The sequence below is a fragment of the Barbatula barbatula genome, assembly GCF_947034865.1.
Source record: "Barbatula barbatula genome assembly, chromosome: 4".
NCBI lineage: Eukaryota > Metazoa > Chordata > Actinopteri > Cypriniformes > Nemacheilidae > Barbatula > Barbatula barbatula.
Genome location: NC_136768.1, coordinates 7,102,073 through 7,173,395, shown reverse-complemented (window position 1 = coordinate 7,173,395; position 71,323 = coordinate 7,102,073). Strand labels below are relative to the sequence as shown.

The 71,323-nt window shown below is 39.0% G+C and overlaps 6 protein-coding genes and 1 long non-coding RNA gene across 8 annotated transcripts in view; 6 read left to right on the top strand and 1 right to left on the bottom strand.

Annotated features, from left to right (window-relative positions):
* The window catches only part of LOC306892963 (podocan), a gene marked incomplete at both ends in the record, with an annotated part of 2,528 nt that extends 1,287 nt beyond the window's left edge, over positions 1-1,241 (top strand). Inside the window, 2 exons of the mRNA XM_079454387.1 lie at positions 1-57; positions 140-1,241. The exon at positions 1-57 is cut by the window's left edge and continues 889 nt beyond it. Coding sequence (XP_079310513.1) covers positions 1-57; positions 140-1,241 — 1,159 coding nt within the window. The remainder of the gene's footprint in view (positions 58-139) is intronic.
* A 16,653-nt stretch (positions 1,242-17,894) lies between these two features.
* dcn (decorin) lies at positions 17,895-31,733 on the top strand. The gene is made up of 8 exons (XM_079453924.1): positions 17,895-18,414; positions 24,001-24,274; positions 28,054-28,166; positions 28,963-29,176; positions 29,401-29,514; positions 29,638-29,731; positions 30,199-30,337; positions 30,454-31,733. Exons 1-8 carry the CDS (start codon positions 17,965-17,967, stop codon positions 30,652-30,654), a joined length of 1,599 nt encoding a protein of 532 aa, XP_079310050.1. The 5' UTR covers positions 17,895-17,964; the 3' UTR covers positions 30,655-31,733.
* Positions 31,734-38,096: 6,363 nt separating this feature from the next.
* lum (lumican) lies at positions 38,097-41,566 on the top strand. Its single transcript, XM_079454149.1, has 3 exons — positions 38,097-38,411; positions 39,228-40,118; positions 40,195-41,566. Exons 2-3 carry the CDS (start codon positions 39,239-39,241, stop codon positions 40,347-40,349), a joined length of 1,035 nt encoding a protein of 344 aa, XP_079310275.1. The 5' UTR covers positions 38,097-38,411; positions 39,228-39,238; the 3' UTR covers positions 40,350-41,566.
* Positions 41,567-47,060: 5,494 nt separating this feature from the next.
* On the top strand, positions 47,061-54,329 carry kera (keratocan). 2 transcript variants are annotated; one of them, XM_079455219.1, is made up of 4 exons: positions 47,311-47,398; positions 48,339-49,207; positions 49,752-49,917; positions 54,173-54,329. In XM_079455219.1, the coding sequence occupies exons 2-3, from the start codon at positions 48,352-48,354 to the stop codon at positions 49,913-49,915; spliced, it is 1,020 nt and encodes a 339-aa protein (XP_079311345.1). In that variant the 5' UTR covers positions 47,311-47,398; positions 48,339-48,351; the 3' UTR covers positions 49,916-49,917; positions 54,173-54,329. The 2 variants fall into 2 exon arrangements, with proteins under 2 accessions (XP_079311344.1, XP_079311345.1); XM_079455218.1 differs by lacking the exon at positions 54,173-54,329 and having other exon boundaries at positions 47,061-47,398; positions 49,752-53,600.
* epyc (epiphycan) lies at positions 54,179-61,711 on the top strand. Its single transcript, XM_079455216.1, has 9 exons — positions 54,179-54,329; positions 57,006-57,198; positions 57,452-57,697; positions 57,962-58,738; positions 59,086-59,181; positions 59,452-59,610; positions 59,830-60,032; positions 60,262-60,357; positions 60,686-61,711. The coding sequence occupies exons 1-9, from the start codon at positions 54,180-54,182 to the stop codon at positions 60,854-60,856; spliced, it is 2,091 nt and encodes a 696-aa protein (XP_079311342.1). The 5' UTR covers position 54,179; the 3' UTR covers positions 60,857-61,711.
* LOC306893427 (uncharacterized protein) lies at positions 60,611-65,146 on the bottom strand. Its single transcript, XM_079455217.1, has 6 exons — positions 64,829-65,146; positions 64,120-64,241; positions 63,656-63,804; positions 63,363-63,456; positions 63,107-63,194; positions 60,611-62,705 (listed from the first exon to the last, which is right to left on the bottom strand). Exons 3-6 carry the CDS (start codon positions 63,777-63,779, stop codon positions 61,983-61,985), a joined length of 1,029 nt encoding a protein of 342 aa, XP_079311343.1. The 5' UTR covers positions 63,780-63,804; positions 64,120-64,241; positions 64,829-65,146; the 3' UTR covers positions 60,611-61,982.
* Positions 65,147-65,199: 53 nt separating this feature from the next.
* LOC306893425 lies at positions 65,200-66,637 on the top strand. The gene is made up of 3 exons (XR_013786567.1): positions 65,200-65,769; positions 65,850-65,991; positions 66,151-66,637. It is a non-coding gene; the product is annotated as an uncharacterized lncRNA (long non-coding RNA).
* Positions 66,638-71,323: the final 4,686 nt, after the last annotated feature.

Below are 71,323 nucleotides of genomic sequence, written 5' to 3'. Positions count from 1 at the left end.
AAAATATACGTATTTTGAAGATCACTACTGTCCTCCAGAATGTTCCTGTTATGGGAGGTATGTGACAGTGTCCGATATTCTAACGCTTGCGCTGATGTTGTGGACTATTGTACTGAAGAAATGTTCATTTTCTTTACAGGGTGGTCCAGTGTTCAGACAAACATCTGGACAAAATACCTCACGGAATTCCGTACAACTCCCGGTACATTCTTTTGATGAACAACCGCATTGATACCGTTCAGTCGGACCTGCTATCTCTCTACGACTCCATGGAGTTCCTGGTGCTCAGCAACAACCATTTAATGGATGCTGCGATCGAGGGGGCATTTGAAGGCATTCAGAGCTTAAAGAGGCTATTCATGGAGCGTAACCTTCTCCAGAGCGTCCCCACCGACCTGCCCGCTTCACTGGAGGAGCTACGGATGGACGGGAACCAGCTGAGCAGGATATCTGAAGCAGCCATGAGCCGCTGCCCAAACCTGCTGATCCTCAGTCTAAGTAACAACAGTCTGGGTAACAACTCATCCGTCGTCCCACCAGGAGTTCTTCTTCCGCTGAGCAAACTGCGTACGATCACTCTTTCCAATAACCGCCTTACATCCGCACCTCTTCAGTTGCCACTCAGTCTCCGAGAACTCTATCTCCGTGGCAACCTCATCCAGTGTCTCCAAGGTGATATTTTCTGGGGTGAGGCGGAGCTACAGGTGCTGGATCTAAGTGCAAATAGACTGACCGATAAAGGACTTGGGAAGGCATCGCTACTGAATGCCAGTCGCCTAGAAAGTTTAAATTTAGAAGGTAACTTATTGAAACAGGTTCCACGGCATCTGCCTCGCACCATCAAAACCCTCAATTTAGAAGGAAACTTCATCTCGAGCATTAGCAAGGATGCGTTTATCTCAATGCCACAGTTGGAGCACCTGGGCCTGGCACGAAATAAGATCACCAAGGTGGCCGTTGGTGCCTTCAGGGTTATACCGCTTCTGCATCAGCTGGATGTGAGTCACAACGCCTTGCGCCAGGTACCGCGGCAACTACCGCTGTGGCTTCACTCCATCACGTTTGCGCACAACAAGATCCGCACGGTTCCGCGTGATGCATTCTGTTGGGGTCGAGGCGACGGGTCACCACTTAGCCGTCTGGTCAGGGTGCAGCTTGAACATAACATGATAGATTTGGGCCACCTGGACACGCAGGCCTTCCGATGCCTGAGGGGCTTTCAGGTGGTGCAGTTTTACTGACCTTATGGGTAGAAATGGAATTTGCAGGGTCAAGTGAAAAAACTTATTGGGTTTTATTTTGTGTCTTATTTGAAGTTTCATTCAACCGAGTCAGCCGCGCATGGGACATAGTGTAATATCGCTTCTTTAGATTTGGAGAAGCATGGTCAGTGCTTAATTTGTAAATTCCGAGGTCCTAGGGGCGTGGCAGATCCGGCAAATTTTGGGGTGGAGAGAAGTAACGGAATTTGCACTCTCTGAGGGGTTTTCTATCTAACTATTTAGATGTTATATGCCAATATTGAAACGGACATGCGCAGATAATCTCAGAATTATCAAAGAAATTGAACGAGCTAGACGCAGATTTTATCTCGAGTTAGCCTTAGTTCAAATATGCGTTAAAGTTACTGTGAACCAGAAGATGCGATCGTTTTTACTTCTGTATTCTGACACATTTCAGAGCGAAAAGTAATTTCAAAGTAGACAATTTGTGGGCGTTGCTTGCGTTTTTCACTGCCAATTGATTGAATGTGTGAAAACAGCTGTTGCAATGATTTGAAATAAAACGGGCAGCAGACTGACAGTTGGAGGGGAGGAGTTAACGGATGCTCCGACCATGCAGCCTAATTTACATTTGATGATTTGCATCATTTGAGATGGATAGTCATTTCAGGGCGGAGGTGCATTTTCAGATTTTATCTGAAGATTATGAGGGTACATGAATTTTAAATAGAAAATGACCCACATTGATAAGATATTTACTAAAATCGCTGTAATATTTTATGAAAAAATAAGAATTGTCATTTTTAATTTCACTGGGACTTTAAGGGGATGGAAACAGTTTATTGTCATAATGATGATGTTGTGAATGTTTGTGCATGTAAACAAATAAGACAGCCCTCAACATTTGTGTAGAATTCAGAAGTGTAACGTTAAACCTAAATTCTGTAGCCTAAGTTTTCTTTACTTTGCAAAAGCACAATGTTCTGTTTTTAAGTGCAAGTGTGTAATGAATGTCCTGTTTTCCCCTACGAAGGTTAGGATTAGGTGTGGGGTCGGGCTTTGCAGATGCGACCAATCACAAAGCTGCATCCTGAGTGAATGAACCGATCAGAAGTAGGGGAGTCAAAATCCGGCACAAATTAAAGCCTTTGTCATAGTACAAAAGAATAAAACTGGTGTTTGGCCACTTATACTTAACAGTTTTAAATCATGATTTAGAGCTGCTGTTTATTCAATACAGCTAGGCACGTTTGCTATCTTTGAAATGTGACTAGTGATGGTGAATTTTTTGCTTATTACAATAAAATTGGTTCTTAATTGTCTTCAACGTTGAGCCAGTGTTATGTATATCTCAGTATGTTTACCAAAACAAAGTTTCTCATGTTTTTATGATTTAAACAAAGAAATTCATCTTGACAACCAAGTATAATATAGTCAATGTTTATTATCCAAACTGAAAGTATGTATTTCTCAAAACCGCTCATTTTATTTTGAATATGTCTTTTTGATGATTCCAATAAAAAAAATAATAGGGATTTATTTTTCTTGACACTTGTACTTAGCTTTATTCACCAATAGATGGCAGAATAGTATATCTTTAATAAAAGCTGCATTTAAAGCACATTTTCTGTTGTCATGTTGAACAATAGTGGAGCAGTTTAATAAGCTGGCACATATAACTAAACTTTTTAAACCACAATAGACGCTTTAAAATATGTGGTGATTTGTTGTAGATCCCTGTTGAAGACATAGCTCTTTAGCAATGGTAAGTGACAGTTTTTACAAAATTTCACCTGACCTAAGACACACACGGGTTTGATTTAAAACATAGTGGGGACTTTCCATAGACAGATTTACAAACTGTATTTAAACTGTATATAATCTATCCCCTAGCCATCACCCATACCCTAAACCCAACCCTCTTGCATTTTTACATTTTCAAATAAGCATAATTTATCATGTTAAATCGTTTTTAAAAACCATTATTATCACGTTTAATAATAGATTTAAGCCACTGACTGGTCCTCACATTGTAGAATGACATGAACTATAACTGTGTTGATATTCCCCTACGAAAATGAACCATGCTTTTTTAGTAAACATGTTTTTTGGTGTATTAATTACCATTGGCAAAACAATTGGTTTACTACAGTAACAATGTATTAACTATAATAAAACCATAAATAATTTTAGCAAGCCTTTTGTATAGAATGTATAGAAACCTGTACACACACAGAGAATCCTTATGTACCTGTTGTGAGATATTCTTATACTTCAGTAGTGTCAAAGACTTGAGGTCCTCACTTTCAACCTAAGAAAACCATACGAATGTGTGCTTGAGTCAGGCAATATATGGGGGAAAGGTATGAGAGAAAAGTCAAGTGGAAAGAAGCAAATAGCAACTTCATGTGTAAAGTTGGTGAATTCCATCCGTCTAATAATGCAGGAAAGCTACGTGGCACTAGGAGACAGCTGCAGAGAGAGGGAGAGGGAAAAGGAGAGAAGGAGACAGGAAAAAAAGGACTTTAGGAAGGTGAAGGACTCTTCCAGAACCTCCCTACAGTCCGGCAGGACCCTGACCCTTGATTTCTGTGTCTTTTTACTCATTTTCTGTCTGTAGTAAAACCAATGTCTTTATATTTGCACTTGTAAGTCATTGGCTAGTTAAACCCCTCTCTGGGTTTGAAAAAATATATCCTACAATTTGTGATCCATGATGCATGTAGGCGTGTGCATTTGTGCCAGTCTTGGCATAGTGCGAGGAACAGGTGGAGCAGGATTACTTAAAATTGGAGGTATAGAACAGAGAGAGATCAAACTTATTGAGTTCTAGTCTCAGCTTGTAGACATCTTACCATCTAATGAACCTGATAAAGATTAGGTTCACATTATGACTGCTGCATAACCTGAGGTCACAAAACGTCAGCATTTCGGTAAACGGTTCAGCAATGTAAGACGTGATGCTAACATTCCACTTGGATGCATTAGGATTCAGTCTGGCCTGTGGCTTTTGATGAAACACCATTGAAGCATGAATACAATAAGATGGTCAGGAAATTAAACTCCACCCTGGAAAAGGAAGATGAATAAATCCGTAGAGAATGCATCTGACTAGGTCAGTAAAAAAGAAACCGGTCAGGGCTTGTCTTAAAAAGAGATTTGGGTCATGGAAATTAAGTAGCCTATGGGGTGATGCCTGTATATTTGCAAAACCCAGCGACAAACATAAAAGGGAACTAATAATAATGATTTAAGGCAAAAGAAAATGTATCACGAAATATGGAGATACAAGGTCTCAGAAGGACAGCAGCGATATTCTACAACGTCTTGTTTTTATGTGATTGTTTTATGATCTCTTTTAAACATTCACTAGAATCTTCTCTCTCTTTTCAATGTTTTTTTCTTTGCCACATTTACACTTGCTTTACTGTCTACTACAAGCACGTCACCAGTGCAGAACTTCTAATATCATCGTCCCTTGTGGTTATACTGTAAATTGCTTGTAATGTCCTTTTGCATTAAAGCGTCTTACTGAATAACTAAATGTAAAAGTATTAAATATAGCCCAAAAGTTTTAAGATAGCAAAGTGATGTTACGTAAACCAACCTGACTGCAATTGAGATTATAACACACAGTTGTGCTTTTATAACTTTTGACTTCTTAGTTTATTGGTATCAGACTGGGTTTGAACTGCCATAAATCTGAATGCTTTAGCTGCTATACCCCAACGCAAAGTGAATGGAGACTGCACCTGATCCTAGTCCCCGTCCACTTTCATTGTCGGGGGAAAGAACTGCTTGGAAATTCTGCTAAACAATTTCTATTGTGTTTCACGTCAAATATGTTTGGGATGACTTTATATACAGATTAATGGAATATTTGAACTCAATGGCATAACCACGAGAAGAGTGTGATCAGATTATAATACACTGCTATAACTGCAACCGCAGTGAGGTGGCGCTTGAGTCGGTGATGTGGAAAGGGGAAGAGAGAGAGAGCGAGAGAAAGAAAAGAGAGAGAGAGAGAGGAAAAAGGGAGGTGGCAGCAGAGCAAGGGAGTTAAAGAATTGGAGACAGGACCATGGGAGCCAGACGGACCTCCATACAGTCCCTTGCTCCTATTAATGCACACATACAGCATAACACACGTGTCTGCCCAAAGCTCACGTTGCATCTCCATCTGTTTATCACCTTTACTCCCTTCCTTTTCATTTAATCTTAGAAGTGGACACATGTGCAGTTGTTCAAACCATGTGTCTGTGGACAGCACTCAGCAAACAGACAAATAGGAGCGCTTACACATACACTCTTGCAGGATCCACAAGAGGGCCACTGTGTTTACTTTTTACAAGAGCCGTTCTGAGGCTGAATGCATGTTTATTTCTATAATCTCATTCTGTTATTGCATGAAAATGCCAATGCATGCAAATATATAAATATGCATACATATGAAGAAGTCAAATGGAGAAAAAAACTTTTCTTTGGAAAGGTCTGTGTGTGCTTACGTGGTCAGGCCACGCCTCCTCTCTTCTGCACAGCATATGTAGGTTCATAAGTGTGTTTCAGTCAGTGGGTGTATATTGGTTCATTTCAGGTTCATCTCATTCATAGTCATTTATAGATGAATAAATGCTGTATAGAGATTTATACACTTCTGGAACATACACATTAGATGATCTTAACTGTATAATTTAAGACAGCTCAACGTCTTGTTTAAGAAATAAACAATGGCTTGATTTTAATACTCTGCTATTCGCAGAATACAATATATAATCATTCACGTAATGTCCTATTGTGTATTCTTAGATGCAGCTCTGGATCTCTGGCCATTTATTGAGTGACGTGTGCTTTAAACTTTACCCTGCCCATTTCTCATAGAGCCATATGATAGGCTAAAAGGTCAAAGGTCAGTATTCTCCTTTTACACCCTGCCTGCTCTTATCCCTAAAATATATGTGTGAAGCAGTACTATGAGAGCCCTGAGCTTTCAGGTGTCCTATTTACGGTGAAATGGGTTCTTTACGAGAATTCCATGTTTTTTCCAAAGCTTTATTAGGTTGTTTTTTCAAGGAATGCCACCTTACGATGGGAAAACGGTGTTAAAAACAAAGATGATAGATCTAGAGACTCAAAAGCAGCAAAGCGAAGGTACATTTAAAATCAAGTGTTCAAGACTATCAGTTTTAAACTTCCCATAAATGTATACAATGGACATTTATGATTCCTCATATTGTTACTTCATTCAATCTTATAATCTCAATTACAGAAGAAAAAACTAACAATGAAAAAAATCTCTCTTATGCTATTTGTATATATTAACAATTATTAACATGATTTTTTGAATTTCAGTACAGTATATTTGTCAACTACCCATTTATAGAATCCATGGCATTGTAGAATTGAAAGAAAATCATAAGACGTACATTAGCTATGAATAGATGTACAGTAACGGAAAAATTATTGTCTGGAGGACTGTAATCGGACTGTTATTCTCATTGGAATATTGACCAGAGACAAATTTAAGGACCAAAATATCATAGAGACAATTTTGTCTTTGCCGGTACTATAAGCAACCAACTAAAACACCATAGCAACCTTACAGCAACGCATTATCAACCATTCTGAATCCGAACACCTTGGTAACCTCACACAACACCTTAGAAATGAGTGTCCCGTCACACATTTTCTTCACTGAATGTAGTTAAGAACGTCTTGCGCAATTCTTTTCTTTTCTTCCCTTCCACTCTTAACTTTTTCCCTCTTCCTGACTGGACAAAAATGATCTAGAACACAATGTTTCCCACTGAGCAGACATTACCTAAGCACTACAAAGTCTCCGCTTGTCCTCCCATTTTCTGTGATTTCTTTTCCCCGTACCGTCGACTCCGGTACATGTCGATGAGAATAAGGAGAGCAGCTTCATCAGGTGACGGGGAAATGCGGGTGTGCGCTTGTGAAAACACCGCGCTGGTTTATCGCTGGTCATTACCGCTCGCTCCTGCATTTTCATGACACAGCGTTTCTAGGCCTGGAGACTCTTAGTGATGGGATCTCCAGCTTTACCAGACCAGTTTGTAAACTTTACTGTGCTGTTTAGTTGTGATGAGGCTTTTTGCACATCACATAGTGAATTATATCCCTACTACCACACAACTCCCAACTCGCATTCGGTCATGAAGCACCATTAAAAAGACGAAAATCAGAAGCGTCATGAGCCATAATGAGATTAAAGTCGTTTTTAATGGTAGGCTATTTCTGAAAATGCATTATAACCTCTAATGAAGTTTGTGTGTGTTTGGGCAAGTATTCCTTCAGAAGAAGATATGTTCCAGGAGATAATTATCCTTTAACACGTTTCCTCTATCACACCAAGGCAGCCTCGAGGGCTCCTCTGTGTGTCTGGAGTCATCTGGTGTTAAGCATTGAACCTTTGATATACTATCTAACGTTTAGATTGAATTTGACTCACCTGGCCTTTAAACTTCTTATCTTGATCTTTGTCAATCTCTTGTTTTTTCAGCTTTTCCACATTGTCTTTAACAAACTTGTATCCTGCTTTATCTGCTCCTACTGTGGTATCCATTTTTAATCTGGATTTGGTTGAGAATATTAACCTGAAACTATCATTTGTTTGGCCAAGTGATGTTCCAATAATGCTGATATTTAGTATAACAGCACCGGAACATTTCATATTTGGATCTGTTTCTTACATTATGGTATCTAATAGCTCAAAAGAGGTGTTTGGGGGATATTTTTGAGGTCTTTTCGCGTTCTACTGAAAAGATGGGTTTGAAATAACACAAGGTGAAATGTGACAGATTTGTTTTGATTTTGGTATAAATGAATCCTTCAAAAAATGAATAAATAAACAAAGTTGTTTCATATAGTCACATATTTATAGTGAAATGATAAAATAAAGGTTTTTAGGGTATGACGTAACTTATGATGTAATTGTATGTATCGTATAAGAAATAGGTTCTTTAAATATTATTAAGCACACTAAAATTAATTCTTTCTAAATAAAAGACTATTAGAACAATCATTCTTTTCCAGGTTGTGATCATACAGTGCACTGCAAAAAAAATGTCTTGCTCTTAAATCAATCAATTAATGAACTTGAATTGAGTTTAACTTTTTATAACCTCTTTTCTCACCCCAAACTTCCCTAATTCTTATATTTTCTTTCATAAAACAAGACTTATCGTGGTTCAAGAAACTGTATCTTGATTTAAGTACGCTTAGATATTTGTTCTATAAAACAAGACAAGAATGCTCGGTAAAAATGTGATAAAAATGTTCGCAGTGTGAACGGTTCTGTTGTGTCGAGAAGCCACAAAATATAAAACATAAAAAAAGCTGAAATTGTTGCGATCTTGAATCTGGTGTTTAACGTAAGTGTTTTACAACATGTTGAACTCAACTGTGTTCAATTATTTTGCTCTCTATTACTTTTTATCTGTGTTGGACACTTTGAACACACTTTTGGACACTGTAAATCTAATATCACGCGCTGAATCCATCCCTAATTTGGCTGCGACCCGAATCATTGGAAACACCAGAACAGCGGCTCATTGCAGATGGAGAAATGAACTGAAGCAGATGTTTGGTGTGTCAATATGAGATCAGCCTCAGGAAACACAGCCAAGCGGTGATGAGAGGAGAGTGCTTGGGTACGCAGGTATTCTGTTATCGTGGGTAAATCAGGGAGTTCACATGCTGATTGATGCTGGTTACAGCGACAGCATGAGAATTGAAATGAATGAGCTGGAACACACACATGCATGCATGCACGGACTGAAGTTTGTAAATGATAATACAGAACAGAAGGCATAAATCTAGGACCCATCAGTCAGCACTTTTGTGTTTTACCAGAGCCAATTGTTATGATCCAAAGTCTTGGGAACATATGCATGTAAAGTGTTATTGGACGGTACCGTAAACTGTAAGTATTGTGTATGAAGTGTGTTTTACAGGCCTTTTCTGTTTCTGGAAACAGTTTTTTGGCAATCGATTTATCAGAGTGTTTTGTGCTGTTAATTTGATTCTCTTAATGAGTATCAATGATAATAAAGATGTTTGATAATATCAAACACGTTTGAAAATATCGTAGCGTCTGAGATAGCTCGAGACGGGTCCGGAGCTTCGGCGACCGAAACAAGCACCGATTTAGAGATCTAGCCAAAAATCACATAGTGTAAGCTTGCCATTAACTTCCAAAAGTGGATTCGGACACGCCCTGAGTCCACCTGCGCCATGCGCTTTAGACCATGCGCTTAGATAGTTAAAATAAGGCCCTAGACCAGGTTTGAGTTGGACTATGGTGCAGTCTATTTTCAGTTCTTCAAAATAGCAATGCGACAACAATGCACCTGAAACACCTCTTTTTTATACCAGCACGCCCATGGGCGCACAAATTAGTGCAAATGCATTTGCGATTTAAAGAATGTGGTGCAGGACGGGAAAATGAGAACTGCGTCGGGCGAAAACTAGCAAAAACACTTGTGGCGAGTGTACGATAGGGCCCTAAATGTTAAATGCTTCCTCATTTTAGAAGTTACTTTGGTTAAATGTGTCTGCTAAATGAACATACATGTAAAGGTGTGAATATCACTTTACATTGACGCATAGCAGATGCCTTTACCCAAAGAAACTGAATACATTCATATTATTAATTAATTTAATAATGAATACATTTACATTTACTTTGTGTGTTTCATGGCAATTTATTATATTTGTTCTACTGTATGAGGCAAGCATAAATATAACCGTTTCTTTCTAACCTAATGCTTAGTTAATGACTATTGAATGTTGTTGTATGCTACTTTTAAAGGAATATTATATTCTTTCGAACTCTCTCTCTCGCTCTCTCTCTCTCTCTCTCTCTCAGCTGGGCTACGTGTACAAATAGTGCAAGTATGTATACAAACAAAAAAGAAAGATAAAATGGTCTGATGTATGTAGTAACCTAAAGTGGTTTATAATAAAGGCAAATATGTCAAAACAGAAATAAAGTATAGTCTAAACAATTATTTGCAAAAGCAAAATATACATTTAAGTAGCAGAATAAAGTTATATAATTGTATGTACACATGTTGGAAACGTCAGGTCATGGGCAGATTGATTGTTTTCTCACAGCTAATACACAGCAGTCCTTGTGTTCAACTAACAAATACGTCAGTTTCTCATCGTTTGACAGACTTTCAAACGTGTGGTGTATGGACTTCATTTTTCCATAAAACATTGTCTGTATATCTCCCTTTTGTCTCTTTCCCTTTGTATAGTGAGTAGCAAATTTTTCCTCCTTTTGTGTTAGCAAAGCAGGCAACTAACTGTTATGGAAATGTGCAGTATTCGGCAAAGAACTATAGAGCAAACACACACGTCCAAGAAAAACAGATCGAGCTGCCACACCAGTATTATATGCCCTAGAGGATTATGGGAAATCAGCCCCACTGGACATGAAAGGAGAGCCACAAAAGAGGATTCACTTTGACATTAGGATCTAATTTTTCTCAGACAGAATGTGATGCACAGAATGCAGATGTATGGGTGACGATAATGTGAAAGCCGTTGGTTTTATTGTTGAGTCATTCTGGGCATACTGTATTGCGGTAAAATGCCCCGTGTCGGTTTTCCTCCTAAACCAATTGGTCACGTTAGTTACTTAATATTAATGAGTTACTTTTGCACATTAAATTGATTATCCTGTGCATTTGATTTAGACAACCTTTCATTCCAGGAACAATATATTTTTTGGTTTACGATAGTACGGTCCAGCCTCTATTTGTTTTATATAATGTGTGTTTTGGATTCGGTTGCCCCTGCATGCAATGATTCAAAGAAAAAGGTAGAGACTGACTCTTTTCTTTCCTTCCCACAAACACACAGCTAGATAAAAACAGACGCAGCGATGGCCAGGCGCCGAGGGCTGACATATACAAAGGAAGTGTTTCGTCTGGCAGTCAGTGTTACCAGGCATTCCCGGCGGCGAAGCCTGAAAGCTCCGAACGGCTCCATTCTGTACAGAATGGAAGAAAGATGGCTGACCTTCTATTCAGCCACTCACTCGGCTGGATATTTCCAAGAAGCGTGACAGCCGCCATTCCGTGTGAAGAAACGCTTTCATTATCTCGTCCAGCAAGTTAGAGTTATTTGTAACTTTCGCATCTCTTCGTATTCGTTTAGTGAAATCTTGATCGTGTAGATGCGGCAAGCTTCAAAGCTGTGCGATAAGGAATGACTTGAATAATGGTTCAAGATGTTTAGGACGGAGTGGGTTGCGTTGGGTTGTGTTGTGGTAGATTTCACCGTTTATTCCAGCTTTGGCCAGGAGAGCAGAGCCAAGGCCTTAACATAATCAACAGGATCGTAGAAGTCTGGGAGCAATAAACAGATGGGAATGTTCTTTCGTGGCAGTCAGTGAGAAAGAAAACGAGAAAGGAAAAAACAAGCACAAGACAAGCACTTGCCGTTTTTTGCAAGAGTTATGTAGTTATACTGTAATATCGGCTTAACAGCATACAGCACATTGTAGTTTTGCATTCTGCCCTTTTCAGACGGTTGCCACAATCATTTGCCTCTGAGCAAAACAATTAACCCCTACTTTTGTCTGACTGACTTTACGATTGGTTTAAAAGAACAGGATGAGCGCCTTGTTTTTTTCCTGGATCATGGTCTGAATCTTTTTCCCCTCCGCTGGCCCTTTCCTGACCAGCCAGACTCCAGATCTTGATTTGTGCATTCCTCCTGTATTGCCTAATACATTTTCTTGTCAGGGTGTGTGTATAGTATTGTAGAATAGAATAGAGTGTGTTGTTGGTGGTGGTCCGTATTATCGGTTAATTGTGTGTATGAGAATGATGAGAGTTTAGAGTAAAGTATCTGTTTATATTATATTCACGGACATTTCTTAGAAATACACTGACATTTGGCTCTCTGCGGTTTACTAAAAAATGATATTTTGGCTTAAGGAGAGGGAATTTGTCCTGCTTTGTAAAAGTTCAAATGGTCGGATGGATGGACTTTATTGAACCCAAATATGAATGTCTTAGCTGTTCTTGATCTGTTTTGCTTTTGCCTTTTTTCAATTTAGTACGACTTCTGACCTTAGTACGACACGATTTATGTGCTACACAAAGTCACACAATACTACAGACATGCCACGATATGCTTGAAAGCTTGAAGGGACTGGTAAAGACATCAGATATTTGACTAGATATTCCATAGTACATTGAGCTCAAATGCAGAGATGTCAACATGTACACATGTCCACACTTATAAATCAGTTTTCTAGGGGTCAAATAAAATAGTTGGTCTTCTCAATTGGCCTTTTGGTTTTCTCCAACCTGATCTCACAGGAATTTATAGCTATTTTACGAGGTAGCTATTTTACCAATGAATTCATGCAAAAAACATACTATGAATAAAAAAAGCAATCTTGAAGCCCCACCCCTAAACTAGTTCAAATTAGCCACCTCGTAAAATAGCTACCATTTTTGGCAATGAGATAAGATTGTGTTGCTTTTCTCACACATTCAAATCTTGTGTAATAGCAGATGTTTCATTTTTAGTTACACATTCAATGGAAAAGAAAACCACCCCGAAAATTTAGTGTTTTCGCCTGCTTTTGTGCTTCAGAGTTCCAGCCCTCTTCTGGCACTTGACTTTGTTTGTGTAACATGAAATGTTAGTTTAATTTCCTGTCCGCTTTAGTTGATCCAGCTGAGCCAAGGGTATATTCATTTACATTCCCATCAGCATACAATAAAACACATCTTATATTTTGCACATGTGGGTTCCATACATTGCAAAGACATTTCAGTCTACCTATTGTGGTCCAGATTTCAGATCCATCTAGAACTTTCTCTTTCAGCCCGTGCCAGAGTCCTGCATGCGGACGGGCACCTGCGGGTACCAGTCGGGTGAACTGCTATGTGATGTAACGGTTGTAGTAATATTCATGTGTCATTTTAGGTTCGGGTCGGGAAATAATATGCAGGAGGGGAGCGCGGATCCAGAAGCCAAGACTATTTTGACTCGCCTCGGCTGATACGAAGCTGCTTTTACACGGTCCTGCGCTTATTTGTGTTCAAGCTCTGCCCGAAGAGTATAGCAGCATTTTAGTGGATTCACTCTTTCACCCATTAAAAACATTTCTTCACATATTCTCACAAACTTTCTGTTGCCTATTTTTGAATTTGGAGACTGGATTTATAAGCAGATTTGTGGTGGGTTGCTTAGATTGCTTAGTTGCTTAGAAGTTCTGCTTGGTTCTTCAGGGTTTTGGCAGGTTTGACATTCTTTTTATGGTCGTGTTGGGCTTTGGTGGTCTCGCTACTCAGTTGGCAGCAGTAAAAGCTGGTTATGCAACTGCATAAATCAAATCCAGACTAAACCAGAGAAACAGACACCAGATTTGATCACTTCCTCTTAGATCTTCTTTGACTACCAATATTTTTAAACAATTACAGTCTTAGAGTCTTATGGCGTATAGTGGTTAGATGAATTAGATTTAAAAATTATTTAAAAAGCTTTCAAAAACAAGCTGGTCTATCAGTTCTTCAGAACACATCTGATCCTCACAAGATTGTCCCCCTGAATTTCAGCACAACAGTCACACAACTGCCAAAAGATTACGCACGTCCTGGAACACAGCGAAACTTTAGTGATACTTCAACAGAGCTTGGAAAATCTTGCTAATACAAAATAAACCTTAGCCAAATGTTTCTGATATATGCGCATGCTGTGACAGCAAATCTGTAATAACCATATTAATAAAAACAACACAAATCTAAAATTGTGTAGAAAGGAGGTTAGAGAGAGCATTCCACACCCACCCACATACTTCCACAGCTGTATTTTCTCCGCGGTTTTGATTTCAGATGTAAAGTTGTGTGTGGTTCTCTGTGGTGATTGTGGTTGGCGATACTGGGATTAGATCAGAGCGGCTTTTGGAAGCGGCCGTCATCAGTCATCTAACATCATCTCAATATAAACATGTTAAAAAATGACATATCTAAACCAAACACCAAAATTTATGTTTGTCTTCACTTTTTGACTTTTGACTCAAATCTGTCTGTCTAAACACTGTTTGTACATACATCTCATAATCCTAAAGATTTTTTAAATCTAAAACTGAGTTGTTTAAGCAGTTAAAACACTCTTTAGGACTATTTGAGAATTGCATGCAGATGTGTTTGATTATGGTTGAGCCTAAACTTAGCACACACCTCCGTTTTAAAGACTTTGGTTTGAAATTAGTTTAGTTTACGTGTAGTCAATTGTCAATGTATGAAGTTCTTCACAAGCCTACAATTTTAATTTATTTTTCAATAAAATGTGAATAAATTAACCAGATTAGAAAGAGAGAGAAAACAGCCAACAGATATGCAGCCACATATTCTACATGTGTGTTTTTCTCTCTCGTGATATACAAGGTTGCCATCAATGACTTATGTTTTACTTGCATTTTAATCGTTTTTTGTCATAAAACTGTTGTATGCCAGTAAAACACTGCTGTGAATCCCTCATTAATCTTTTGGAATGTCCACACACAATACAGAGGATAGGAGCCTTCCTCTTGGCATTTTGGTTGATTTCTCAATAAAAAGTGTAGTTGACTCACCATGTAAATACTTTTCACTTCTCTAAATCTATTGTGCGTCTGTTTACGTTAGACTTAGATGACCCTATTATACTCTCAAATTGTTTTTGCGACTTTCTTTATCCTTATCATTTTCCCTTTATTCCTTTTAAGTGGCGCAGCTGTTCTGCAATAACAGAGATAGTGGTTTGGGATTCATCGTGCTACACCACAGCGGTTTGGTCAGCTCTCTGCTTGCAGGTTCTAATGATTCTAACATATTTTGGTCTCCCTTACCGTACGCCACATCTCACGTCTGGAGACTGGTCTGTAGATACGCCAAGCATAAGGCAGACAGAGCAGCTTGCCACTCTGTACTTGAACCAGTTCAGAGATTGAATCCAGATTGCTCACAAAAGTTGAGTCATCGAACTTGCTGCGTTGTGTAACTTACTGTTGAAATGCTGTGAGATTTTACAAAGTTTACTTCAATAGCAATGATTCAAAGTGTTTGTCTGATCAGGTTTACAGGAAACTGAACGTGGGTGGACACGTTCTTTGTGACACTTTGTGAATTTCGAACTGATTCATACTCGTATGATTTTTTACTGTGGGTTTAAAGCTTTGGATGAGTATACTCTTCTGTTTCTCTTGACATTTAGTGTAATAGTTTCCACATTAGAGTTTACAGCTTAAATGCAAGGACACAGCCAAAAGCCACTGACAGCAGAAAGGACCTATTATCAACTATTCTAGGGAGTGCACGTGGTGTCGAAAACAGCTGTAACTTGCTTTGATCTCATTAGTCCAGTATGAATTACAGGAAAAGAGATCAGATTCAAGGGAAGGGAATGAAAATGCAGCAGAGTGCCCATATGGAAGAGAAATTCATAGTCATTTATTCTTTCTCTTGCAAAACCCAGAGAAACTAGGGTCTCCGGAGCTGGGTCTGTCCTAAACAAACAATTCTAAAAGGTAAAAAAACAAAGCATATAATATTGTTAAATTAAAATTAGGTTACGTTCAAGAGTGTATGGCCATTTGATTCAATTGATCTAGATCCAGTAAATTTAGGCAGATGCCAACATGAACAGATTGCATGACATCCTCTCATCCTCAAAAAACATGAAAAGCACAACCCACTCTGCAGTATATTAAATACGGGTTCACTTTTCACAAGGATAAACATGGTTTGTGCCGACCACAATATGGTTCGTACAATGGTTTTTTGGCTGCTAAGAGCATAAAACCATTCAAATTTAAGATGTTTAGAAACCAAAATTTCGTATTTTGGCCCATGCCATGTTAATTAATTGGCTTTATAGCTTGTGTTGGGTCACTTTTTGATGTCCAGTGTTTCTGAAGCAAAGCTTGTTGATAATCGACACTTATCGACTTAAAAGGGTGCATACATTTATTTTGTATTTACTGGTCTTAGAAAGCAAGTAAGTTACAGTGAGGCAAAGGAAGAGAGTAAGAAGGATATAATGTGTAAATAGAAGGGTGTGGGTCACACAACTGTTTTTGGGTTTTAATGTGGACAATTGGCTGTGGTCTCAGGTTCACTGGCCAGGCCCCTTGACTCTGAGCTCAGCCCAGGGCAGCTGGCCGGCCAGGAAGATGAACAGGCCATCATCCATATCCTGTACTGATATCCTGCCATTTTGCAGTCTCAAACTTTCAAACTTTCCACTAAGTAATCACACAGGGTCTCCATGGCTCAACGTGTCCTTGTAGCTAACACGTAGCACAGGGATTGGTGTGAACAAACTAAACATCTCTTGATTCGTTGAAAAAAGTGTGATCCAAACACATAGGCGATTGTAGACACTACACTCTTCCAGACTTTAATCGGAACATTGGTAATGAAGCCAACCATTGGGTTAATTTATGACCAAACGGTGGTGTTCATCCCCTTTGACCCAACGCTGGGTTGAAAATAACTTTCACATACACAGCTTAGCTTAAACCACGACTATGCCTTAGCTGAATTAAGATATTTATCTCACTTTTATAAAAATGCCTTCGAATAATACATTTCTGGTGTGCATTCTGAGACAAAACAATGGCACTGCTATATTTTAAGATATTTCTGTGCAAGTTATATTGTGTTAAGACCCACACATTCATTTTAGTCTGGGACTAGCCTTAAGCCTTGTCTGTGAAACCGGGCCTAAATCTTTTGATAGATTTGTGATGTGGTGCTAGAAAGCAAGTGACCTTGATCAAGGTCTACCTTAACCCACCAGCTTTTCCATCATCATAAATCTTAATGCTTTTCTGTATAGGTAACCATGAGCAAGCTCATGTTGGTGCAACAGCTCGGCTATGATGTGGCAGGACATTTGTAGACTTAAACTGCTTGTATGGTTCATTTTAGCCAATAATAGAAATCATCAGAACATGGGTTTGGGGAAATTATACATTATTTACAAGTATTCGTGAAACTTTACTTCAGGAAACAACTTTACCACCATGTGGCGTATCCATTTTGCATCATTGTTTTTTACTATTATAAACTGGATTAATTTCTGGCTGAACATACATGGCACATAACCAACAGCCTCTTATTTCGAACAAAGCATACCTATATACCGACATATCTCATAGCCTAATAACGGACTAAGCCCTTAAATCATCAATCCCTAAAATTGCGTCCATCCAAGCATATAAAATCTCTCGAATGTGTGACAAAAAAATCCCCAAACCTCATGGACCTTATTTTATTTAGGCTGTCTGAATCCTGCCAATTCAATCTTTCAATCAGGACACATTTAACAAGTAACAGAGAAACACAGAAACATGAAAAGAAATGAGAAAGTAGGTTTCTTGAACTTGATTTCAGGAACTAGCTGAACATGGGCCAACTTCTCCCTGCATTCCGAGTCCCTCCATTTTTACATTGAATGGTCTTCCATGCTTGCTACTCAGTGCAAATAAACAAGCCCGACACTGATTTGAAAATCGTGTGTGTATGAGTGCGGTTGGGGTTAAGGGTCATTGAACAAGTTTCCAGTTTCATAAGAAACAAAAGTGTGGTGGGTAGAAAAGGGGGATTGTTTCCTTCATGCAAAAATAAAAAACAGTTCATACAAAGAAACTCAATTCAATCGGGATGGGTGAGATCCTGGGTTCCTTATCTTTACCAGATGACATAGTATGGGAAAACAACCCTTTCATCCAAAACCTCTAGTCTCTCTGTCCTATTCTTTTCCCTGCTTTAACCTTCCCTGCATCTCACTGTCTGCTGTTCTTTTTGTCTCATTATTTCTCCTTTTCTTGTTCCAAACTGCACTTGGAACACTCCAGACGGGGGGAAGTTCTTGTCCAATTGTCTCATTTGAGAGGGACGAAGAAATCAACCCCTCCCTCCCTCTCTCCCTCTCTCTCTCTCTCTCTCTCTCCCTCTCTCTCCCTCCCCTTCACTTTTCCTTTCTCTCCCTCTCCGTCTTTCTCTCTCCATCCCCTCCCCCCGTGACAGAGCACACCTGCCTGATCTTGGCTGCAGGCGTCCACACAGCGATCAGCTCTCGGCCTGCCGTGCTGCTCATCAGCTCCAGCCCTCTCTGGATTTGTGGGTCATCATCTCTAAGGTTGTCGTACTCGCAGGTAAGCTCGACTCCACATGCACTCACAGAGAACTTTCTCATCGATTGAGGATTTCGATAGAGTTTGATCGGCTTTTGTTAATGATAGGATGCAGTTATGATTTGTGGTTTTGAAATGTCGGTTTGGTGGTTTGCAAAAATCTAAGAGTTTGCATTGGTTTTGCTTCTTGATTAAAGATGACTGATGTATAACTTTTTATTGCAAATTGCTGTGTGGTCTTAATTACTTCAAGATGAAGGAATAGTTCTGAGTTCTGGTAAATGAGGTCATGCATCTGTGTGTGTGTTTGTGGGTTTTATTTCAAAGCTCTCCGAATTTTTTGAGGTGCTTTGGTTACTTGCCGACTTTTTATTGTTTGCCTTCTGATAGGAAAACCATTTGTATTTTTCATGCACATATCCGTGATGTAAATGTAATCGATTACAAATGCATGCTACATGAACCCATCTCCCTTAGGTGGTGTAATTTGTCTTTTAGCTTGAGAGGTGAGGACAGGGTGGGCGAGACATTTTCTAAGTTTACCAAAGTGTGACGAGTTTCCCTGCTTTTTGCTACCCTACACAAACTCACTGTTGTGAAAAAACATTAACTTTTTGAATACCCTTATTTTCCCTCTGTTCGTTCTTTTATTAGGCTACAGCATTCTTTCCTTTTGTGAACCACTTGACATTTAGATTTTTAAAAGTCTGTGTAAGGCCCGAAACAGAGCGACATTTCTATCGAGACTGCAATCTTCCCTGATAGATAGCAAAGGGGGAGTGTGGAGTGAAGAGGTTTGCACAGACATTTTGGGGTCTGGTCTTTCTCTCTCTCTCTCTCTCTCTCTCTCTCTCTCTCTCTCTCTGCTTGACTCTACTAGATCCAAAAGTCTTTTCCCATGGCTTGGAACCCAGAGTGCCTTCAGCCACATGAGCTAAAGGAAATGCTTTATTGTGAAGGTTAAATAGAGAGACAGAATGAAAGTGTGGGACCGGTGTTTTATTAATCCTGTAATGATATAGCTTCCCTCCAATCACAGGCAAGTCTGACAAGGCACTTCCTGGTAATCCCACCGCAAAATTCCCAGCTAACTCAAAACATTCTGTGGGGGGAGAGAGGCAACCCAGTTAAATTCAGTAGACTTTTCAATGTACTGTAGTAAAGTTTACAATTGTACTATACCAAAGGTAAATTGGACCCCTTTTTGATTTTGAGATGATGCTGTGGCCCTATTAACCTGATGTCCACCAAAATTGGGAGACTACTCCAAATATATGTTTAATCATTTTCATGCATATTCTGGCCATTCCGTCACAGTGCCTGTTAAAATTCAAGAAAAAAAACACATCAGGAGCAGTGTTGGGTGTAACTAGTTACTAAGTAATTTAATTACTTTTCCCTTGAAAAAGTAAAGTAAGGGATTACTCTTATTTCTGTAATTTAATTACAGTTACTTCTGATGTAATTGAAGTAAATACTGTGTGTAATATATGTGAGTGTAAGTCTAATTTTAAAATAATTAATTTGATGTGTCCTCAAATTTGTTATACTTTGGTCAGTTAATAAACGTACTTTATGTAGTTTTATATTATTTATTTGAATGAACTAAGAGTGGTTTCATGTCTATCCTACACTATTGAATATGTCATTAGTAACTAGTAATAAATTACTTTTTCAGAGTAATTTGCCCAACACTGCTCAGGGTTGATACAATGCTAAACAAAAGCAAGAGCATAGAGCATGCCAAGACACATGGAAGCTGTGCATAGAAATCAATGTTATTACGTCTAAAATTAGTTTTTTTTAACTCTTCGGGTAGGTTCAGGTTTGTTTAAAAAAATAAATGACTATGAACTTGTTTGATTTGCAGTATTTGAGGTCTGAAAACACTGCATCTGTTTTATACATTTGTAATTCGGAGGAAATGTTGTTAGGATGAAATAAGAATGAATATTTCCCTTAATAGAACCTACAAAATGTGTTTTATGCAGAGTTGTATATGCAGTAAAATAAGAGATTTGTGGGACTCATTTGAGATAACCCTGGAACACCCCTTTTTTGGTATATTTTGCTTGTGTATGGCTATTAACCCTCTTAAATTGTAACTGTAACAGAACATTTCCTCCCTTGATAGACAATGTCCCCAGGGCAGGCAATAAGTGTTCGAAAGCCACGACTCTCCATGTGTCTGTTACACTGTGATGTTAGGAAGAGAGAGTCATTAAATGGTGGGCATGCTGGTCTGGAGGCTGCTTTTTACCCATTTAAGGAAAACAGATATTGGACTTTTGGTTTTAAAGTCATGGTCAAAGCAATGCTGTTTATGACCGAAATGAAATCCATGCCTTAGAGAGATGAAGAGAGTAAAAGCAAATACGAGTTTGTGAGTGAGTCACAAAGAGGGCAGAGAGACAGATGGAGGAAAACAGAGAGAGAAGAAGACTTATGGGTATAAAGATGGACTGCATATGCAATTTCTCAGTCTTAAAATAAAGACAGTACAATCATGGTCAATAACTCCAATGTTATTTCTTTCATTTTCTCATGGGCCAAAATAATCAGACGTTCTCCAGCGTAAAATTGGTTGTTCGGTGTTTGAATGACTTTTTGTGGCTTTGAGGTATAGATCCTTTGATGGCAACCATTTTGATGGGCTTATCCATAGTTCTGATCTGTGAGAAAGTCTAATTGTATTCTGGCAGTGGCTTTGGATTGTGGGTTAGTGGTCTGGAACCCGTTCCACCGCTGAGAGCAGAGTGGTTGAAAGCCTTTTACATTGGTGTAGCCCAAGAGTACAGTGTGCTTAGCTGAATCCTAAGCCTACTTTATTATTATGTCTCTTTTGTGCATTAGTTTTGAAACATGAACCATTGGAATGAGCAGATAAAACATTGTTGGAACTCTGGGGGAATTCTGGGTATTTTATAGGTTTCTGTTAAGGAATGCTTTCAACAAATAGAGAAATAAAATGAGGTTGGGTGTAAAAAAAGATTGGACTCTGTGAATCTTTCTGTGTTGGCTTAAAATGGAAAGACCATTCTGTAAATGCCATTCTTTGAGTCACACTGTTCTTTAGTACATCGTGCTTATTTACCAAAAACAAACATCACCTTTTACTTCACTTCTATTAAACAATTTCTTTGTGGAGACAAATCAGACCTTCTGTGACAACCCAGATTTAAAGTCCTGCACAACCAAAAGATTGAGTGGAAATAAGTACAGAGAATGTGAGATGGAAAGTTCTTAATTTGTTGTTTTTTTCCTCTAGATTATTAAAAGCCCACATTTTTAAGACCAGGGAACGTCCAGTGCTGATTCTGGGTTCTGTAAAACACTTCGCTTGGATAAGACTGTTGCCAGACCCACAGACAGAGGAAAATCAAAGCTGAGGGCTTGTAACAGCCTGGCTTAAGCTGTGATGAATCATATCTCAAATGTATTTCTTTGAACTAATAACTTCTAATCACTGTAACGTTAAGTCGTCTGATTCTGGTCCATTGGATCCAGCCAAAGACATTCTGCTCAGCTATCGTGCCAAGACAAGATAATTGGGAAATATCACAAGAGTTCTGTTGTACTGCATATCAACTGTAGCTAAACACAGCCCTGTTCATGAATACGATATTGCTTTATACTACAGTTCTATAAACAAATATCATGATCTTGAAATGTTGCTTGGGCAATGGAATTGGAAGACTGGAGCAAGCAACACATTTTTTGAATGTACTGTTTGGAACATTTTGTCACAAAGCATCTATTCTTAAAGCTGGTCTGATTTTCGTTAAGTTTCCCCTGACACCATCAGTTTGTTTGCCTGGCTTTCACAGCAGCCTGTGGTTTGTTGACAAGACTAAAATGCAGCAGCAGCTCTTCCCATGATCCTTTGCAAACAGAATCAGTCACGGTGACATCCAAAGCAGGAATATATAATGCCTAAAGGGCTTTTCATACTGCTGACCAAGCTTTGAACTGTGGCTTCATATCTGCGGGAAATATATTCATTCTTTGGCTCAGTATAGAAGATAAACACCAAGGTCATGGTTCAAATACAAGAGAACATGCATCCATATTTATATCTTGAATGCACTGTAAGTCAATTCTGATAAATGTTTCTGCTAAAAGTGCTGAGGGATATTTTTGTATATATTTCGCATGGAGACCCCTTTAATGATAAATGGTCTATATACAAGCCTGAGAACATAGTAATGCATTTAATAGCAAGTTTATCAGAGGCCATGCTGTTGTTGTGCAATGCTGTTAAATAAAACAGCAACAGCATTCCTAAAAATGTGTGTTGTTCTTTTTGAAACACGATCGTAGTGCCGTTGTTGGCGCTGGAGAAACCTCAGAAAATGGGTTCAGTATGCACAATGTATCTGAGGTTGAAGGTCACTTTGCAGTGAGAGGTGGGAGTCACTTTTTCCTATTTTTGAGGGTTTTATAGGACTCATAGGAGTTTGAAACTTGAAACTTTCCTGTTATAACCTTCCCTCACGAAAGGCAAGATTGATCATGTCGGTCTTTTCAGACCAGATTCTGTATTTTTAAATACAAAGTTCCTGGCTCTACAGTGATTTTCAGCCTGCTCTCTTACATTTTTTACAGTTCTTCAATAGCAGACGTGGCCCAAATCGAACTAGACAGGTCCTCTCTAAGTGCATTGAGCTGCATCACCAACTCCTGCTGCTTTAGAAAAGCTGTTTTTCAGATGAGGCTTTCAAGGTCAGATCCTCAGGTTCCCAGAGTTCAAGCACATAAGCAGAGTGGTTTTTCACTGTCCGTTACCATTCATCTACTGTAATTATGCTGGATGTTGATTACATGGACCTGAGATGACCCTGAAATGTTGAACTCAGCTATGGGAGTCACCTACTTTGCAATTTCCAAGTCATTTGGCAGCTAGCAGCTCCTCCCCAGACATATGTTTATGTGGACGACGTTGAAAACTCTGTCTGAGAGAGACGACAGTTTTATTCTTCCTGACTAAAGGCATGGATGACTTTGGGTATGGAGTTTAAAACCAGGTCAAACATCAACAGTTTGAACAGTCCACAGCGTTTGCCTAAATTGTTTGATACCTCTCATTCCAATGTCAACCACCGTTTAACCGTTTAATATTTTGTGGTTTGTCAGTATGTGTAATGTACACTTATAGATTTACCAGTGACCTTATAGTCCTGCTGCACAAAAAGAATAGAAACGGTCACAGAAATGAATGGTTTCCATTAAATACATTAAAAAAGTGTGTTTTGGGCATTATTCCAATAGGATTTAATGTTTTTCTATTGGTTCCCATCTGCCAGATAACATCCCACCAATAGGATCCATCACATACCAGTAGACACCATTAAAATTTCCATTAAAACCCATTATAACCATCATATTTTGGCCAGGGTTCTATTGTTTTTTTCCCATAAAAAAACGGTACTTTCAGCTTTCAGACTCTGCTTTCAGCCTATAGCATGTACAGTCACATTCACTTTTCCTACATCTGCCATTTGACTTCTCACCTTTCAACTCACCACTCTCCAATACCACCAGAGACGCTGAGACCTCACCCGTTGTATCACCTCTGACCTTTAACCCCATCTCCTCTTTGTGCTCCAGGCATTCACTAGCAACATGAAATCGGCCTGTCTTTCCCTGCTTCTGGTGTCTGTGTGCTGGGCTCTACCCTTTCGTCAGTCTGGCTTCCTGGACTTCATGATGGAGGATGAGCCGGCCTCAGGAGATGGTCCAGACTTGCCTGTGACTCGCAAACCCAAACTTCCCAAAACTACAGAGGAGACTGAAGTGGATCTAATGCTCGAGGGACCTGAAGGACCTATCTGCCCCTTCCGATGCCAGTGCCACCTACGAGTGGCTCAGTGTTCGGATCTAGGTAAACTGCTCTATAACATAAATTAGACTAGACAGCTTGCTGGATGTACCTTTAAAAGCACAGTTTACCCAACGAGCAACCTTAAGAACACAGAATATACAAGTATTTGGGTGAGCTATACAGATATACACTATATAAGATTATCTTTCCTGTCTGTGTATTTTTCTGGTTTATGACAACATAGTAAAACACCAAAGATTTAAATGAATTTTAGTTAATGATGACATGTGGAATTGAAATAAACGTGATACATACACTGTGTTTCATTATAAGAAGTCACACTGTTTTCATATCTCCTGTGGGTTTATTCTCACACCTGTTAATTTCTTTATGGTAAAAACTTTCATTATTTCAGAGACAGCGTAGGGGTGTCCATGCCGTCATGTACAAACACTTTTTTATTTGATCTGCCCATTGTTGAGTCATCATTGAATAACCAATGTCACAGTTTCAAAACCACTTTAAATGTTTTCACATGCTGTTACTTCCGTAGTTGAGTAGGCATTAACCACCAGACGGCTGCCTCGTTTTCCTAATTGAATCCCCAGGCGTATGCATGTGTATATTAGTCTTTAAAACAGTTTCAATTTTATAAGGTTAGTTCCAGGATTACTGCTTCTATTCCCGTAAATCCGGCCCGTCCTTGGGATCACTGCAAATTCCAAATAAAAGAACAGTTGGTGAGATTATCTAATGTTTTGAGTTAGGTTAAGTTTATGTCACTTTTTTTGTGACCCACATGTTTTATTTGCTTTGGAATCATACTTAACATGTAAGTATCGGGTTCCTCATGTCTCACCTCAGGTGTCCCGCCAGATGTTTATCTTGATATTTCACAGTGTTTTTTCAGATTTGACCCTAAACAGAAGCAGCATTGCCATTGGATAACAACCATGTACTTTTTTAAATAAAAATGACTATTGTTTGGTTTTGAAATAAAACATTTGTTCCTTTCACTGATAATTGTTTTTACATGTAAAAAATGTATATCTTTGATAAACAACAAGACTACTTTAGATTAGCGATTTAATGGATTGACTTTTTCATTTTAAATTTAAAAACAAGCAAAATTTAGCACGTTCATCATTTTTTATGAGTCCTACATTATGCATGCTTTCTTGGGTAGCATAGCTTTCACAGAAAACTCAAAAGATCAATCTGGCTCAACCTTTGTTTGAAAAGAACTACAGCAAACAAAGACCAACCATTTTAGAAAAGAGCTGTTTCCATTACGTTCTGCAGTCACCTCCAGGAGAGAGAACAGGATATTTGAATATTTGTTGGAGTTTTGCAGTAAGAGTTAAAGATGGAAAGAGATGGAGTTAAAGGAACAGAGAAAAAAGAAAGAAGAGATTTCAAAATAGTTTGTTCTTGCAGTCCGTCTCTCTGGTATCCAGGGCTCATTTTCTTCATATGCCAAATGGCTTGAAACAGATCGGGAAAAGGGGGTGGGGGGAGATAGGTGTGTTCAGACAGGCCTGTTCTCCATCTACGTTCAACTCTTTCCAGTAAAATATGTGACCCAGTTTAGAGAGCTCTGCAGCTGCTTAGAGAACCGTTTGGAATTAGACCAGGAACCCAGAAACAAGTCAAACTGCCGAGCGAAGTCTGATGAAGGGCTCAAGTGGGTTTTTGTTCTGTTTTATCTGTTACCAATTAAGGGCGGATACAAGAGAACACCAGACATTATATTTTGTGATTTTTGTTTACTTACCAGAAGTATGATTATAATACTTGTGATAGGTAATGGAAGGAAAGGGACCACAGAGAGAGAGAGAGAGAGAGAGCTCACTTAAACATGAACATTTTCTCATCATTTACTCACCCTTAAGTCATTCCAAGTCTTTTGTTGAAGACAAATGGAGAAGCTCTAAAACAATTCCTTTCAATGAAAGTCGACCCGGGGCTATCAAGCTCCAGAATAGACAAAATTCCATAAAAGTTGCATAAATGAGGTGTATAATCAGTAATAAACTTCTGTGTAGCTGTAGTGAAAGTCTTCTAGTTGTACAGTATGAAAGCTCTGCGTAAGACAAAGGCATGTCGTTCTAAAAGTTATGTTTGCCTCGCAGTCATGGTCATTGTATTCAAAAGACTGGGAAACTAAAAAGATTTCCCTTTACGTAGTCAAATGTGCTGCACGCTTTCATCGTATTTTGAATATCTGTTATCATCGATGTCATTTAAATTTGATAAAAACATAATTTCCTTATGGATCGACTTTCCCCCCAGTTAAAACTTTTCATGTTAGCTTCTTATAATACGGTATAATGCACAAATAAAACACTCTTAAACCTACATGGAATGCTCAGATTTTCATTAAAAATAGGAAATTAGACCAAACCCAGCAGAACTTTCTCACCAGCAGGGATATGTCTGGCTGTTCTCTTCCTGTTCTTTTGCATTCTTTTACTTTTGTGGTTAAATAATTTACAGGTTCAAAAAAGCATCCAAAGAGAGCCGAGAGAAGACTATGTACACACAAATAATGTTATTGTGTGGTGCTTTATGACAGTTTTTTGAGTTGTTAGAGAAGAAGTATTTTTATGTATTTACTTTATTACTGTTCGGCTCTAAAAAGTGTTTGGACACTCACAAATGTCGAAATATCAGAGTGTCATCTGCAAACATATGATGCAAGAGCTTTTCTTAGGACTGCCTTCACTTTTCCTATCCATCTTTCGTCTTTATTTCATCTGGTTTCAGGGTGTTTTTAAGTCAGTTCCCCTCGAGTACACACAGGTGTCCTAGCAACCACATGTAGTTTATCACATACATCTGACAACCAGAATGTGACTGAAAACAGTCGTGTTTTGTCCAGTCAAAACATTTAGTTTCCAAAATGACAAAACACGTCAAAGCATTTTGTTTCCAAAATGTTTTGCTTGAAAAGTGTGTTTTCAATATCTTTTAAATACATTCCACTTAAAGATACAACAAACAGAGAATTTAAAATGTGGTTTAGTTCTGCCACTACAGTATCCACCCATGTTAACCTAGACTGCAGATTTCTTTGCAGGCTGATTTATGTCGTCATTCAATGTTGTAAAAATCAAATATCCCTTGAATCGATTCCGTCCTCACTTTAAAGTCCTTCCAAGAAAACTGTAAGATATCTGGCCCTGGAGCGACGTCTGATTAACTCCATGAACTATCAGGGCTGTTTCGAAACATGAGAATATCGCAGAATGTGAGCCATCATAAGCCAATGAAACTCAAACACTAGTTTCTTTCTGCGTAAAATTTATTTTTGGCAGTTGCAATTGTTTGTCTTTTGTCCAAACATATTCATGCAAATTAAATATTGACTGATGCACAATGTTCTGTTTAATGCATTTGACTGCCTATAAACTGACATTTGAGCAGTTTATAGGCGCCAACTGCTTCTATTTAGTATTGTTTGACTGGATGAGAAACATTTAAGCAATTTAGATTCTGCACATAGTTTTATTTAGTACATGAGACAGAATCAAGAAACTTTAGGGAGTTTGCACACAAAAATGCATTCTACAAAATCTATACAGTGATGGCTAACCAAGACCAATCCAATGTTTACATTCATTCTGTCATTTAAACATAATTTAGGAATGTAACCACTCGATTCAGTAGCAAATTGTACATCCTTAAAAAAATGTCAGTGTGTGTAGGCCGTTTTATTTTAAAACCACTAGCTAAGTATTAAAAGCTTTTGGCTATGGGGCAAAACGCCAAGAAAACATACACAACCTAATAGCACATACGATAAGTCATCTTACTGTTTGTGTTTTTGTGTCTCTCAGGTTTGAAGGCTGTTCCAGAAAAAATCCCTGTGGAAACAATTTTGCTGGATTTGCAGAACAATAAGATCACAGAGATCAAGGAAAATGACTTCAAAGGCCTGAAGGGTCTCCAAGTGAGATATTAAATTACTCTCATTTACTCTATTTCTTTCTTTGAATTGCCTAAAATGGACCTCAACATTTTTGCTATGACGTAGGAACAGAGAAAGCAAGATAAAAAAATTCAAATCAAAACCACTTGTGAACATTTTTACACTAAAAACCATTCTCCCAGAAACACATACTTTAGCCATACTAAGAAACAATCTTAGCATCCAGAGAAAACAGTTGGATGGCGTTTGTCTGCCAAATGTGGACCTGGGTGTTACAATAATTCAACCACAGCGATCTTTTGTTTTAACGCTGTAAAAGATTCTGGAGTTATCTTCACATACACTTTACAAGACCACGTGTTTACAAAACTCATGATCCAGACAACTTCTCGAAGGATTTTAAAATCCATCCTTTCCAGTAAAACTTCTCTCAGCTGTGGATATCTGTGGTCTGAGGAATGTGGGGGTCCCAGGTGCAGAGCTGTTATGGTTCTCTTCTGGAGCAAATCCACAGTTTTGTTCTCTGACATAACCTCCTGAGGTTCAATAAATATGCAGTCTTTCACGGATACTTGTTTCGTGGTTTAAGCTTATCATCCACTGGGTGCTTGGATCTGGTGAACCGCACCAAAAGGGAGAAAACTGTGCCAAAATGTTACATGAGCTGTCATCATTTCAATATCCCAAGGAAATCCTTTTTTTAGCTGAATGCCAGAGGGTTTTTAATGTCAAATTCAAGTGAAAGACACTCAAGGTTATATGTAATAGTGTTCTCTGAGGATGTTTCTGACTAATTTCCGACTTTTATTTCCTTTAGACGCTCATCCTGGTAAACAATAAGATCACCATTATCCACGCCAAGGCCTTTTCTTCTCTGGGCAACCTGGAAAGACTCTACCTATCTAAGAATCTTCTAAAGGAGGTTCCTTCTAACATACCAAAAAGCCTCCAGGAGCTGCGTATTCACGAGAACCAGATTTCAAAGATTAAGAAGACATCCTTTGCTGGCATGGCCAATGTTATTGTAATGGGTACGAATATTTGTCACTATTTGCTCATGAAAGAGTTAAGGCTGGCCACTAATGGACTCATAAGCATGCTTTCGTAAGATTTGAGGTGTCACTTTAGAAGAAGTAACATTTTGAATGCAACAAATATTGGTTTCACATCATGCATTCACATGTGTTTTATACTAAGATGTATTTGATGCATGATTTCAATGCATTTTTACAACTGCCTCTTACTTTTCTTTCAGAGCTTGGCTCTAACCCTCTGAGTAGCAATGGGGTAGACAACGGAGCCTTCACGGATCTGAAGAGGGTGTCTTACATCCGTATTGCTGACACCAACATTACCTCCATTCCCAAAGGTGCTGTACTGTACTGCAAATAAGGGTGGGATGATGAATTCTGCCGCTTTGTGGTTTAATATACATATTGTATCCATGAAACACTTTTGATCTTAATCTTTGCTTGTCGAAAACAATGTCCAGGTCTGCCCAGCTCCTTGTTTGAACTTCACTTGGATGGAAACAAGATCACCAAAGTTACTGCTGAAAGTCTGAAGGGCGTCAAGAACCTGTCCAAGTAAATGCATCCTTTTTACTATAATTCTCATTTAATGTCTCTTTGACACATTTAACAGTTAAATATGCCTCCTAAGTCTTCCTCCAAAACACCATAGAGGAAATAATATACTAAATATAATTTGTTTTTTAACATTGCATGACACGCCCCATATGGAGACTCAGATCCCATGACCTCATTGCATGGATCGGTTTGCTTTGGATAGCACAAAGAAAATAGAGCATTCATATTACAAGGATTTTCCACCGCACATGCCTAGATCCCAAGACTGGAATCACAACCAAAATGTTATAAAAGTCGTCTGGGGAATTGACTCAGAATCGACTATGAGAAGATTGCGTAAGAGATCGTTTTAGTGTTGGCCCCATAATCCTAATCATTATTGACAAGGAAAATACAATAATACCGTGCCTTTATTGTGATACAGCTTTCAGAATTGTTGATAATTTACCTGTGGGCATTTGCAGGCTGGGATTGAGTCATAATGAGATCAGTGTGGTGGAGAATGGCTCTCTGGCCAATGTGCCTCATTTGAGGGAACTTCATCTAGACAATAATGCGCTTACTGCCATCCCGTCTGGCCTACCGGAACACAAATACATCCAGGTGAGAGATTTTACATGCAAAAACATTCAATGAACAGACAGGTATGTAGAATCTTGAAATGTCTAAATTGATCTTAAATCATTTGGTCACTTATATATACTGCTTTCAAACTGCAGGTGATCTATCTTCATGCCAACAAGATTGCCACAGTTGGAACGGAAGACTTCTGCCCTCCCGGCTACAACACAAAGAAGGCCATGTATTCAGGCATTAGCCTGTTTAGTAATCCAGTGTCCTACTGGGAGATCCAGCCGATCACCTTCCGTTGCGTCTTCGACCGTTCGGCCATCCAACTGGGCAACTACAGGAAGAAATAGAGCGTCCAATCAGAGGGCTCAATCACTGTTTTCACCCCGCCTCTTCCTGTCTGATCCTAATCCTTTCAAGCACATAACTTAGTCTGAATGTCAGTTAACTCACAATAAACGTCGACTCCATTTTCCACATACTGGACAGATATCACATGATTTTGCAATATTTTTGGCTCACCTAGAAGCAGTACTCAAATAGCCAAATGCATATACATTTTGTCACAATATGAAAATGTGTTTTTGAATTTCAATTTATACGGAGGGGGAAAAAGAAAGATTTATAAAGCCATAACCACTTTGAGTATCCACGATCGCACATTGCCCATACACGCATTAGTGTATTTTGAAATTATCGTTTTGAAGGTCCGTTCTAGCTTCTTCTGGATCTTCTGGACCTAAGCCATGTTTCTAAAGCTGGCCTGCAGAGCGGGCCGCAAGGGGTTAACTAACAAATACAGCCAAACAAGAGCTTGTGTACTAGAATGTACTCAGTTATTACTTTCTGTGTAGTGCTAGTATTGAGATGTTGTTTAAATGTACTCGCATAACATCCGTCTCTCTCTTGTAGTCATTTGAAATTGGAGGAAGACAGGATGTTGAAATCTTAGGCTGTATTCATGTTTCGACTCAATTCAGATGTTTTTGGTGACATTTGTATGCATTGGTTTTCTTGGATCCCGGCTGCCATGTAACAAAGAGCAGAACACCCTACCTAGGTGAACAAAGCTCTTTGAGATGTAGAATAAACTATGCTTTTGTTTTGACGAAAGTGATTCCCAGAAATGTATATGCATGCTTTTCTATGCAGCTTTCTTAATGATTTTGGTGTTACATGTGAGTTTGTGCTATTCGTTCTTGTCCCCTCGTTTTTTGTTGTTGAATGTCTGTGTTTCAGTCTGGAAGGACTGCAAGAAGACGGTGGACGTGGACACCTCCTTTGCTTTCATGAGAGTCTGGAATGTCTCTTGTATAGACGCTGTACATAAATGCTGTATAAAAGAATCCTATCAATGCTTTGAAGCACAAGCACTTACAGTAGTTTGGACTTTAATATATCGGCAATAAAGGTAATCCCTTTCTCTCTCTCTCTCTCTCTCTCTCTTTCTGTGTGCATTAAGGGCTCCGACACAGGTGTCTTGAACCAAATAAACAGTCAAACCCATCATCAAGCTTTCTGGGGGCTTTCAATGTTCACACACCGTACTCACAGGGTGTTTTTATGGGTTTTCCAGGTATATTTTGGGGTTTGAAGTGAATGAAACTGAATGGACCTTGTCCAGAAAATGTTACTAAATTTCTTTATTACAATAAAAAATGTTTTTAATGAATTTAATATTAATAATAATTTTTCTGGTTAAATGTGATTTTGTTTAACGAGATGAGTAATAAGAATAAACTACACTAACATTCACTATGCGTGAATATTACACTAATGTGCAAGTACACACTTATAAAATAATATACAAACATAAATTAAATCTTATTTTATCCTACGGATATTAGATCAAACAATTTCCTTAAAATTAAAGACCGAACCACTAAAATGTTATTTTGCAAATCTTTCGCAAACGTTTGGTTAAGATTCCACATTTGATTCTATTTCTCAAACACATCGATTTAAACTTGTGTTTGTATCATTTATATGAATTATTATTTAATAAATTATATGTCATTGATTTAGGTGGAAACATTAAGCACTAAATCGCATATATTTTTGTACATTAAAGTGCTATTAAGTTTCTCTCCCTGTCAAATCGAAGCACAATTTGACTTTTATTAAAATACTTCATCATTTTTAGAGCGTCCAAAGACATAAACTCCTAAAAAAAGTTCGATTTTTTTATTTGAGCAGTAGAACATTCAGTCCTTTTAATTGTGTGGTTTTATTCATTTTATATTTCCTGAAATAGTCTACTATTTTAACTGTGGGTATTGAATTTCAGATCAGCTTTTAAATGCAATAGTTAAAATTGTGTGTGAGCTCAGGACGCCACTTCAGACAATTGTGGCTTGAGGATCAACCACAAGAAGACTTTACAAAAAATGTAATTAAAAACAGTCATGAGTCAACGATCACAGTATAAAGACTCTAAACACAGGGATTAACTGTTAGGATGTTAGTTAATAATAGCTTTTATGAGGATAAAAAGTATATGATATCATTTCCTGACTGAATCACGGCAGTGTCCCAGACAAACCTAATATCCGCTTTTGAAATAAGAACTTTTTACATGATATGGCATAAAATTGGTGCAAATAAGGGTGCAAAAATACACGAGGAAGATTTAAAAATGTCCGGCCTAGATTTTGTATCCAACAATTGCCTTCATTTTACATTGACAAAAGGAGAGGTGAGGCGAGTTGTGAGTTTTTGTATTGTCCCAACCCAATATGTTTACTGAATCAGAAATTTACATTAAATTTAGCAAAAAGACATTTAGCAACAAGCTTTTTAGCTTCTACATACTTTCTAAAGAAGGTTATATGGATACAACACAGGTGTGTTTTCATTCATTTCACGTGATATTCTCCAGGTGCTTACGCATCTCTTTCTCTCTATCCCTCTCTTTCCGTTCTTTCACTCTGGTGCCTCCTTGTGGAGTGTTTGTGTCACACTCAGATTTGGGTCTTCCTCTCTTTAGCTCACGCCCATTTACTGTAATATGATTTTGCAGAATGAAAACCCTCATCTGGACCTCAAAGGTAAAGTGTTGTGTGTGTGTATGTAAATGGGAGATGGAGGGGCACAGAGTGGGATTGTATACGCATAAACGCACACATGGGTTAATGTATGTATTACTTGTTTGTGTGTTGTGTGTGCGTACCAAATCAGGTATGAGCAAAACCGCCAACATCTCTCTGCAGAGGTTTTAATAACCCTTTAGAGGGAGACCAAACCCACAACCTGGTTTTACTACAAAGATAATGAAATTTGCAATAACATGTGTGATTGTATGCATGAAAAAGTAAGGTTTCCAATGGGCAGGTCTGTTTGCCAGGAATCTGAATAGTTTGAAAAGACTTTTGTTGACTATGTCTTAAAGTGATGGCTCATTCTGAAGTTTTAGAGAAGCCAATTTGCCCCAAACACCCACTTAGTGTCAAGTGCTGATTGTGTGTTTTTACAAACTCTGATGTTAATCCACAATCGTTTAAAGTCCCTTTAGGGTAAGTCAGTTATTTGGGGGCTAGTATGGTAACACCCAGACAGATGCAGTTACTGTATGTTCTGTAATAGGCATTCAAGTGTGGCTCCTGTCTCCAAAACTCTTTGTCAAAATTACATTTATGATTAGACATGCAATCTGATGTAACAACAACGATATAATACATTTATTACAACAAAACAACTATAAATAAATTGATGGGCTATTGTACTGAAAGGCGGGACTTGGAAATTAAGATTTCGCTCATTCAGAGAGAAGTCTTGCTCCCACCTCATTTTTATATCTAGACCTTTTAAATTTTCACCAAGACTGGTTTTTGTTAGTGCATGTTTGGTTTTAACTAACCAATGATGGAGCAAACAGGCACAGGTCTTATAGAGACACTGGAGAGAATGTGATCTTAGAAATGGCAAAACTGCTTTGTGAACTTATTGTTTAGAGATTTGGTGCATGAGGGTTTAGCATAAACAATCCATTTTCAACCTTTTTCACTTGTTTTGCTTAGTCAGCGCTTTCCTTTTTGAAAACCCACGCGAATAGATGTGTTGCTAAATTAGTTGATGTGCTGACACAAACATACAGCATCCCAATGGGAACCACATGAATCACTTTTGAGAAATAATTTAATGAAAAACTTTCATGACTGAGCTGTTACAGAGAGCATCTGGCTGGCACATTACCGGATGGAGCCCAATCTCAATTTGGCTTGGCAGGCATAAGGCTGCCACCAGGAAAATAAGTTGATTTCAGACTGAGCCGATCCATCTTTTTGAACAGGTAACCGATGCCAGTTAGTAAAATAACGACAGATGAACCGTAACATGCCAACACAGTTTTAACTCTTAATCAAACTGCTGCAAATTTTTTTCTATTCTTAATTTTTTAAAGCACGCTTAAGAGACAGCGTCTCTTGCTTAATTCTGCTTTAAGCCCAAAATCTTAAATTCATAATGTTTGTAAACATAGTAATACAAACATAATGGAAACCTTTATATTGTCCAGCAGGATTATAAAACAAGCTCTGTCTGATCTTTGTCTGTCTCGAAGGTGTCCAAGCCAGGAAAAATAGAACCGGTTGAAATTTCCAAACTGACTGGAAGTGTCTAGCGCTGTAAGAAACAGACACCGTTGCGGTTCTGTACTTTCTTCTGAAAACGGAAGGAATATGCACGGATTCATGCAGATGAGTTGAAAAAGGAAATGATGCTCAACAGAAACCCTCACGTAGACAAATCGTTCTATAAACACTTGAAACGTGTTGATGCTGGACCTGTTCATGGAACGGTTAGGCACGAAAAATCTTTCCGATGATCTTCGGGATATACTGAGGTATTTGTTTTCCACTTGGTGTCTGTGGATTTAGACAGAGACATCAGACAGGAAGGAAACAGAGTGAACACAGCTGGGTACAAAATGCTCTTTGTTAAATTTGCCGTGGATTCCAAACCTGTTCCTCTCATTGGTTTCCCATTCACACGTTGTTCCAAACACACAGAGAAATTTTAAAGGATGGTCACGAAACTGTTACATTACAGCTACAACCCACGGTGACTAGGCCTATGTCTGTCAAGCTCCAAAAAACAGCATAATGCAAAACTGTTTTCTTGCAATGCTAATGCTTCTGAAACCATTCCATAGTTTTATGTGAGGAACAGACTGAGATTTAAGATGTTATTCAGAGATAACATCTCAGAGATTCTCATAGATACCCTTTCCCATTTGCATCTCCGGCTTCCCTCTTGAACTCAAACATTGAAATGTAACAATTCACATGGGCTACTTGTAGCAATCTTATTTATAGGTTTCAGGTGGACTGGGGACTTGTTCACGAGTGAGGGAAGGATGGAACGGGAGATTGACAGACGGATCGGTGCAGCTTCTGCAGTAATGCGGTCGATGTACCGGACCGTCGTGGTGAAGAAAGAGCTGAGCCGCAAGGCGAAGCTCTCAATTTACCGGTCAATCTACGTTCCTACTCTCACCTATGGTCATGAGCTTTGGGTCATGACCGAAAGGACAAGATCCCGGATACAGGCGGCTGAAATGAGCTTCCTCCGCAGGGTGGGATCCCTTAGAGATAAGGTGAGAAGCTCGGTCACCCGGGAGGAGCTCGGAGTAGAGCCGCTGCTCCTCCACATCGAGAGGGGTCAGCTGGAGTGGCTTGGGCATCTGTTACGGATGCCTACTGGACGCCTTCCCCGGAAGGTGCTCCGGGCCTGTCCTACCGGGAGGAGACCCCGGGGACGACCTAGGACACGCTGGTGGGACTATGTCTCCCGGCTGGCCTGGGAACGCCTCGGTGTCCCCCCGGAAGAGCTGGAGGAAGTGTCTAGGGTGAGGGATGTCTGGGCATCTCTGCTTAGACTGCTGCCCCCTCGACCCGGCCCTGTCATTTTAAATCTTTATGGCTTTCTTTCTTCTACAAAACACGAAAGAAGATATTTTTAAAAATGTTGGTAACAAAAAACCAACATTGTTTGGTTACCAACATTTTTCTAAAGATCTTCTTCTGTGTTTTGCAGAGAAAGAAAAGTCACACAGTTACAAAATGTAAATTTTCATTTGGTAGATGAACTGTTAAATTGTCTACTACATTTGCCAAAATGTACAGAACAGTGTACCAGTATGCTGCATGAAGTCCTGTGTCCCAATGATGCAGTGCACTCAAGATAACATTAAAATCTCATTATTTAATCAGGCTAAAAGAACAAGAAATGCATTGCATTGCATTAAAAATTCAAAATGTGAGTGAGGCTTTATAAATGGTGCAGTCGCGACATTACGTCGACATAAAAAGTACAGCTGCATAGGTCTGCACTGACCTGCCTCTATTGCATAACACAGCATCATCGTCCATAAAGCCGTGATCAGACTTGAATTTGAGCATGCGAAGATCGTGCGGACAGTGGTACAACAATTGGAGGGTGCGATTCCTCCAACGCTGTCAAGTTTTTATCTTCTATTGGTCTCATGCACTCACGTGATGCGAATTCGCAGGTCAGACTTCACCAGATTTGTACTTTGCCAAGCAGCAAAATGGTAAACATTGTTGGATGGGCTTGCGTTTCCGGTCTGTCGCATTCGCATGCGTATGAATGGAAGTCAATGGAGGGAAGAGTCAAGTGTGACCGCGGCATACCCTACATGAGTTCATCATGGGCCTTCCTTGAAATGTAAGTGGAGGGACAGAAGGAAGGCTGAGCTCCAGGGCAAATAGATGAGGAAGGAATGATGAGGTCATAGGTCAGCTTGTTGACAGGTATGGGCACGGTAGCTGTCAGGATCGAGAGAAATTTAGGACTACCTAATGACATTGAAGTCATGCCCTGGAGGTGCTCCGACATGTGTGATGCTGAGTTTGAATTCAGCCGGCCGATTACATATCCCGTCCACCATCTTTTCCTCATAATTCTGGTTGCTACTATTCCTGTTAAACATTGTGCCAAAATCAAAAGAAGCAATTACAGGATGCTCTGTCATGCAAAGGTCAAAGTTTTGTACCAATTCTATCTTCTTGTTTTTAGACTACAAACAATTCAATATTCTTTAACCATTCAAGACGTGCGTAATCTCAGATCCTCTTTGACGCACATAGATCTGAACTCTCATGTGGTATTTTTCTGTACCGCATTCCTAAGAGTCATCACGTGATATTACATCTAAACCGATCACCAATCAGCAGCCGCTTTCCTAGATGTCTCATGAGTTATGGCCCAATATAATGTGTGAGCTGCACGCCCAGGTTATAGTGGACCATGACCACAGCCAGACAGAAGCCGTCTGGTTTTTATGAAGGTTGAGATGAAAAGATGGCACACTATTTCATAATATACAATCTGCCAGCTGTAAAGAATTGGATACACTCTGCGTTTAGATGCTTTGCCTTGCAGGCAACGATAGACAACACAGTTGTATAAGACTGGTTTGGCCCACAGCAGACTTATTTGGTCAATTTTTCCACGTCTTATTTGCAACCGAATTTACTGGCCTGTACTCTAATAGCAGGCAGCTGCCCTCGCAAGTTGCCAATTTTTTTGGAAGCTCTTTCTTGTGATTTTCCACATAGTTTGTGAGGAATATTTCGTTTTCATGACAAAAATATTTGGAGTGGGTCTGGATGGAATTGTGTATGAGGTGTTTGTTGGTTTGTTAGGACCTCGCACATTATGTGGTTTGTTTTGTGGGATAGTTTTGGAAAGGATTTGATGGAAAACTGTCTGCGTGTGTGTGTGGCAACAATAGAAGTATATATATTTTGCAAACCCTCCCTGGTGAAGCTCTGCTCTCGTCTGTGTCATTTGGAGAACTACATGTCCCAAACTGCTTTGCTACACATGAACCTTGCTCAAATCCATATGTCTCAGTTGTCACGGTTAACATCTCATACAGCTGATATATTGGAACTCATCTTGTTTTCTATCAGACTTGGGCGACTATAAGATTTGACTTAGACTCTCTCTCTCTCTCTCTCTCCTTCTCTCGCTCTCTTTAGCTCTGCTCTTCCACCTCTCTCACCCTCCCTTTCTCTTTCTCTCCAGAATCCTCGGGCCACACACAACTCTACCTGAAGTCAAACACAAAGAGGGCAGCAGAAAGGTAAGGGATATCTGGCATCTACAGTCTGACGTTTTTGTAATTATTTGCAAATGCTCTGGCTTGTTTTTTTCTTTGTTTGGGAAAGATGATCAGCAATCTGGTTGGACACATTTTGAGGATGACTTAAGCATGAACAAAGTTCGTGGATGTTTAGCTTGGTAATGTTTGAGCTGTCAGTTCAATCAAGACTATTTCGTCCATTTAATGATTTTGAGAAAAGAATTTGGATGCAAGAAGTTTGTGCATGCAAGAATGAGACTTTTGTGGCATGTAGAGCACAATATGCAGTGTTTTACATTTTGCTGTTAAAAATGACGTTGCAAAAGTGTTTAATAATAACTGTAAGACTAAAATAAGTACTGCACAAAGACACCTGCTACATGTATTGCTCTTATACCTGCTTTTCTTCTAAACATTATGAAATATGATATAACCTAAATATAAAGTCTTCTCTAATAAAGTCTTGGTTTCAAAAGAAGTGTTCGAATGTTAACTTGCATATTCTTTGTACTGCACACAAAGAAAAGAAAGGTGTAGGTATGAGGTAAGGTTTATGTAATGTGAGATGAACTTGGATCTGCACAAATGCAATGTGGGTCTAATTTGCAATGGGAGGAAGGGCTGTCTGGGCCTATGAGGATGAAGTCATCAATTTCCATTAAAATAATTTCTCTGGGTTTTGTTTATGTCTAAGGCCGACTGTAAGATATTCTGTTATTTTTACACATTTTTCCAAATGCTGGCTCATGTAATCATTAAAACCTCTTCACGTCTGTTTTCTTCTCTTTTTGCTTTTCTTCTTCATTTTCTTCCCAGGTTTGAGCTCTATGGCCATGTTTGCTCTTAGCTGCTTCATATTGGTTGGACTGGTATGTCAAAGTCTGGGCCAGTACGAATATGACGATTACTATTCCCCCGCAGGAATGGAGGTAATATCATCTCCTGGCTGTGCCCAAGAATGTGACTGCCCGATTAACTTTCCCTCTGCCATGTACTGCAATGAACGCAACCTGAAGTTCATCCCCATCGTGCCAACTGGAATTCAATACCTCTACCTGCAGAACAACAACATAGAGGAGATTAAAACCGGTGTGTTTGATAATGTCACCGACCTTCGCTGGCTTGTTCTCGATAACAACAACATCACAAGTGACAAGATCCAGCCTGGTACAATTGATAAACTGAGCAAACTGGAGAAGCTCTACTTTAGTCATAACAAGCTAACCAAACCCCCCAGCACTCTGTCTAAGTCTCTGGATGAGTTGAAGTTGACTGACAACCAGCTCAGTTCGTTCCCCTCCAACAGTTTGTCTGGCATGTTAAACCTGACCACCATCCACCTGTCGAAGAACAAACTGACCACAGAGAGCATCACGGGTGCCTTCAAGGGTTTGAAGTCTCTCGTTCTGCTGGATATCAGTGAGAACAAGCTGAAGAAACTTCCTTCAGGGGTTCCAGCTTCGCTGTTGATGCTATACGCCGATACTAATGACATCGACAGCATCCCAAATGGCTACCTTGCTAAGCTTCCAAACCTGCAGTATTTGCGTGTCTCCCACAATAAGTTGGTGGATTCAGGAATCCCTGCGGGTGTGTTTAACGTGTCCTCTCTTCTCGAGCTGGACTTGTCCTTCAACAACTTAAAGACCATTCCGGAAATCAACGAATCCCTCGAGCACCTGTACCTCCAAGCCAATCAGATAGACAGTAAGTCTATTTTATTTTTCAGGTTGAAGATCTGCAACAGTTTGAACGTTCATTGCACACCTTTTTGTCTTTTCAGAATTCGATCTGTCTAATATCTGCAAGTTCAGCTCCCCCGTCAACTACTCCAGACTGAAAACCCTGCGTTTGGATGGAAACAACGTCATGCAGAGCAGCATGCCAGACGACACCTCCAACTGCCTACGCCAGGCCTCAGAGATTATCTTTGAATAGGGTCACTTTCATCTCCGATGTGAAGTCAATGATACCCAAAACGTATTAAGGCTATTGTTCTTTTTAGACACTTCGACGTCTATATGTCCTTAACCACATCTTTGCAGCCATCTTTTGCTGTTTGTTTGCACATTGACAACAATATCAACTCACTGCAATTGCAGTGAAATCGTGAAAATCTGGCACATAATAAATCACAGTTTTGAATGATACTATATTAGAAGTGGTAGTAGCATTTGAAAAAAGAAACTGTACTACCTTTTCACAAAGCGTTTAAGCACATACTAAGAGAAACACAGGTGTAAAAAAGAATATAGCTTAGTGTCATCTAATTTCATCTTAATTGTTTCCGCATGTTAAACATCTTAATCACTCAGAATGTTTTATTGTTGTAATCATATTATTAATAATGCTGTCAGTAAGGAAATGAGATTGAATAACTAATACATATCACAAACCTTTTTTAATTTCTGTAAGTAAGAGAAGAAATATGGCTATGCACATTTTCTGAGGTTAAGGTAAAACTAAAGAATTGCAGTGCCAAAATGTTTATTCATAGCTACTAGTATACTACTCTGCAAACTAGTAGCATAATATGTTCTAAACACTGTCAACATTTATACTGTATTCTATCTGCATGCAACTCATCATACCGTTTGTAACAGTAATTGCTTACAATTCTACAGCTTTGGATTTTTTTTATTTAATACACCATTTAACATCATTATGTCACTCAAATTATTGAGGCATTGGATTGTAGTAAATTTGGCACACTGTTATGTAAAACTCCCTGATTTGATGTTGTTTAGTTGAGAAATACAAGTTTGTTCATTTCTAATTGAATAAATCAGATTTCTTATATATGTGGGGAAATTGACCTAAACTCCTGGAAGTGCCAAATTATTGAATTTCATATCATTTCTGTTAGAGATGACATGGATACATTTAAAGCAATAATTACAGTACACATATATCTAATTGAACATATATTAAAATATCAACTTTATACATATTATTCAAATAATTATACATTTGTCTTACAGTATAATGTATAGCAATAATCAGTTTGTCTTTCTAAAACATGATTTACTTTTATTTCTTATTGAGCAGGACTTACTTTCCTTTAAATGTTCATTTATACTTATATTTTCATTTACATCTTAATCTACAATCTCTATGCTGATTAAAACAATCCATAAATCTATGCTTCAACCACTAGCTAATTTGTTTTATTAGTTTTGTCCTAGTCGTTCGTCCACTTCCTTGATGTTTTTGTCTTTCTCTTGCTTGCTTACAAACAGCACTGCTGTCTGGATTGGAAGGAAACCTTTGGTATGAATCTGTCCTTCATCCAACTCCTTCCATGCCTCTCAGACAAGCTCAAGGATAGAAAATGTTGTTATGTTGAGAGTTTTGTCATATAACAGTTTGTCAACGCGCTAAACAGTACCGTTAGTTTACAAGGCCATGCTACCAGGAGGATTAAAGCCGAAGTAAGCAAGGGAGAGAATGAACAACTAGAATTTGATTCGTATTTTTTTATTAGAGACAAGACATTTCAATTATTGGTTAGTCAAAAAGTTGTTTTTTGAAAGTTGTGAAGGATGCTGCAGTTCGGGTGGAGCCTGGGAGGTCATTCCACCAGGGGAACCGAATTAGTAAAGGTTTGTGCAAGAGATTTGGTGACTCGCTGAGATGGATCAACTAGGTGTCTTCAGACCGAAGATGACGGGAGAGGATGTAGACCTGGAGCAGCGAGTTAAGGTAAAGGGGCAAAATTGCCGTAACTGCTCTGAATGTCAGCGATTCAAACTTGATGCGGGTGGACACTGGCAGCCAATTGATTGAAATCAGTAGGGGTGTTACATGGGTTCTTTTAGGCTGATTGAAAGCTAGACGTGCAACTGCATTCTGGATCATTTGCAATGGCTTGACTGCATTGGTTGGAAGGCCGGCCAGTAGAGAATTGCAGTAGTCTCGTACCAGATCCAATATTGACTGTGTTTTATTTAAACAGTGGACGACTTGTACGCACATAGCCCAGCATTCCAGAAGAGTAGAGGGTCTGGAGTGACCATCTGACAGCCGGGTGGTGAGTTCCTCGGTTTGGCAGGAATGGATGATGGGTCTGCAGCCATGACTTTGTTTTAAAAATACCTTTCCACATTATATCAGAGCATGAAGTTCACCACAAACAGATTTCAAGGCAACCAGGTAAAAAACTTCACAGGGACTTTATAAATAGTGTGCTGGGGGTGTCAAAACAATTTTTTATATTGCTTGATTATTGTCATTAAATGCTACACGTGTGATAATTCTGCGTTGTTTCATTTCAACGAAGTAGGAGGGAGCTGGTTTTGCCCTTACCTACTATTTTGCTTAGGGCTGTCAAACAATTACTTGCGATTAATGGTATGAATCTGTCCTTCATCCTTTATTTATTTACCATCAGTATTGAAGTAATATCCATCTTTTTAGCCATTATCCTTGTGTAATGAAAATCTGATATTGTGACATCCCTATTGTATAATCCAGTGTATTGCAGTTTGAATTGTTTGATTTGGATTTAAACATTGGGGATAGAATACGATGACAAGTCCAAAATACTCACTGGTGATGCTGTAATGGTGTAAACTGGTATTTGGTTGGTCAGCCAGCCACCATGGCCACAAGGTTCCACCTTAAGCTTGTAGATCATTTGGTGCAGTCCAGTAAATGCCAAACTTAAGCTGGATCACAGATGAAACTGGATGAATTTTGCTGTGACATGTTTTGTGCCCATGTGCCTATCAGATGTGCATCTGAGGCCTTCATAGAAAACCACAGCCAGTTAATCAACATTTATTAGACAGTAGAGAGACTTTGTGAAGAAACAAGAACACTGTGATAAATCTTGTCTGGTTCTTTCACAGCTGATTTTGTGAAGGACTATTGTTGGGGCATTAATTATTCTGTATCTAAAAGAGCATGAACACAGAGAGTACAAACACAGGGCCAAATATTTATTCTTATGTTTTATGAAGATTGTAAATCTGCATGAATGTGATTTGTAGTAGGCAATTGCATAGCAAAGGCCTGGTCTATTAGATGACATAAAAAGACCAAAATAATATCTGAATGTTTATATTAAAATACTATTAAAAAAAAGATCTTTACTTCTAGACAGAGAGGTTGCATATGATCTGTATTAAAATAAACTTTCAAGCATCTGGAGATCTTGCACAGCATGTGTGTGACTTTGTGGGTATATTGGATTTGGTGGTGCTTAATGCATAGGGACAGAACCGATGTATCCTCTTTTCATTGGAGACAAAAGATCCATTGAATAGGAAAGATTTACTCCTTTTTCTAATGCGCAGTGGGATTTTAATCTGTGTATTACCAGAGTTAAAGAGCTCTTATATTCTTAAAAACACAATCCAGATGTTGAAGCACACGTTGTCTTCTTGCCATGCACTGCAGTTCCATTTATTTTAAACCTTAGAGGGCCAAGCTTTAAAACAAATGAGAAATATTGAGAAATAAAACAATTAAATGTATTTACACGTTCTCGCACCCAATTTTAGCATTCCAGCTCAATCCCACCTCTCAGTTCACCTTCCACGGGTTGGGACGAGTTTTTGCCAGTGTGAAATGACAGCCAAATAATGTGTATCCCCCCAGGGTGACCATAGTTAGCAAATTGAGATGATGATGGAGATGAGGTATGTCCGTTGCTCTATGAGTAGTTCAATGTTTCTAAGACACATGAAACGTGGGGGTTGTCATGGTTGTGCCAAGGGTCCCCGCTTTCTGTGGCTCAGCAGACCCCTCAGTGCGAAAAGAAATAGAAACTCGGCAAAAAGCGATGTGCTAGCAATAAATATCCAATGCATGCTTGCAGAAGAAACTCCACACGCATAACATTCGCACACCCCTTTAGTCAAGCTCGACCAGCCGATGTCAAAGGTTTGGCCTTAGGGAAGTTACAGTTCTTACAATAGAAATCTAATAAGGCTGTGATGCATGTCTGGGCCAGACAGAGAGCGAGAACAACTATAAACTGGAGTCAAACTGGCGAGGAGAGCAGGCGAAAACCATAACCAGACACTGTACCTCCACCTGCACCAGCAATAATCATCTCTAGGACTGAGACAAACAGGTACTTTTTTCTTTTGTTCCTTCCCTTTTGTTGCTTTTTAGTTTTTCTCATGTTTTATGTAGTTGTGGTGAAACAAGGATGTGTTTGAGAGGGGTTAAGGGGTTCATTGTTGAAATGTTTTAAACATATTTGTGTATCTCTGTATCTTCTTCCTCAGTATCTCTGCCTACAATATTTAAATGTTTTTAGCAGCTTTCCGTTGTAATGTTTAGCATCTAAATGCTTATGAACTTGAATCTTATGCAGTTGTTGTCAGGAAGGTGTTTTAACAGCTGATGTATTACTACTAACACAGATGCACCAAACATAACATGCTGCTTTTAGATATTTTGCTTCAAAGACATTTCTTTAATTTCTTGTAAATGTGCCGTTAAAGAAAAATATGCTAATATTTGAATGCCATTGTATACATCAGGGTACCGTGCATTTATTGCAATTCCCTTATGGATAAGACAAAAGAAAATATTGTTTAGGTTTTTATTCTACTAAAATGAATAATATTCATTACCAGCATATGTATAAAACACTAGTAAGAAAAAAATAGAACTGGACAGGGAATATTAGGACAGCCCTCCAGCCACCAAACAGAGCAAATGTAAAAATTGTAGATGTCTGATTCACAATGTGTTCACAAACTGCTTACAGATCAAATCCCAACGCAGGAAACAATTTCTTTTAGAGCATGTGTTTCTATTTTGGTGAAACAAAGAACACAAGTGGCTGTCTGTTTCTATTTCTCACAAGTCACATTATCCACAGCTTTTTATCCAATACTTTTTAACCATGAAGAGTATAGAGTTCAACTCTTCCCTCTCATAATTTTGCTATCAAAGTCTAACCAGTTTCATCGGATGCATACATCTGGATAGGAAATAACTTCCGGTCTGTGTTTGTTTATCGGTCTGGCTAGTGGATAAAATGATAACTATTTCGATTAATATTAATTAATATTATTATTTAATTATATTGTTATTGTATTAAATAAACAATTTGATAAATGTTTTGTGTAATGTTGGTGCATTTAAAGAAAGTATTGGACATTGACATCTAGCAGTGAGCTTCACTGTAAAATAATTCTGTAGAAATTACAGTATTACTGGCAGCAGTTTGTTATAAGATAAATGATCATTAAACAGTAAAAATTCTTTATCCTTACAGAAAATAACAACAAAATGACAGCCTCATGCAAAGCATTCTGGGAACCAAAATTTGAAAAAAATCCCACGTTTAGGCAAGTAACGGTTCTTCTCTGTTTCTTTTGCTTGTTATCAGAAATAATCTAGGCACTCCATTCTTAGTGAATGTGTACCGCAAGTTAATATCCGTCCACAAATGTGTGTATGCATTTGTTAATGTTGTTGCTTTGAAACCATCTATATTTCACAATAAATTGAATGTGTAAAAATAAAATTATAAGATTACAAACACACACTAACTTTTTGTTATTCTATGACGAAGAAAGAATATCATTCAATTTTTGGTGTACCAACCCTAAAGATCAAGTTCTAGTGCTTATAGATATAGGTCATAGATGTTGCAGTATACTCAGTGTTAGCCTTTAGCACTTAACAGTTAAACTGGGCCTCTTGTTGCCTCGAGACAGCTATTCAGCTACAAGTTTGACTCTGAAACAGTAAATTGCATTGCCTCACCGCTCATAACTTCTCATAACATAAAACACAAAAAACAAAACAAACGAGTCTGACAGGAAAAGTTTGAATTTTGTGTGTTACCTTCTCCCCCTTTTAATTTGAGATTTTAGATTGACATTGAACTTGTCTTCTTGCCTTGTATTATAATCATTATAGAAATGATCAGAATACATTATTATAAGCTTTTATAAGCACTGCAGTTAGTTGAATGAACCCTTGTCATGGTCTCTATGTCACAGCCTTTATTGCTCTTAGCCGCACTGTTGTAGACTTTGTGGCAGACGTATTCGGTGATTAGATATCTTAAGGCTTCCTGTGAATAATGGGCTTTAAATCTGTAATGGCATTAGCTTGGTGTATATACTGTACGTTTTGTCCTTTAGGCCACTGGTTCTGACAAAGTGCTGCACCTTCCCTTACACAGGATGTTGGGTAAGAGACTCGATTACTGCTGATCGATTGAGGTAGGAAAAGCCATTCACGGGGATTTAAAATGGCACAGCAAGATGTTTGTTGCCGTCAGTGGAATTGAGAACAAGTAATGACAAATAAAGATCACCCCTTGGCAGTCAGTGAGTGACAACATATGTGGGTACATGTGCATATTTCATCTCTACTTTTGAACGGAGACTGGTGCTCTCATGGGGACTTGATTTTGCTGCAAATTTCTAAACTGAAATAAATGATAAATTGTCATTTTACAGTCAATCTGGAAGAAGGAGTTTATAAACTACTTTTTAAAGGGAGGATTTATTTGATGGATGGGGAGATGGTTGGTTGGTTAGTTAATTTTTTGGCACCGAAGTTGTGCTTTGAATTTGTACTTTGGCCCTTACTAGCCTTAAGGTTCAAGATCAAGCGAAAGCTACATATAGTTTTGCATCTGTCACAGACTCGTGTCTAGTCTGAGTTCTCTCTGCCTGACAAAGATGAATGTTGGTGTGAGGGAGGATAAGGAATAGGCTGAAGGATCTGTATGGATTAGACTGTATTAACCTCATTTTAATGGGCCAAGGCCCATGACATTTTCTGGCCAACATGCCAGTTTAATCACAATCTATGACCACAGGATTACAATTCTTGATCTCAATGGGCTGTGATTGGTTAAGATTGTGTCCAGTGTGACTGTCTTTAAGAGGTTTATGAAGTGCCATTGACACTACAAATAGAGGAAGAAGAAGGCAAGGTAGCTCAGAGTTGAGACATTCATACCCATAGCAACCCTTCGTGCAGTTTCAAGTGACAAGAAAACAAGGGTAAGTCCCAAATTATTGGTAATGTTGGCATTAACATTCAAGTGAAATGGTTTGAGGAATATGGGTGATCCAGGTATGTCAGCATACAGGTATGTCAGGGCATGTGAGGTAACAATATGAGTTATATTTTAATGCAGCTGTTATCAGAACTGACACAGCAAAAGACGGAGGTGGAGATCATGATTTAAAACTCTTGTCGTTTTGATCTTCACAGGTCAAGTTGGCTCCACCTGATTAAGTATTCAGGACTTGATCTTTACTGGTTGCCTGTAAAAATGATCTCCTGACAGCAACCAGATCAGAAATTTAAAACACTACCAGATGAGAAAGCTCTGCTATGGAGTTCTGAAAATGTGTTAACTTATTATTTCTTGATCCGTTTTTGCTTACAGAAGACATTCTAGCCCAGAGAAAATGTGGGTGTCAGCAGAAATAAGAATGTTTCAGCAAAAACCTCATATTAATGAGTATCATATAGCTGTAAATTAGATGCTGCTTGAGAAAGCTCAGGTGAAGCGTTTAATCAATTGGAATGTCTCTCTAGTGTCAGGGCCTGTTATTTTGAAATGTAAGCCAGGCTATTGAGAAACTTTATAAGATGTTTTCAAGACTTCTGAAAGAAGACGAAGATGAAGAAGTACCATGTCAGGCTTAAGGCAATTCAAGTTGACCCGGCAAAGCATTCTAAGTTTAAGAAGATTACTTCTTAGGAGACACAGGGCGTGATAATTTTAACCAAAGGATCTTCCTGTTTTTATTCTTAATGAGTTTATCCACTTAGTCTGACCTGGGGAAATGTAGGGTAGATGTCTCACGATGATTAGGACAACTCTAAATCAAACTAAAGACTATTTAACATTTCCAATAAAAAACAGTATACATTTGTTGTTTGATTTTGTTATAAAGACCTTTCTAATTAGTTTTCTCGTCTATTTTGTAGGTTGAACCTAACCATGTTGTGGCTCATTGTTGCATGTCTGGCCCTACTTTCAGTAGGCCAAGTCAGGACTCAGGAAATGCCCTACGAGCACCTGATATCCCAGCTCCAAGCATGTCCTAAAGAGTGCCGCTGCCCCCCAAACTTTCCCAATGCCGTTTACTGTGACAACAAGAGCTTGAAACGTATACCCATCATTCCTCCGTACACCTTGTACCTGTACCTTCAGAATAACCTCATCGATGTGGTTTCAGCTGAATCTCTGAGCAACGCCACACAACTAAGGTGGATCAACCTCAACCGCAACAAAATTACAAGCGTGGAGGCTGATACTCTCAAGGCCTTACCCAACCTTTTACACCTGTACATGGAGGACAACTTGCTGACTTCCATTCCATCTCCTCTGCCCAGCAATTTAGAACAGCTACGGCTCTCCCGGAACAAAATCTCAAAGATCCCACCTGGAGTTTTTTCTGGGATGGACCATCTTACCTTGCTGGATCTACAAAGCAACAAGCTGCAGGATGACGCAGTGACAGAGGGCACCCTGAAAGGTCTGAGCAACTTGGTCCAGATCAACTTAGCAAAGAATCAACTGAACAGCATGCCCCTTGGTCTGCCACCCACAACCAAGCAGATCTTTCTGGACAGCAACAATATTGAAAAGATTCCTGCCGAGTACTTCAAGAGTCTTCCCAAGGTGTCGTCTCTCAGGCTCAACCGTAATAAACTGGCAAATGGAGGCATCCCAAAAACAGTTTTTAATGTTTCCAGCATACTGGACCTACAGCTTTCTTACAACCAGTTCACTGACATACCCGTCATCTCCCCTGGACTGGAACACCTGCATCTGGATCACAACAGAATCAAAAGTAAGTCCACAAGCAGTCGTTTTATTAAATGTCACTGGACAAGCCCTTGTAACAAATGGCACAGTTGAATGTCGATGTTGAAAATGCATGCATTCAAGTCACCATGAAACGGAAGCTGCGATTGACTTCTTTTCTGAAATTAGAAAAAACGTAGGGCGGGGCATTATTTTGCCCTACCCTTTTTGATTGGTTTGTTATAAATTGGGCCTGGAGGGGAGAGCAAAAAATGCCTGACCATTGGAGAGGGATTATAGTCCGACCTCTTTTTTGTTGCTTACGTCATGTGGTGAAGTGTTGTGGATGAGAGTGGGAGAGGAGCTTAATGTTTTTGATTAAAGATGACAAGTACAAATGAATTCAAAAAAATGATGTCCACAGATAAATCATTTATAATCACTGCAACGCTGTGTAAAACACTTAGAATTTTCCGTGTTTGATTTCAGGATGACTTTAAAAAAGGCATCATATATTTATCCTTCCATATTATACATCTATATTTATAAAAATGTATGAATATATATGAATATTTCTTTAATTTCCATAGGTGTGAACAGCTCTGATATTTGTCCACCTGGGGTACTTGATGACTACTTAAGCGACAATGGTCCTCGTCTGCGCTACCTTCGCCTTGATGGTAACGAGATCAAGCCCCCAATTCAACGAGATCTGATGATGTGTTTCCGTCTCCTCAGGGCGATTGTGATATAAAGGTGTGACGCCAATGAGACACTCCTGTCCATAACATTAACCAGATCTAAATGTGAATGGAATCTATCTATCTATCTATCTATCTATCTATCTATCTATCTATCTATCTATCTATCTATCTATCTATCTATCTATCTATCTATCTATCTATCTATCTATCTATCTATCTATCTATCTATCTATCTATCTATCTATCTATCTATAAAAAATTAACTTTGTTAGTTAATTCCCTACTGAAAATGTTGCATTAATGTAAACCGTCATTTATTGTCATGATGGACAAAATGGAGACTGGTTTTTGCTGGGCTAGCTTTGTGGGCCAGCATAGTCATACTTTAACCAGCAACTGTCAACCACCATGGTATTTTGGTGAAGCGGGTTGATCTAAAAACTGGTGGAAACACCAACACCCGATTCAAACCATCATCCTAAACAAAACACGAACAGGTATTAATCTATGCTGGTCTTTTCAGTAGGGTAGAAATTAATTTGACTGGTTCATTAAATGGTTCCTCATGTGGATCTATTGTAAAACCACAGTGCCTTCCTTTCATTTGATATAAATGGAGAACTAGCAAGCCTGCTTGGTGAAAAATAGCATTAGGTAGCCTATCTGTTAAAAATGTAAGTGTAATCTAAAGATTAGATCAAGTTTGGACGGAATTTTTTGTTTAAATGTCAAACAGCATGTTGTTGCACAACTTATTGCACAACTTATATCTATTCTTAAATTGCTTGAATTACTTTCTTAAAGAAACTAATAACGTATTCCCGTAATTTTTTGTTTTTTTACATCATTTTACAATCAATATGTTCCAGCGTGTTGGTACAAAAGTCATTTCCTGACAAATGTGACATAAACTAGTTTTCAAGATATTACGACAACTATTTGTCATTGTTATTTTAAACTAACAGTCATTTTGGGACAGGCAGACATACTGTGACTGTATTTGCATGGTAAGCATTAGCGTAGCATGACGATGGTACTACCAGTGAATATTCTAGATACTAGATGTTAATATTCTTTTTCAACGCACAATGTTTTTCAATATACACTGCACTCATTGTAGCAAAAAGAGGAAAAATAAATGTCTACCAACTCCGAGAGCTGTGTTTTGTCACAGGCATAATTCAAGATAATTACCTTCTGTTCGAGGTTCTTGATTAAATTGTTTTCGATTGACACTATCATGTTTATAGTCTAAATAATTTGACATTATAAATGGTTTGGAGATGCACAAATCCTAAATGCCTGCTGTAAATGAGGCCAACATGTGAATTAGTTTCTTGTTACTTTGCGGGAGGTGACAGAAAGACAAAGAATTATTTGAGGCCTTTAAAAACATCCAGCAGATATTGGTACTGCTCTTCCTGAAAGGTAGCAAGTCTGCATCTGCGGTGTGTTCAAGGTTAGCGTTTAGCGCCGAGCTCTGGCGCAGAACAGAATGAAGGCCTTTTCTCCCTCTCAGTGCTCCGCTAACAGAGAATCTCACAGAGGGCCCATTGTGTGCAGGGGCCCTGCAGATCCATACATGAAAGCAGAGCATGCCTCTCGCTCACCTCAGGAAAAGAAAGACAAATATCTCATATTTAGAACTGAATTACTTATCTGTCTCTTCAGGAAACAAAAAACAAAGAGGGTTGTTACAGATGAAAGGCTTTTTCGCGGCTGGGAGCCTGTCAGTGTGCGGATTGTGTGCCATGTGGTCTTTTAGTGTGTATGAGTGTGTAATGCAGCGTGGTATGGGGTGGGCACTGGTGTAGATGGGACCAAAACCCAATCTCTCACTTTTCTCTGTCTCATTTCTTACCTTCACACACGAGGACAGGTACGGGGGTGCACGGACACGTACACGTCACACCTTTAAACACCTCAACGCACGCACCGATACAGATACACAGACACACACTTGTGTTCTCACAGCTACCGTTAGTGACCGGTTGCCATTGGCCAGGCCCACCAACCCTCTGCCTGTCCGATCTGAAGAGCAGGACCATTTGGGAAAGAAGGAGAAAGAGGTAAGGGCTCCCTGTGCTTCTATACGCTGGTAATATGCTTTAGAGAAGGGATGAGACCGAAGGACTTCACCTATTGCTTATAGGTTCAATTATCTTGGGGTCACTGGCACTAATGCATAATTGCTAAGCTAAAATACACCTGACTGATAGTATTAAGACCTTTTTTTGTGAATGCCTGGTTTAATTATACAAAATATGGGTATGTTGCATTTGTTCTTGTTGGTCTTAATTTTTTTTTTACTTATAATAGCATGTTAATATATGACGGTTAAGCATAAGCTTATGTGGCCTGTTTGGTGATGGGAGAAATTCATGTGCACTCTTTTATTTTTGCTTTCGTGGGTTTGAGCAAAATTAGTGAAGTATTAGATGTGATGATATGGTTGACATTTAATAATTAAATTATTTGTTATTTATTTTGCCTAAAAGGGATAAGCAAAAAATGTGACTAGAGAAATGAAATGGGCGCTAGACTCCCTGATAGCACACATACATCTCAAAGACGTCTATTTGATGTCGGTCTTTTTTTATTGTTTGCTCATCTTCAATATGTCTCTGTAACGTTTCGTGTCAGACGTTTAAGATGTTTATGATTTATAATGTATGTAAAATTGCTTTTTCTAAGACGTTTATCTGATGTTTTTTCAAAAGAATATGTTTAGATCTGACAGACGTACCTTTGCTTTCTGAGCTTTTGATTTTACATTTAGCTCATTCGCGGTAAGGATTTTGAACAGTGTTTCTGCTGAAGCAGAACATCTTTTTTCTTATTGGAAGTGACGTTGAATCCCTAATGATATTTGCCAGTATTGGCGCGATCACAAGAGAGGAAGAAATCGGAAAATCAATGACCATGCGGAATGCTGGAAGGAAAAGCCAAAAACAACATTAGGACAGTTGCTTACACACACACACACACACACACACACATACTCAGACGGGGTCCGCACACTGCAAATACTGCCCAGAGTGTGTAAAAGCCAAGCACTGTGTGCAGTATAGTCTCTCTTTCAGCATTTTTCTGTTGAGTTTGAAACTGTCAGCCACTTGAACACTGTGAGTCTCAACAAGAGGCGATTTATTTCATTGATGCGGTGATGTTTTTGACTGTAAGATTAAAGTGTTTCATCCCATGAAATGATTGGCAGTCAGAAACACACAGGGAAATTATTTATTGCTAAATAAATAGATGCACAGTATCTCTCTGCAATGAGGTGTGTGTGTGTGCTTGTGTTTGTGAAAGAGAGAGAGAGATACAAAGAGATCATAACTCACTGCCCTCCTGTCCACAGATCTCGGTGGAATTTCGAGCTTGAACGAGGAGACAGACTCTCATAAAGAGTCTCTGTCAGAGGTCTCGCTCTCCTTTGCCTCACTTTCCCTTGCTTAGCTCTCTCCATCTCACCCTGAGGACCAGAACCTCATCCATAATCTCTGCGCATGAACCTCGCCCCCTCTCTTTCATCACATCAGTCACTCATCGCCCCTTTATACAATATATTTTGAAAGACATCCTCTCCTGTTCTCCGTTCAACTTGAATTCTTATGCTAATAATTGACAATGTGCAAAATGATTTGAACGGTTAAAATGTTTAATATGTGATGTTATATGTACTTATAGATGCGGTTTTTACAGTGTTTTTAGTTTACAATGTGTGACATTTACAAAAACAAACAAACAAAAAAAAAGGTCATCATTATGTTGGAAAAGAAACCTTTTATGATGTCACCATCTCACCTCTGACCTTTCTCCAGCCTCAGAAATGAACAGACCAATAGTTTGTATTCCACTAGCCACAGAACTCTGCAGAGACTCTATTTACTATTTAGCTGAAAATTATTTATGAATCTCTGGCTCGGCATATTTCTACTGTTTTGGCAATTATTTTAAACGTGCATTTTAGGGGGGCAACTTTATCTTCAATGGTGTGCATATATATTTGGTGAGCCAGAAGGTTTTTGAGCATATTTCAGATGCACCACAGCCAACCCAAGCAATTGTGGCTCTGGGGCTCCTTTCTGTGGAAACCTGGGTCAAAGAGTTCTTTGGTAGTATGATGTGGGAAGTGAAAAGCATATAATGCTATAATAAATATAATCATATTATATTACAATGGCATAATAAATGGTTTGTATAATCATAATCTATTTATTCACTTTGTATTGCCACTGATGCTCTACTATTAATTCTACGAAACATCTCATAATAGTCCTTAAGTTGTCTGATTCTGTGTCCAGCAGGAAGATGGTTATGTTGGTGTGGGGACTTCTTGTACTGAGTGTGGCGGCAGCCTCTCCCCCCAGATATGCCCGGCAAGCAGAACTGGACAACTACGACAGCAACAACTATGATGTGGATCTAGATGTGAACCTCTTAGACTTTGATGAACCACAGGTGAGAGATTCAGTATGACTTCAAAGGGCCATTTTTGTATCATCATAGATTTTCTCATAAAGATCACTTTGTTGTTGCCATGGTTTCCTTGAACACCCTCTCTGTTAGATTTTGAATTAAAATTAGTATTTATTTTTCTATGTACACATCTATCGCCATAGTTCGGTTAAAGCTGAAATGGTTTGATTCCTAGTGGAATGCACAAACTGATAAATTGTGCACAAGCATTGGGTTCAGGTCTAGTTGTCATGCAGGAATGTATTGCAGCAGTTTTGCTTTGGGGTGTTTGACTTTGCTTTTCATTCGCATTGCTGTTTTGTGATTTTCATTTCGAAACATTTTTAACCCAGCTGCTGTGCTTTAGGGTCGGTCACGGAGGCCACGTATGCCTGATATCGGTCCCTTTCATCAGTGAAGCATGAGTTTTCTATGAGATGGAATGTATTGCATGTTTGCATATTTTTAAGCTATGTATAGCCAATGTTGGCGATGTTATATTTAGTATTTAAGGTCTGTAATGCACACAGACCTGATTACCCCATTATATCACATGTTTATCAGTCTTTTGACATCCCCAAGACCCACCTAGCATTCCACAAGCACTGGTATTTAGTCATTGCACTATTTATGAAATGAAAAAGTAAATCCACGACATGCTTCACATAACAAATACCTCCCTTGGGCATAACATTTGTATGATGGACAGACCAGATGTTGCTGAGTGTGAATTCAACTCTCACATTCTACACAACAGTATTGGCCAACAAAATTTTCCACTGGCACAACCTGATGGAAGGAAAAGTAGACATTGGCATTTTTGAACTGTACTGAAGTATACTCATAAGCAGTAGATTTACAACACTAGTCATACTTGTATGCTGAATGATTTCACTTAAGTGACATAAAGCAATGGGATAACTTTGTTTGCTAGATGCCGTGTACCTGATAGTTATTGTAACTGGCTATATATGCTTGTCATTTTATAGATTATTGTCTTTTGTTGTTTTCTTTTTATGCAATGTTCATAAACATAATCTTCAGCATGAAAATAGAGACAAACCAAAAGTATGTTTGACTGGCACAAGACAAGACGGCTTTGAAATAAGAAACAAATTGAAGCCAAGAGACTTAACTTGATCCTGATGTGAATGTTATGTAGTTAAACCTACAATCAGAAGCATGCCTTGGTTACATCAGACCTTGTGTAAGCTGTTTATCTAAGCTCTTTAGGATATTGTGAATGTTTCATAAATTGCGAAAATATTTGTTCTTGCTCTGCTGAGAATTGGAAGTTGACCTAGAATATTGGTTTGACTTCTAAGAAATCATTTAACTTGTGTATAAGGGGAACCATCCACAAATATGGTATTAAATGAGGTGTGAAAGGAATAAATAATAATTCATAAAATATTTCCTTCAGATACTTTTTCAACCCAGCTCTGTAATATTGATATTTTTCAGTGCACTTTAAACATGATTTTGTAATTTTATTTACTATTTTATTTACTAGCAAAAACATGAAATATACAAAATTAGAAATCTCTTACAAAAAGCTTAAAACCGCTAGAATGGGTTTGCACATGTAGAATAAGTAAGGCTAGATATTGTAGAGGTTTCAAGTTATAATGTCCCTTAAATTAGGGAAAATATGTGTGTTTTTTTCATGCAACATTGAATCTTTGTGCTTAGAACATAAGTTCACCAAATCACAAACAATCATTGCATTTGTCCAAATCCATACACAGCATGGAAGGCTGCTTGTCGTACATGCCTTCCTGCAGGTGTCAGTGTAAATGCAAGTACATTTAGGGTCTTGTAAGGCATGTGAAGGTGCATCATGACAAAATGTCTACTAGAAAGACTCTTGAATGAAGAAATACGAACATTAAGGAACACTGGCTGAACACAATGTTTTTTTTCATGTATTTGTTTATCACTTCTTGTATTATTGCTTTTTAATGGTCAATTACTTTGTTTTCCTTAGTCTTGCAAGTCACTTTGGTGGTTAAAAACATTTGCTATGTAACCGTAAATGTTTTGACCAAATATTTGGCTGTTTGTCTTTTGTTTATGGCTAGACTATAGACAAAATTAGCATTGCGTCACCTTTTACTACAAATGAGCATTTAACAGCTCAACATAGTTTTGGTTTGGTGGGTTTAAGTTTATCTTACTTGTGAGACACATGAGAAAGTTCTTCTGGTAAAATCTATGTGGAAATAAGATTTTTCTGCTACCATGTATGTCTTGGTTCCACATGGACCATCCTGGAGAATAGCAGCCATTCAGAGATGATACCGTCAATGGTTTAACAGCGCCCCTCTCTGGTTTGTAGTGGAATCAAAGACGAGACAAAATTTGATTTTTCACTTTTTTTAAATAAATAGTGTATGCATTGTGAACTTGTGTAGTTTCGCAATGAATAAAATGGATGACTGCAAAAAGAGAGCAATATAAGTATTCTTTATATTTAACTCTAGATCAGGGGTGCTCAACCTTTTTGACTTGAAGGCTCCACCACAGAGCTTGTCATTAACTGAAAGTTTTTTTCATTTTGTATTTTAGTGTATTTTAAATCAAACGTTGTCTAATGTTGAATAATTCGTTATTTTGAGGTCCCCTGGAAGTTGGCCTTATCTGCCAACTACATCATGCTTACCTAAGCTCTCATTCCAGATAGGCACCTTAAGTCTCGATGAGGACTCTGACCCTTCACATAGTGCCTATATAGAGGAAGAAGAAGAAGAGGCAGAGCAAAAACCAAAGCAACGTTGGACAGTTGAAGATAGAGAAGTACCCATGGCGCCTCATCATATCCCATCGGGGTTTGGGGAGTCAGGAACTCTGATGGGCCCTCATGCACAGGGAGGTCTGTACCATTATTGCCCACACCTACCCCCCTGCCCCCCCCCCCCACACACACAGACATTGCTAATCCTCATTACTAGCCTGCAAACCATTATGTCATGCTTTTATTCCATTTAACTGGCAATCTGATTGGTTAAATGTGTTTGTTAACTTAACTTATGTGCATCGCAGCCCAATCATATTTTTAACAAGTCCACATAGTCACAAATGTAATTCTAATAACTGTTCTAACACCTAATCTTGTCTTGAACAAGAGGAGGAGCTTCGTCTGACGCCCATTGACATCCTTCAGATTTCTGGGGACATTTCGGGTATTGGTGAAATGAGCTCTGGAGCCTCTGGGGACTCGTTCAGTGAAAAAGCTTCCGGGTCTGGAGAGATTTTGGGCTCTGGGGGTCTGGTGACCTCTGGTGACATTTCGAGTTCTGGGGTCTCTGGGGATTTTGTCTCTGGAGTTTCTGGGCTTTCTGGTTCAGGCATAATAATATTCTCAGGTGAAGGTTAGTATTCTAGCCTTTTGGTTTGCTCGTTTTAATGTAGCTTGAGAGGGGATCTTGATTCCCACAAAATAGATTTTCTCCGTGGAAAACATTATATCAATACCTCTTACATTGTAGTGATAAACGAAGGAATCATTTTCTGTTCTGTGTTGGTTTAATATTGAATTGGTAAGCCTGTCATCTTTGCCAGCATTGCTATCATCTTTCATCTACGTTGAGGGGAAACTAATTTGGTTCTTGCAACCTCACCTTGTCTCTCACAAGAGGAGGAGCTCCTAACATTTGGAATCCCTCCACAAGAGGCGTCTGGGGATTTTGGAGAGTCTGGGGTTTTGGGGGAGTCTGGGTTTTCTGGAGAGTTTGGGGAGCCTGTGGATTTTCAAGAGTCTGGGGCTTCTGGGGTTCCTGATGGGTCTGCAGAATCTGGGGCTTCTGGGGTTCCTGATGTGTCCGGAGAGTCTGGTGCATCCGGTGTTCCTGAGGTGTCTGGGGCCTCTGGTGTCCCTGATGTGTCTGGAGAGTCTGGTGCTTCTGGTGTTCCTGAGGAGTATGGGGCCTCTGGGGTACCTGATGTGTCCGGAGAGTCTGGGGTCTCTGGGGATCCTTACAATTCTGGAGAATCAGGGACTTCTGGAGTTCTGGAGGCATCTGGGACCTCTGGTGTACCTGAATTGTCTGGAGCCTTTGAAATTATTGAGATGTCTGGAGGACAATGGACTTCAGGGGTACCAGACATATCTGGGACCTCTGGGTTGCCTGAGGTGTCTGCCAGCTCTGGGTTGCCCGAGGAGTTTGGAGAGCCTGGGACCTCTGGGGTGCCTGGAGAACCTGGTACCTCTGGGGCCTCTAGGTTGCCTGAGGGGTCTGGAGAGCCTGTAACAACTGAGGTGCCAGTTGAGGCTGAGCCCTATGAGTTACCGGGGGAGTCTGAGGTCCCTGAGGATCCCGTGGAAACTGAAGAGTCTGAAAGCTCAGAGGACCCTGTGTTGACTGAATCCCAAGAAGTCACAACAGAAATATTCTTTCCTGAACTTGAGGAAGGTCAGTACCTTTATCAACACCATACACTGCAATGATTTCAGGAGTAGGTTCAGATTTTGTTGTGACAATCTGTATTGGATCAGAATAGTTTGGCGCAGCTTAATAAAAACGTCAGACACTATCAGACATATTGTATTACCAATCACTGACTGCAACTTTAACTTAATTTAACTGGCTCATATTGGTTAAATGTGTGTACATTTTCCCCGGTGTCCACTATAACAATAGTACGGATGCATTTTAACTTCTCAATGTCAGTATTAATCACTGTCTGTCCTGTTCTATTGTTCACCCTGTGTCCATGTGCTAATACATTCCCTAACACCTTAATATTGTTGTCTAACAAGACGAGGAGATACTCCTAACAACCCCGACCACTCCCCAGGAGGGGGCTGGGGTCGAAATAGGGTCAGGGGTACCTGAAATTGACCCATACATACCAGGTCCGTATTTCACCACTGCATTCCATTTGAATGATTTGTTTTGTCATATCAAAATGTGCTTAGTCTATTATCTTATAAATTACCTCATTATCTAGTAAAGGAATGTTTGCTTATCTCATTTTGTCATAGATAAAGGTTCTAAAGTCTGTTAATGAATACTACTAAAACGGTGAAAGGGTTTGTGTTTTGTTGGCAGTGGCTGGCAGTTCTTTTTGTCTTTAAAATTTTGTTTTTGTTTTTTTTTGTGACACCTGCTGGTTTGGTGTTAAGATATGCCTACCTGTGTGCTGTGTATGTGTCTGGGCGGATCCGTGTACTGTGATGACCTCAGGCTGGACCGTGTTCCACCTCTTCCCAAAGAAACCACTCATTTCTATGCCCGCTACAATAAAATTGCCAAGATTAGCAAGTCTGACTTCGCCAACCTGAGTATGTGTTTGGTCAAAGACACCATAAGTCATCAAGTCATGCATGATCTGAGATGTTAACATGTTTATATAGACAGAAAATGTTATATTAGATTTTCAAATATTACTTTACATTTGTATAGCTTTCACTTGATGATACGATCTTTTTGTTTTCTGAATGTAAATCATACATTTTCACAAATTAATTTGAAATTGCTTTATTTTTGTTTTTGCGATAAAGACAAGTTAAAGAAAATTGATCTGACAAGCAATGCCATTTCCAAGATTGACGACGATGCTTTCTTTGGGCTTCCTGCTTTGGATGAGGTGATATTAAGAGAGAACAATATCAGACAACTTCCTGCTCTGCCAACCTCTATGACCCTTATTGATGCTTGCCACAACCAGCTGGGCAGCACTGGCATCCACAGAGAGGCTTTTAAGGTAAAAAAACAAGAGTCAGGATTGAATGGAGGGATAAATTACAATTAACCTTTAGTCCAACCTTTGTAGATTCATCTTAAAGGCTATTGTTGTGCTTAAGGAGTTTATGAAAATGCAAATCTGACAGATAGCATAAATTCAATTTGGAAACTGCTAATAGTGCCAATACACAGCTGATAATCCGTATCCAGGTAAAGAAAGCCTATTTATATATGTATGTTTTTTTAAGGACATGCCAGGGCTACTTTACCTCTACTTGACAGACAACAACATTGACCACATCCCAGTTCCTTTGCCCCACAGTCTACGCTCCTTGCACCTACAGGTACCGGTTCTCCTACCTCACTAGTGCCACCTTTTGGACATCTACAAAGCCAACGTTCATGTATTTTTTTATTTAAAAACAACCAGTTGACAATTCAGTTTGTTTGGAAACTAATAACGTAAACAATGAATTAATTTATTACCATGTTGGTAATAGGTGCTTTATAATTTACTTTTTAAATATGTAAATAAAATTATGAAGTACCACTTACACAAGCTTTGAAACAAAAGCTCTCTAATTCTTAGGATTTCTAAAAAGATTTTTAATAAAATAAAAAACTGTGTACCTGTTTGATACATTTAAAATATATTTATGTTTTATCATTCAGAATAACAATGTCCAGATGATGCACGATGACACTTTCTGCAATCCACATGACTTAAACTACATCCGCAATGCCCTGGAGGACGTTCGCCTGGACGGTAATCCCATCAACCTCAGCAGAACCCCACAAGCCTTCATATGTTTGCCACGTATACCTGTTGGTAACCTTATTTAAAATGAAACACACTCAAACGCAGACATGCAAAACTCACACGTATGCACATGGATCAAAACTCCTCTGTGAGAACTTCTTGTATAACGTTGGGCTCGTGCAAACACTTGGATATGAATGGATGTCTTTTAAAGGAAGTTGGCATAAATGCATGAACAGACTCTTTCACAGGAGAACTGGTGGACACTACTATCCCTTTGCTGCTTGTATTTATACACACAGTATGAATACATTTCACAATGTAGGATGTTTGTAATCGCATTTGAATGAAAGACGGAAGGATTTTGTTCAACTGATCGCATAAATGTACTCCCTCATATCCAAGAGAGACCATTCACAAAGAATCTCTCCTAGAAACACAGAACACCATGCATCACTTTGAATCAGTCTTTAATTTATCAAATACTAACGAACCTGAACATTTTTATTAATTAATAATTAAATTAACAAAACAAAAACATATGTTGCCTGTTTGGAGCTGGTTGCAATAGCCATAAGGAATTTAACAAATGTCTATGATAAGATTCGAAGATAATTTACCTTTTGAAATCTTTGATCAATGCAACAAAACAAAGCATTCTAACAATGAATTTGTTGTAAAGTCTGTACTGTAATATAAAATATATAAGCTGTCTTTTTTTTGTTACAAAAAACTGCAATATTTTATTGTTTAACCTGTCAAGTTGTTGTTATGCCATGTTTATGTCCAAATAATGGCATTCGCACACTTAAAAACTGTTGTACTGGCTAAAGGGGTTTGAGAATGATTGGGGGGAGGGTGGTAAATATTAGCCCAGCTTTGTGTTTTGTATGGAAATATCACACCTGAATAAAGATTTGTGATGACCTCTCTAAATCAAAGGCGGCTTAATGTTTTCCTTGTAACAGTAGCTTGAAAATCTACATAGACATAGACATTAAACCAACACTGGCAGCTTTCAAAATGCTTGTTTATAACACCTTGACTTGTAAAACAAACACAGCGACAAATATGATCAACTATAATGAATGTAACTCATAACTATAAATCATAAGTCAACAGAAACTAACAGAAAACTAAATTTTACATTAAACAAAGGTGTACAAAAGTTGGATATGTGTGTAAACGGTCCTGTTTATAAATTTGGTTTCAGAAGTTTTCGATAAGCTTTTCAAACAGGTTGAGGAATTTCTGTCTCCTCTCTAAGGATGCTGGTTCCATGACCAAAGGAATGGTGTTGTCAGTTCCCTCCGGATTGTCACTCAATTCCACCGTGTTGCCCCCTGTAAACGTCCCACGCTGCTGCTCTAAGATGGCTCGCTCTCGCTCAAGCTTTGCTCTTTCTCTATCTAAAATTGCTCTCTCTTTTTCCAGCTGAGCTCGGATGTACTCCACAGATGCTCTGTCCCTCTCCACAGCAGCCTTCTCTCTTTCCAAAGAGGCCCTGTCTCTGTCCAACGCTGCTAGTTCTCTCTCCACACCTGCTCTCTCTCTATCCAGGACCATCTTCTCTCGTTCCAAGACCATCCTCTCATATTCAATGGCCGCTTTGTCGCTTTCCAGGATGGATCTTTCTTGTTCCATCTCATCCCTGTCTCTGTCCATCTCCACTCTGTCTCGCCCCATCTCGTCTGACATTATGTCATCCTCCTCGACGTACAGCTCGATCTCGCTTCTGTCCGGCTCACGCGCTCTCTTGCTCCGTCTGCGTGTGGAGTTGTTCGGGCGATACTCGCTGTCATCGCCCAGAGAGGAAGTATCAAGAGTAACATCACTTCCTACCAGTCGCCCCTCCATGGCATCGTCCATCAGCGAGAACCAGGGCCAGTTGGTCGGGTTCACAGATACCCCTAGTGGGGGATTCTTCATGTCCTAAAACACACATGTGAATATTTTATGAGCGAACGAAACTTGTGAGGATGGAACAGGTAAAAAGGCAATTTTTTGCATAGGAATCTCTATACGGATCTTTATGTAGTCAGGATTTAAAGGCAGTACATGATTATTTTTCTTCCTATGATATCCCACAATCCTGTGCGGTGTAAAGGATTTTGATGGTGTCTGATGGAACGCTTGACAGGGGTTTGGTTTTATTTTCTTGTTTAAATTAGTTTATTCAAAGTATGAATTAATAAAAAGTCTGTTTTTACAAATTCTAAAGTTCAAACAGAGTTTTTTACAGAACTAACAAAAAGTTGATTTAAAGCAATTTATAAGGTATTTACAATCCATGTCACTAATATTTACTTTTGAATTCTAAATGACATTCGTACCTTATACTTCATCTTAAGGTTTTCCCATTTTCTCCTTGCCTGGCTTGCAGAAATCTCTCTCTGCAGACCCAACTCCTTCAGGATGGCCCTAAAGCACAGAATGAATCATTTTTCACATTTGAACATAGAGACTAGTGCTGGTCGAAGTAAAATATCTACAGTATACATGTGTTTGTAAACTTAATGTTAATGAATGAACAAACGACTAGGCCTATGCATGTGTAAGTGTGTGCACTGCGGTTACTGGTTCCATTACCTATAAGCAAGAGTAGAAGAATTTCTCTTCCCAGTGAAAAGTGAGTCGTTGGTCACACGCAACTTCACGAATCTAACAAATTCTTCATTTGACACTTGAAACACACACACACACACACACACGCACACGCACGCGCACACACAAACAGGCATGCATATGTTAATAACAGCAGGACACGTGGTTTGTACAAGCACGTGAAATTCACGGGGGGAGCAAAATGCTACATTTGTCATTCATGACAATAAACGTGTCTCTAAATGTTATATATTAACACCAAACGACATACTACTCACTTTTATAAATGTATTCTGCATGATCTGGGCCATCTTTAATGTCCTCAGAAGGACTCTGTACAGTGTAGAGTTCGTGGTCCATACTTGACTCAGTTGTCTTTGAGTCATCAAGTGCGCTATTCATGGCGCTAGTGCACCAGCGAAGAGCACTAGAAGAGAAAATGGAGGCTTACGTTCTTCTGTTGCTCGTTCATGGCGGCCTGTGTGAGCTCACCGCCACCTAGTGGTTCGCCCGGATTAACGCTTTATAAATATTACGAAACCTGTTTTAATAGGTGTGTTTAAATAAAGCAATTTATACAACGATAATAATACGTTTTAAAAAGTTGAAACAGACAACAACACATTTGTAATGAAATCATAGTTTATATGCGCAAGGGGGGTGCAGATGTTGTATTAAGTTGCAAAACTACGTTGAACACAGAATTGTTCCTTTGTAATTGTAATGAAAATGCGCATTATACCTTTCAGGATACGCTTCTTTAACAACGTTAATGACTTTCTTCGTAAAACTGTAGTTTCACATTAGGGGCGGTGATATCGAGGGACGATCGACGCTTTAATCCACATCTGTGAATGGAGGTACCTGAAACACAAACCCAATACGTTTAATGTAAAAAGCAAATAAAAGGCTACATATTTTCTTGTACATTAAGTAACGTAAATTTGCTAGATGCACGCACTCTCGTGGCTAAATGTCCTGATAAAATGTGTTTTTATAGTTTTCATTTATTATTTCTATTAGATTTAAACGCACTCTCAGAGAAAAGGGGTCAGTGGAAACACTAAGGGGGTAGTCTAAATAGTAGTATATATATAGGGGTAGTATAAATTGAGAAAAATGAATTGTCTATATAAAGTTACATTTATTATAATAGCCCGTTCGGTCCTGTGCCATAGAGACATTCGACACTGCGTGATTTTCATAACAAAGCCCCTTTCCATTGTCACATGAAAGCCTCAAAAATATGCGTATTTTAAAATGCGGTGTTAAGCACAGCCATTCCATCACTATCGGCCTCGAAAATCATCCCGTTGTGTATCAGCTGTCTTGGTCTCAAATCCGCACGTCTACTCAATGAGCAGCATGCATCGAGGGCATTTTCCCAATGAATTTCTCGCACGATGTCACAATAAATTCTACAACAAAACGGTAGTAATCTCGATACTCACTAAAATGAGACTCGGTGCGCTCTCTGTAATTTTAACGTTATCAATTGTCATGTTTACAAAGCCGCGTCCCGAAACTGTTGTTCCAAAACCGCTGGCAATTCTGTATTGTAAATGGCGGTGCAATAATACAAATACGCCCTTTGGTTGTTTGACAATTCGGTCTGCTTTACCGATAGTTTGTTCGTATATATCATCAATAAATCACTCATCGTATTTTGTTTCATACGTTATATAATTCAGTCGTTCAATTATTAACGAGACCACAGATACATTTTAAAAACAAAAATCTATGTTAAAGGGTCTCTCCAATCCAGAGGTGGCAGTAGAGGAGCTGTGAGCGATTTCAAATGCAACGGCCAACAACCGAATCTGACAAAGGTGAACGCTGATTCGCTGAGGAAAGAAAACGTCACTTCCGCAAGTTCGATAAGTACGTGAGGTACACGTTTCCTAGCCACGTTTTTCGTTCGTACGTTGGCGAATAAGGAGCTCAAAGTATTTTCTCCGGTTTTAGTTTTAGAAGAGGACGATTAGGAGTTTTGTTGTTCTTAATTGTGTTTGCCTTCAATTCGCGAGGTGATATTTTGAACTTTTTGAGCAACCACCGACATTTCTTTTGTTTGGTGATGTACCTTGAAATCATGACAATGGAAGGACAATTTGAGAAGGACACGAACACAACATCTGTAAATAAGAAGTGGTCGAAATCGAAGAGAAAAACCTTTCTGCGCACGTTTATGGGGAAGGCCGGTGCCAGAACATACGGTGCTTTTACCGAGAGGAGACAACGGATCCGCGCCTGGCCTGCACGAAAGTTTCAGCCGTGGGCAGATTCTGTCGACTTCTCTTCTGGAAATCAACCTCCTGGTGCCATGGCACCAAAAAACACTACGCAGTACTTGATGGACCTGGTTTACACCGATCAGATGGCGGCGTGTGATGTAAGGCCTGTTTTTACAATGCAGAGTCATGTTCCCCATGACGATAACATTTTCTCATCGTCAGACTTTGATTACGACAGGTCTTTAGACTTCCAACAAAGAGACTTCGAGAACGTGTTCTTCAGGAATGAAATCTGACGATGTGGTCCTTGGTCACCAAACCTGACTTGATTTCGTCGAAAGGAGGCCACGACGCTGCCCTCTTAGCATTGACCGTAATATGTGCGTGAACATTACGATGCTTTTATTTCCCCTGTGCAATGTCATGTAATGCTCGATATGTTTTATTGACGCTATTAGTCGAGACTTTGAGCGCACAATGTTTGAATTTTCCTTTTGAATTGAATGTGGTTTCATTCATCGGCTCTCCTTGTCTCACAGCATTGCGCAGACTCCAACACAGGGAGGCCGGACGCTCTGCGTCACAGCTGCGCGATGACGTATGCAACGACCGCCTCTAGCGGTGTCATCACCACGTGGCCTGCAGGTAAACCCGCTTCACCCTTTCAGGTGTACGTGGTGTAAGTGCCAAGAACGTTGCAGTATCGTCGTAATGTCATTTCTAAAATGAGCATGCACTGTTATACCATAGGAAGCATGTGTGTTTGAGAGACTCTTTCAGGTTGCTGATCCTCCTCGGTGGCTCTCAGCTGTCTGTCCAACGCGGTCAGAGACTTGGGACAAGCCGCATGGCTTCCTCATCAACAATGTTGGGTAATTTTTTACCTGTGGTAACTGTTAAAATATTCGTTTTACAACGTGTTTAACTTTATATAATTTCTGTGGTATGAATCATTATTTGTGAAAAAGCTTTTAAGATTGTGTATATACTGGCTGTATTAAATATTAAACTATTTTGTTAACTGTCAACATTGAGTCAATTGTTATTTCCCCTTTTAAATGGGTTACAAATGATTTTGTTCAGTCGAACAACGGAACATGAGCAAATGTTAGTAATGTGACACGCACCACAGACGTTATGCAGTTATCTGACAATTTGCACAACACTGTGGTATCAGCTGGTGTTAAATGGGCTGCAGCCGGTCGCATTTGCTCAGATGAAGGCCGTAATCCAAATACAGGAGGTAAATGTTAACTTTTGCGACATCTGTTTGTGGTAAACCCAGGGTCAGCTTGAGGGAAATTGAATTTCAAAGTCCTTGGTGAAATTATGGATGCCCCCCATTACATTATGAACAATTTAGTTTGATATACCGAGGTTTTTTGTGACTGAGCTCCAGTTTTAATAGTCGTCTGACACAGACATCAATGTGGTTTCCAAAAAACCCAGTATATGGGTTAACCATGAAGTTAAAACAACTTTTGGAACCCCCTTATTGTGCAAAGAATTGATTGTCTTTGTATAGGATGTCAAACAGCACTTTTATTAAAGCATTTAAAATAAATCCTGTACAGTGCTGGATAAATCGGCTGGTTTATGAACATCAAGCTAGCTGTACACTTGAGTCAAACATTACTTGACATTGATTATAAACATCATATAAGTACTGTGTAATAATAACCTTTGCATGAGGGGATTGTAGATTTTACATAGTACACAAAGCACAACAAATGAAATGTAAACAGAAACTGCTGCTCGGCAGTTCCTCTAATTGTCTCTCTTGGTATATCATTGTTTTCTGCAAAGGAACACGTTGTTCCTTTTCTGACTCACAGCTCTGTTTTTGGCACAGGACGTTATAAAACACCCATGTGGCCAACAGGTGCACGTTTTTAACTATTTACCCCTCCAGGTGGCGCCAATTTACCACATTAAAGTAAGCTTGAGGTCTATTTGTTAGCAGCAGGCGTGTCAGTGTGTTAGTGCCACACACACTAGGGTGTTGTAGTGTTGCCTGTTATTTGTAAGCCAGGCTTGACAAACGTTTTAAATGACACTAATATGGACATACACCTCAAGAAAAGCAAGGTTGGTCTGCCTTTTTTCTCCACGTTTCTTTATTTCCCCTCTTTTTTCCCCTCAATAAAATCATCTGTGACAAGATTCATCAGAGTACTGCAGATGTAATAGATGGGGGATCTGGACTCTGGGCCAATGTGTAAGAGATATGAGCATTATGATTGATATGGAGCTCTCGAGTGAGGCCACACGGCCAGTCTTTATTGGTCCCCCTGCATGGCCTTGCGGGAGGGCCTGTCTCTCCGCCATCCATCTTACAGATTTTCTCCCATTATTCTGACAAGCAAAGTTACAAGTATAAATTGCATCTTAAAGGGCTTGTTCGTCCATTTAGAAGATATCTTTAATCCGCACCTACCCTAATACTTTATTGTCTAACAATTCATGCAGGCATGATACGGTTGTAGGCATGAGTTAAATTAAAAAGAATAAAAATTATTTAAAAAAAATGGTACAAATCTCTTAACCTCACATAAAACGGCTTGGGGCTTACTTTATAATATGGGGTGGTTTCCTGGACAGGGCTTAAGCCAAATCCCAGACTAATTAAAATGTTAGAACCGTCTTGATCGAAAACACCTTGCACTTGCATATCTTAAAGGGGTCGTATGGCTCGAATACGAGTTTTTCTGTGTCTTTGGTGTGTTATAAGTCGCCCATGCATGTATTAGACACATAAAAAAGAGATGTGATTCTATCTAAAAGAAAATGCTTACCCAGACCTGCCTGAATCGCCTTGTGTAACCACACCCCCAAAAATCTACGTCAGTTCATGGTATGATTTGACTAAGACCGCCCAAATGTTTAGGCAAGTAAGGTGGGCTTATTGTCAGTACAATTGCTTTGGAATCTAAAGTTACAAATATGGTAAGAGGCTTTTCATATTTCCGACACACGTTTGCAGTCTTCGACCAATCACTACTCACTGGCTAACTGGCCAATCAAAGCACATATCGCTCTTCTGAGCATGAGCTTTGTAAAAAATGTGCATTTCAGAGAGGCGGGGCAAAGAGATGATACAATCATGCAAGGTATGTGGAAAAAACTGTGTTTTTCGACCTTAAATTGTGTATACAGAATGCATTACATCTTAAACAAATGATAATACTACTTTTAGCAGTGTCATATGACCCATTTAAAATATATCAGTGCGATTGTTTTGTCTCAAGATGCGCACAGTAATGTTTGTTTGTAAAGTGTGTTTTTAAAACGCCTCAAATATCCTAATTTAGCTAAGGCCTAGTCCTGGCTTAAACTGCACGGTAGTATATTCAGACAATCTTAAACTCACTGCTGGTTTAATCATAAATCTGTCTGTCCTTTGTTTAAGAAAATTAGAAAATATGTGCCAGAAGATGACTTCATGCACCCAATTCAATTTACTGACTGTGAAGTATGTTTTCCAGAAACAATTGTTATATGCAATCAGAAATAATCAGAGAGTGTATGCATGTGTGTATAACAAATACATTTTTTTTAGGTTTATTGTCAACAGCTAAACTTTGATATAGATTATAGGAATAGAGGACGCAGCATGTCGGTTGTCATAGTGACTAAAGGCTGATTCGCCTCTTTTCAGCTACTGTTTATGTACAACAATTAAGTTTTGCATGAATGATCTTGTAATCATATTGGAGTGTGTAGCGACAACAGCATGAAAACATTTTGAAATCAAAATGTAAGACACTGGTAGCGAGTAAAGGAGTTTGAATGCTGTAATTTCTATAAAATTTCCATTGCTTTTAATGAAATCTTGTATTGTTTGTCCCACATTAAACGTTTGCTTTATTGTTTTGACAGATGGTCTGGTTGTGTAAACCAACTGTTGAATGTTTGACGGTACCCTTTGAGTCCAAAGAAAAACACCTCTAACATAAGATAAAGGTTTGACTTCTTCCCCTACACCTTTTCACTTTTCTTTCTTGTCCGGTTATTTTAAAGGGCGTCTCTGCATTTGCATTTTCCAACCTAGCAATTGAGGTTTTACTAAATAATGCCTAATATCCATAAAACCATAGTTTTGTGAAGCCTGTAGTTTTGACCTTCACTGAGACAGGAAGAGACAGGTGTTCATGGCGTTGTGTGTGGGCACACCTATGTGGACTCTGTTCAGCTGAAAGAAAAGGTCAGTGAAATGTCATGGAGTCATGTTCTTATGAGCTTGATCGGACTTTATAAAAGCAAACCTGCCTTTCGGCTTATCCTACTGTACTTTCTGGCATCCATTATAACCGCACTCACAGTGTAACTGGTCCAATCAATGTTGGTCTAAATGTTAAATGTGATCACACCTTGTTATGCTAAACGGTGTTAAACTAAAACACGAATTTCACTGGTTTTTGCTGTTTATTTTATATTCTTTTGTAACACACAAAGTTTAAAACTTTAACTTTGAATTGTTTTCTTGTTTGAGGAAAGTATAAGGATTAATCGACCATTTGACTTTGAATTGTTTTCTTGTTTGAGGAAAGTATAAGGATTAATCGACCATTTTTTATCTTAAACTAACTTAATGTTCATTGAATTTGTATAAAAATACTTGTACTTGGTCAATCATACTGATATTTTGCACTCTTGGTTGTGCATTTTTGACTTGCTTTACCAATGTGTGAAATCATTTGGGGGCACGGTTCTACTTGGATTTCTCCAAAAATAAATACAACACACAGGTGACAAATGACAAGTCTAGGCTTGGGTCAGCTGACAAATTTATATTGAGCCGAGTTCTTTGAGCTCAATATTTTGTCTTGACCTAGTTGAGGCCCCAAATCCTCCTTTCCGTGGTCATTTTAATGAATTTCTGTACCGGAAATAGGCCACGGGTGTGAGGGGCAGGGGCTTCGACGCAAGTGAGCGCTCTTCTGGGAGCATCCCTCCCCTTCAACCTTGCCTCATTAGTCTAACTGGGCAGTTGCAAAGATGTTGTGTCACATCTAACTCCAAAGTGCCCCTTAAACTTATCTTTCTGAATTCTCCATTACCCCCTCACCACCCATGAGAGAAGGTGGAAGGAATGTGATTGGCCCCTGCCCTGTCGTTGTCAAGGAGACACATCGGAAAGGATGAATCGGACCCTGATGCGGCTCGCTAACTGTGTCAAGGATGCAACAGCCGAACCCGGGACAGTTCACCTTTGAGAGGCCTGAGGGCGCGACACACATAGGAAGCAACCCATTAAAGCGGTACTTCAGGCTTGAATCAAAATTTCCCAAAGTTTTACTCACCCCCAAGGCATCCTGAGTCAATGTGACTTTCTTCTTGAAGAATAATGCAGTCGCAGTTATAATACCACGTGTCCTTTTACTTCAAAGTGGTAGAATGGGTGTAAATAGGGGAATTTTTTGAAGCTCCAAAAAGTCGATCAAAAAACGACTCGACACGGCTCTGTTGTCATAACAAAGGTCCCAATGCGTTTGTTTAAGAGAAATAAAAAAAATAAAAAGCGTAATAAAAGCCATTACAAAGTTAGCCTTGAGAAAAGCTCTAACAACTACTTTTATTATTGTTACACTGTTAGATGTCGCTGTAGATTAGCAGCACATTACTGTAAAAATCCACAGTACAATACTGCATCTGTATATTACAGTAAAATACTGCAGCTCATAATGCATTCTGGGTAATTTTCATTGAGCG

Coding starts and splice junctions, on each gene's coding strand:
- dcn (XM_079453924.1), top strand. CDS start 17,965: ATGGGAAAACAACCCTTTCATCCAAAACCTCTAGTCTCTCTGTCCTAT. Junction 18,415..24,000: donor TAAGGTTGTCGTACTCGCAG/GTAAGCTCGACT, acceptor TTTGTGCTCCAG/GCATTCACTAGCAACATGAA. Junction 29,177..29,400: donor GGCCAATGTTATTGTAATGG/GTACGAATATTT, acceptor CTTTTCTTTCAG/AGCTTGGCTCTAACCCTCTG.
- lum (XM_079454149.1), top strand. CDS start 39,239: ATGGCCATGTTTGCTCTTAGCTGCTTCATATTGGTTGGACTGGTATGT. Junction 40,119..40,194: donor CCAAGCCAATCAGATAGACA/GTAAGTCTATTT, acceptor TTGTCTTTTCAG/AATTCGATCTGTCTAATATC.
- kera (XM_079455219.1), top strand. CDS start 48,352: ATGTTGTGGCTCATTGTTGCATGTCTGGCCCTACTTTCAGTAGGCCAA. Junction 49,208..49,751: donor GGATCACAACAGAATCAAAA/GTAAGTCCACAA, acceptor TAATTTCCATAG/GTGTGAACAGCTCTGATATT.
- epyc (XM_079455216.1), top strand. CDS start 54,180: ATGGTTATGTTGGTGTGGGGACTTCTTGTACTGAGTGTGGCGGCAGCC. Junction 57,698..57,961: donor AATAATATTCTCAGGTGAAG/GTTAGTATTCTA, acceptor GTCTCTCACAAG/AGGAGGAGCTCCTAACATTT. Junction 59,182..59,451: donor AATTGACCCATACATACCAG/GTCCGTATTTCA, acceptor TTTGGTGTTAAG/ATATGCCTACCTGTGTGCTG.
- LOC306893427 (XM_079455217.1), bottom strand. CDS start 63,779: ATGAATAGCGCACTTGATGACTCAAAGACAACTGAGTCAAGTATGGAC. Junction 63,457..63,655: donor TGCAGAATACATTTATAAAA/GTGAGTAGTATG, acceptor GTGTGTTTCAAG/TGTCAAATGAAGAATTTGTT. Junction 63,195..63,362: donor TCTTCTACTCTTGCTTATAG/GTAATGGAACCA, acceptor TCTGTGCTTTAG/GGCCATCCTGAAGGAGTTGG.